The sequence below is a fragment of the Mugil cephalus genome, chromosome 19, assembly GCF_022458985.1.
Source record: "Mugil cephalus isolate CIBA_MC_2020 chromosome 19, CIBA_Mcephalus_1.1, whole genome shotgun sequence".
NCBI classification, from domain to species: domain Eukaryota; kingdom Metazoa; phylum Chordata; class Actinopteri; order Mugiliformes; family Mugilidae; genus Mugil; species Mugil cephalus.
Window position 1 is genome coordinate 20,130,588 of NC_061788.1, and position 57,019 is coordinate 20,187,606.

Sequence of the window (57,019 nt, forward strand, 5' to 3'; positions counted from 1 at the left end):
ATGTAACCCCAGCAAATGTCGGAATTTACAGGACATATTTTCTTTAACTTCATTGCAAACTTTGCTTGAGGTTTTCTGAAACTGTTGTGTTTTGGGGCTGACAACAATCTTCAAAATTTAAACTAAAACAGACAGACTAAACAGTTTTTTGTATTTTTTTTTTTTCAGCAGCTATTTTTGCATTGGAGGACGGCCATGCCACACCACATTCAGCCAGTAAAACCTTTTTAGTTGTTATGTGATGCAGCCAGGGCAATTTTTTTTTAACCCAGATCCATCTGTGGGAGTTGAGGTGAGAAACTGATGCAATTTCTTGCAGTCTAGAGTAGAACCTTCATCTATTCTTAATTATCATAATTTGCCTATTTGTCACTCAGTCCTTCTGGCTGTCTCAGTGCAATTTCCGATGTGTCACACCCACTTGGCCAACCCCTCTGCTAATAGTCCTACCCAAACTTACATGCCTCTCTGCTCACCTACATCCAGTTACATCCCCCAATACCATCAGATCACTATTCAGTTTGACCACACCTGGATACTGTAAAACAAACTGAAAGGGTGCCAACAACAATGCTTGGGACGTAACTGCAGCACAGTGTGATCATGGGAGGTAATGTTATTCTCTGAAACCTATTCAGCTGAGTACAAGAAGGGGTGCAGCAGACGAAGCTGAGGTCATTCAACGTGAGCAGCAAGAAAATCTTTTACCAGTCTGTTGTGGTCAGCACCCTGTTCTCTGCTGTTCTCCTGGAGGAGCAGCATAGCAGCCAGTGACACCAACAGACTGAACAAACTGAGTAGGAAGGCTGGCTCTGTCATTCGTTGCAGACTGGAGACCTTTGAAGTGGTGGTGGAGAGGAGGACACTGAACAAACTGCTATCAATCGTGGATAACCCTGACCACCCACTCCACCATGTACAAGACAGTCAATAGAGCGCCTTCTACAAAAGGCTCAGGCAAATCTGGTGTCTCAATACGGAATCTTTCCTGCCAAAAGCAATGCGTCTGTACAACCCCTCATCTGTGTTCGACAGATAAAAGTGGACTGATTGACGCTGGCAAATTTTGTACATGGTAGATTTTGGTTAGTGTAATTCTATAATCTACCCAGTTTAAGATGCACATGTAGTAATCGAGCAGTGTTTGCGTTTAATACAGCGTTACTTTTATCTGTGACGAGTGTTGAACCCTAGGGTTGCATCGACTAATAGCGTGAGAAATACCAGGAGAACCTAAATCATGGTCAGGGTCGATCAGTGTGAAACCCAAGCTCTGCTGCTCTTTCTTGTCTTAATTTATGCTTTTGAAGAGATTCTTTGAAGCTGGCAAACATTGTATTTTGTTGTTGAAGACTTTTTGCACTTTGATTTGCCTGAACAGACAGTCCAAAAAAGCGTTGAATAAGGTCAGCTGGACTTGTAGAATTTCTTGAAGACTTTTCGCCACTCATCCGAGTAGCTTCTTCAGTTCTGATAAACTAGTGGGAAATTGAGGTTTAAATAGGAAAAACTCTGTGGGTAACACCCACCAGAAACTTGCTTGACCAGAAACTGGGGTCACTAATTACCATAATGGCTGATACTTACCTGTCCTTGAATGGGGGGAACTGTGTGCCTAGGCTAACTTACCCTATGAATAGAGCTCTAACGAGGCTATTGTCCATGGGAACCTGGAGGCTCAATGTGTGAATGTTGTTGAAACTTCTTGGGGACAGAAGTCAAAACTGAATTATAAATAGTTGGTAAATTAAATCTCAGTCCACCTCCTCTGTTTAGAGAAGGTTTCTCCATTTTGACATAAATGGCTTCCTTAACTCCTCTCTCAAACCATCTGTCCTCTCTGGCCAGGATTTTGACGTTGTTATCCTCAAAGGAGTGTCCTTTGTCCTTCAGGTGGAGGTGGACTGCTGAGTCGTTTCCTGATGAGCTGGCTCTCCTGTGTTGGGCCATGCGCTTGTGTATGGGTTGTTTGGTTTCCCCAATGTACAGGTCTGTACATTCCTCGCTACACTGAACCGCGTACACTACATTGTTCTTTCTAGGTGTTTTGTCCTTGGCGTGGACCAGTTTATGTCTTAGGGTGTTTCCAGGTTTGAAATAAACTGGGATGCGGTGTTTACCAAAAATTCTCCTTAGTTTCTCTGATACCCCAGCTATGTAGGGGATGGTGATGTTCTTCCTTCTGTTTTGTTCCTCTTCCCTGTCCTTCCTGGGATATCATTTTGAGCCTTTGACAAAGGCCCAGTTGGGGCCACGATCCTGCCAGCAGACAAAGGGAGATGCACAGTGGTGTTAAACACGGTGGACTACCAGGCAAAAATGGACAACCTCCTCAACGACCAAGACACTTATGAGACACTGAGACGCGACCCAACCAACATCTACAAAACCAGAATAATTAACTACCTACAACAACTGGAAAAGGAGAAGGTCATCGACAGACTCCTTTATTACCGTCTGTACCCAGGGGAAGCCACACCGTGTATTTATGGTCTCCCCAAAATACACAAGGAGGGAGCCCCACTCAGACCCATTGTCAGTAGCATCAACTCTGTCACATATAACATTGCCAAGCATTTGGCATCCATCCTCTCTCCATTAGTGGGCAACACCCCACACCACATCGAAAACTCCAGGGACTTTGTGAACAAAGTCAAGGACATCACACTGGACCCAGAAGAAACCATCGTGTCCTTTGATGTCACCTCTCTGTTCACCTGCATCCCCACAAGAGAAGCCACGGATGTAGTAAGGAAAAGACTACAAAAGGATGACACCTTGGCCTCAAGAACCAACCTCACCCCAGAACAAGTCTGTGTGTTACTCGACCTGTGCCTGACCACCACCTACTTTCAGTTCAATGGAGGTTTCTACAGGCAAAAACACGGCTGTGCGATGGGGTCCCCAGTGTCACCGATCGTGGCCAATCTCTACATGGAGGAAGTAGAGACCAGAGCTCTGGACACCTTTGCAGGTTCCACTCCCACCCACTGGTACAGATATGTGGACGACACCTGGGTTAAAATCAAGACAAAGGAGGTGGAATCTTTCACTAAACACATCAACACAGTGGACAGCAACATCAAGTTCACCAGGGAGGACATCAGCGGGGCCTGTCTGGCCTTTTTGGACTGTTTGGTACGTGTTGAAGAAGATCGAAGCCTCAACATAGAAGTATATAGGAAACCCACACACACAGATCAACACCTGTTATTTGACTCACACCACCCCCTGGAACACAAACTGGGAGTCATCAGAACCCTCCAGCACCGAGCACAGACTGTCCCCACCAGACAGGATGGCAAGGACAAGGAGGGAACACACATTAAACAAACCCTCAAGACATGCGGATATCCCAACTGGGCCTTTGTCAAAGGCTCAAAATGATATCCCAGGAAGGACAGGGAAGAGGAACAAAACAGAAGGAAGAACATCACCATCCCCTACATAGCTGGGGTATCAGAGAAACTAAGGAGAATTTTTGGTAAACACCGCATCCCAGTTTATTTCAACCTGGAAACACCCTAAGACATAAACTGGTCCACCCCAAGGACAAAACACCTAGACAGAAACAGAGCAATGTAGTGTACGCGGTTCAGTGTAGCGAGGAATGTACAGACCTGTACATTGGGGAAACCAAACAACCCATACACAAGCGCATGGCCCAACACAGGAGAGCCAGCTCATCAGGAAACGACTCAGCAGTCCACCTCCACCTGAAGGACAAAGGACACTCCTTTGAGGATAACAACGTCAAAGTCCTGGCCAGAGAGGACAGATGGTTTGAGAGAGGAGTTAAGGAAGCCATCTATGTCAAAATGGAGAAACCTTCTCTAAACAGAGGAGGTGGACTGAGATTTAATTTACCAACTATTTATAATTCAGTTTTGACTTCTGTCCCCAAGAAGTTTCAACAACATTCGCACATTGAGCCTCCAGGTTCCCATGGACAATAGCCTCGTTAGAGCTCTATTCATAGGGTAAGTTAGCCTAGGCACACAGTTCCCCCCATTCAAGGACAGGTAAGTATCAGCCATTATGGTAATTAGTGACCCCAGTTTCTGGTCAAGCAAGTTTCTGGTGGGTGTTACCCACAGAGTTTTTCCTATTTAAACCTCAATTTCCCACTAGTTTATCAGAACTGAAGAAGCTACTCGGATGAGTGGCGAAACGTCTTCAAGAAATTCTACAAGTCCAGCTGACCTTATTCAACGCTTTTTTGGATTACCATGACCTGGATGACTGAGAACCTTCACAGACTGAACAGACAGCTTTCATGTTGCTGACTTCTTTACTTTTCTGATGTTTTTCAGCTGCATTTTCAATAGTCATAATTGTCAATTTTCTGGCTATTTTCCGACATTTAAAAAGAAACAACAACCTCCAGTCAGATGAAACTGCAAAAACCAAACTAAAGCACAGTCTGGAGAATACCATATTGGGCACATGCAACAATATGACCGTAAAACCATGTTGTGAGTTCTTCTGTGCTACCAACAACAGATTATTTAACAGTGATGAACTCAACAGTGTTCCTCAACGGTGGAAGAGCAAAACTACTTTGTAAAGGTTTACACATAAATGAGTGGCAGAAGGACAATTTAACTATGGACGCCATCGCTCAAAATCAAGATTACTCTGGTATCGCAGATCAAAAGTCTGTCAATAAAACGACACTAAAACGCAGTTTCAGTTTCCAGGACTGAACCATCATGTTTCTGCTGTCATGCACATGGACAAAATACAGTAAAAATGGCACTGGCTATCAAGGATGCTAATGCTAATGTGTTTTGATTTTTATAGTTCTGCAAAAGGCCTGTGTCCGACTTGCTGCGTCATCACATCTAAAGAGACACAAGATAATTTGGCTTCACTGCACCTACTCATTTTGAACAGAAAGTACCAACACACAGTTTGAATTTTGCTTAAAATGTTGTTGACTGCTTTGTATTGACATCTATGCATTTAAAATAATGATTACATGTTGATCGTGGTGAGTCCAACTTTCTCTGACTGTTTAAACAAGCACTACACAATGCTTTAGTTATGGCATGTCCCACTAATAACAACCTTTTTACTATGCATCTAATCAGGTCCGAAGACAGAAACATTTCACCAAATAAATTATTTGTGGGACTTTAAAATTTTTCCCTCCCTATTTGGAACAGCCTGAATGAATTTCAGGTTAAGCTAGCTTACAAAAACACCCCCAAAATTAATACATTGTGACTGCTGCTACATGTGAATAATTTGTGGAAAACCAAGGGGTAAAATTACATTTTAATCCTTGTCTAAACTTTCTGGTAGAAAACCTGACAGCAATGATATCATGCACACTGAGATGCCACCGAACTCATTCAGCAGCCTCTTGACTATGACTTGGTTTCTGCAGCTACAAGTAGTGAGAATCTTGTGAAATTGTACTCTGTACATAGCATCAACTTCTCTACTTTGTGTGCAGTTACATAACATCCTCACCAGTGTTTGTTTTGCGACTCCTCCTTCGCGAACTCATGCAGACACAGAAGCTTTACATTTGGTCGGAATCATAAATCCTGGTCTTGATATATGAATAAAAATAGGTCTTGTGGTCACAATGGGATTCCACAGCGTAGTATGGTGAGGTTGAAGGTTGGAATTTTTTGTGCCGTCAAACTGACAGCGGAAATACAGCAGCCATAAACACAAGATTTCATGCAGACACAAACAGGACATTGTAGGTCCAGTGTCCATTGTGGCCTCAAGAATCTGTGTTGCGACCACAGAGGGCCTCTGTGCACTTGTATGTGTGAGCATCACCTTAAAATAATGCAGGAAGTGTAGGAGCCGTTGTCTTTAGACCTGCAAGTGGCCTCACACAAACCTCATGTTTTCAGTCACTCACAAGACTGGACCAACAAACATCCTGTGCTGCCAAACGGCTTTAAGGTTGGTAAAAATATGTACGGCTGACCACCACGCGCTGATGCAAACCAGTGGAAACACAAGAGATCAGACAGGCTTTGACTTCTAAGAAAAACCCACTCACAAAGAACAATGCGGTCGTTGAATTTGCCAGGAAATGCATACTGCATGTCTGCATTTTATACTCATCTTATTTCCATGGTTTCATACTGTGGCTCTAGATGACCACAGAATAAGTATCGCAATTTATAATCTGGAAGAAAGAAGGGAAAAAAAAGTTTTTTTATTCAGTGTCAGGTATTTAGTTTGATATGCATATGCGTGCACATGTGTTAAAATGTTGGCATCTTGTCTACAAAATTTTAAACACTGCTACAGAGCCCATACAGACATTTGGTGTTGCTGTTACACTATACCCTCCTGTGTAAAAAAAAAAGAAAAAAAAAAGTGACATTTATTTGGATTTGTGACTACAACAAGTTGACATGATTACCAGTATTTCAAAATGATTAGAACAAAAATGCCTTATGATCAGAGAGCAGGAAATGATTTAACTCCATTTTCCTAACATGGTAGTAGGAAAACAATGAAAGAAACTTTTAGTTGTTAAACTGCTAAAAAATGGGTCTGTCTCTGTCTGTTTTGGCCATGCCTAGCATAGTCAGTCTCAGTCAGAGTCTGCTGACAAACAATGCCCCTGCATGCAATCAAGTGCTCCTACAACCAATCAGAGCCCTTTAGTTTCTAAATAAATTCTTCCACATCACGCTCAGATTGCATGCATGCAGCAAACTAGCAGCATTTCAGCTGTGAAATGCTGTGTGGGAAAAGTACTACCGTGATACACACTCATCTAAAAATGCATCCGCTAACGCTAGCAGAGGAATGGTACAAATCCTCTTAACATCTGTCAGTTACCAACTTCACCAAACACCCCTGTAACAGAGAGAAGATGGTGGTGAATTTGCTGGTGAATATGACACCTTTAGCTGCAGTACACACAGAAATACTGCCTTTTGTTTGTTTTTTTACCTGTCTACACTCTCCCATCTTGCAACATCCTGTGGACTACTATTAAATTCTATTGAATTTAACGTTAATGTGACGTTAATATTTACGTCACATTGACAGGTGACAAAACAAGTGTATCTTATCAGATACATGTATTTATCTGTTTCTCTAATCAGAACTGTCTGTTAATTGCCCATATAAACATTGTCAGTGAGTGAAAGGTGAGTATATGGGAAGTCTCCAGTAAGAATGTCATCAGACATATAGGCAAAAATCTGACCCTTTGGAATAATGTGCTCTGGACAGAAATGACTGGCTGAGCGGTCTGACCACAGTGACAGTAGACATGTTTGCTCCAGACCATAGACAGCCGTTCCAGAAAAGGAGCCCAAACCAACTGTGAAGCATGGTGAGGGAAATGTTATGGCATGAGTTTGCTTCGCTTTCAGTGATTTATTCAGCTGTAAATTCTGTGTATATGATGCCCTCTGTCTGGAGACCAAGGGTGTACTGTTGAAAACTTTTAAACCTGTTCCGATTCCATTGAATAAATCATCACAAGGAAATGTTGCTTGTGCTGTTGCAAAAAAAACGAACAAACAAAAAAAACAACAACAACAAAACAACAACAACAAAAAAGCAATTTCTATGGGATGTGCTTATTGTTTGACATGATAGCAAGCATGAACTAAACACACAGGCTCATAGTATCTATGGAGTCTTTGTAGGCTTCAGAATAAATGAAACTGTGGCTTAGACAGTTCTGGGAAATTACAGTAAAACCACGGTTGATACAGTGAGAGACTGACTCAGCTGTAACTCCACTGGTCTCTGTACTGTCCCATGGTTTTGGCTGTTGTAAATGCATCAGTGAAGTTCGCAAAACAACACTGAGAAAAACATATACAAGCTTTGTCATTGACCACTGACCATTTTGACAATGCTGAATGGTGCCTTTGATGACTAGTCAGCATGTTTTGGCCAATATGACGGGAAATGCTCGTCACTCATTTATAACTTTTTCAATATTTAACCAAACCACTATATTTTTCAAAGTGTAAAGTGATAATTTGATAAAAATAGTCCATTTTAGAACATGACAAAATGTGCTCATGACAAAAAAAAGTATGTATTGCACAAAAAGGTAAATCTTAGAACAAACACCTCTTAAGGTTATACCTTAAGAGACTTGGAGAGCATGTGTGAGAGTGTGTGAGCATGGACAAATTCTTGAACAAATTCAGTGTAAACGTGGTCTTTTTGCATGTGTGAACATATGATTACATGTTTAAATACGTGTGTCTTACCTCTAATTTGAAACCTTCTTAAGGCACCAGCCCTTATTGGACCGGCCTACAGTAATTACAGACTTCCAAGCAGAGGAGGCCAGCACTCCCAGCCAGCAAGCCAAGCCAAGAGGCCCAGTTTCTGGAGGAGGAAGTGACCTTACATGGGTACTCATGTGTAGCGTGAAAACGTGCCTCTGGGCTTCATTGGACCTGGTGACCTACAGTAACCTCACTCTGACTCTAAACACACAGACTGAGGTTACTGTAGGGATTTTGGTTTGTAAATGTGCTATTCACAGAACAGGGAAGGAAGAGACAGGAAGCTGAGGTACAGTAGGAGGAAGAAAATAATGGTGACACAATAATATGGTCAGTTGGCATGTCGCTTCGTCACAGTTCAATACAGGGTCACCGTTGCCATGAATGTTGGACCTTTTATTGTCCTAATGACTTTCCTTGTCCTCTTCATGACAGGATGCAGTCCATGATTTTCTTGACTGCTTATCTGTTCAAGGTTGCTAGTAGACTGTTTGAGCTGTGCGGTCACGTTGCCACGACAGAACCAATGAATATGATTGCTCCTGCAATAAGGAATTGTGAGACAATGTTATCTGCCTCCCTTGCATAGAGGATGATCCAAATGCAACTTGTGCTATCAGAAATGAATAATAGAAATCAAACTTTTCATTAGTTTTTGATATTTTTGACTTTCTTCTTATGCCTGCCGCCACTTCTGGGTAATTCTGGGCCAATTTCACAGTTAGAAACCGTCCTAAACAAAACAAAAGAAAGACTATTTGTTCCTCGTTACTGCCCTTGGATTCTAGTCTGCTCCATACTGTGTGTATGAATGCATGCCTTAAATGTTGAGAATGAATGTCCCTGTGAGGGATTGGAAAAAGAATGATAGAATAACATCACCCTGCATTGACATCTGCTTGAGATCCAGCCTCAGTACAAGTATAGCCACCTCCAAATGTGTTGTCTAGTGTTCCACTCCCAGTGTGCTTTTATATTTTGCATTAAGACTTGTTTTCCATATTTCAGATCAACTTTCCAGATTACATATTAATGTCAGGTGTAAATGGGGCGATAGTGGTAGGAGAAATTTTTGGTCTAAAGTTAAAACATTCATTCTGCACATGACTTTAATGTCTCAGCTGACATGTAACTGGTTTGAACATGCAGAACAGAAGACACAGTCCCCCATACTGACCTAAACGTGGATTGTTTTTGTCATATACAGTGTATACTTCACAAAAGCTCACTGTAAGAGCATAAACGACCCCAACATACAAATGCCAAAATCAACTTTTCCACTCCACTTGGAAGAGAAAGAAACAGTATGTGAAGCAAGCAAGGGAGAGGAAAAAAGGAGAAGGGAAAACACTGAGACAGAAGCAGCAAAGGCCGGCCTATTTTAGCCACGTTTTCCATGTTTTGTCCTGCCACTGCACAGACGGTGGCATATTTTCCATGAACTGAAATGAGCAGCATGTTTTAAATCTTTACCTTTGTATATTTGAGTGGGTGGTTCAGATCCGCCGTGATGTAAGCAGAGGTTTGGGTTAGACTTTGGGGAAGTTTCCTCCTAAAAATAACCCACTACACAGACAGTATATTTTTTTATTACAGCATTGCTCCTTTTTCGAAATCACAGGCAATCTTATTATTTTTAATATCATAATTGCATGACTAAATGTTCGAAAGTCTCCTTCTAAAATGATTTTGTCCAACTAATTGTGTGAACTAGGCTACATAAATACATATTTTTTTCCAGGCCTAAAAAGTAGCTTAGCCAAGGAAACGCTGTTAAACAATTAATAGCCTAATAATAAAATCAGAATGCTGCCCCCTAACTCAGAAACCAGAAATGCTCAAGTGGGACATAAACCCGGGCCTTCTCACTGGGAGGTGTCAGTGCTAACCACCACACCACTGTGCCAATGAGGGCTTAGTATCATATCAGTAATACCATCAAACGGCAGTGTTCCCGTTCTCACTATACCAAATACTCAAGATCAGAACAATAACTCGACAACAATAAAATACACAATGCATGGCTCACTGCGTTAACAGCACACACCCAATACACAGCAATCAATATACAAATCAACCACACACAACACAAGACAGCCAAACAGCCATTTCAACTCCACAGATAGTTGGACAGCTCTGTGAGGTTGGTGTATTGTGCTTTAGGTGCAGCAAATCCAGTGGCACAAGTGTCAATAATGGTGCATTTTTTTTACAGAATTAAACCACTGCACAAAGTATAGTGTACAAAAAGCGCAGCCACACAGCTCACTATTGAAATTACATTATTGTACATTGTACATCGTACATTTGGTGGTCTGTCTTCCAAAGTAATAAGATCAATCAGACAAACTATGTAATAACAGTTTACACATTAGGAATTTGTTGTTTCAGATAAGGCAGATTAGATCTGTGGAAACTGACCAACACGCCTTCATCACTGTCTCTGCTTTCCTTCGCATTAATCTGCTAATCGACAGTTATGCCATTTGTAATATTAACTTCTGCCACGGCAGAGTGACAACTTCACAGAGATCAGTCCCCCAGAACACTAGACAGAGACGTTTCATTTGGTCACGCTCTAATGGTGTTTACAGAACAAGCTCAGCATGTAAAAGTTTCATTAGAGGAAACACTGTCTTTTCTTGGTGAACTTTATGAGCTTTCTCCATTTTATTTGATGCTGTACTGGCTCCACAACGCTACTATTTTAATCACGAAGGCTTTCGAGTTGGGCTTTGTTCCATTTCCTGAAAGGTTTTACCAAAGCTTGTAAAACGAGAGAGAACGAGAAAAAGTGCAGTTGAGGAGGAGAGGGGGAGAGACAACAAACTGGAGGATGGAACACTTAAAACACATTTGACCCTTTGAAGATGATAAGCAGCTGTAGTATATTCGTTTGAGCTCATTAAATTCGTCATGATCTTTAGTTTTTAGTTTGTGGACATTTTTTAATATATTTTCCAAAAACAGTGTTAGAAATATATAATTTATTGTGAAGCCATTATTCCCCCAAAACACACACATTTAGGCACTCACAAAAGTGAGGCAATATGAGGTGAATAACGATCAGAAGTCTTCATGATTGAACTTATGCCGAGGCTCATTTGGCTTTGGTCGAAACAAACAAATAAATAAAACTCAAAATGAATAATAAAAATTAGAGATGGGATTTACGGCTCTTGTGGATGTTCCTTTTAAAGAGCTGTTCAAAAGACTGGCTCATTTACAGATATTTACTTATTTTTACGATGGCAACCTAAGGGTTACTTATTTTGTCCTGGTAATAATCACTGGGAGTAATAATAGGGTAAGATTTAGATCAGAATCCATCCCACAAATATAGATTCAATCAATGGGATATCTGAGTTTGAGTTACTGATTGTAGCTGAATACTTTATTCATCCTCTGAGAAATGTCGGTAAATTGAGGTCGATGCTTCGATGGTTACTGAGGCACTCATATAAAAGCAATGTGGAAAACTCAGACAATGTCATGTGATGTGATAGAGGAGATTATGTGTGAATCTGCAGCCAAAAAAAACAAACAAACAAACAAAAAAAGCCGGTCACAACAACTGTTATAAAAATGAAGAAAACAATGTGGAAAAAATATGGAAATCGTGTTTTTAACACTTCAGCCTTCAATGCCCTCCAGATTTATTTCAGTTCCACAGACAGGAGAACAGTTCCGTGAGGAGCAGACATGAGATTATCAGTTTTATTTAGTTTAACCCTTGTGCCCTCCACGGGCATTTTTGCAATTTTTTTTCAACTTCACTTTTTTCATTTGGTGATCATTTTGGCTGTGTTACAGCTTGTGGCTTGAATTTCTGAAATTTTTGAAATTTAGTGTCTTTTACTGTCACATGACATATCTCACGTCATTTTCAATTCTCACAACATTTTTGACATACCTTATTCTTAGCCCCCATGAGCCCTTGCATGAATTATGGGTGCGACTTCTGGTATGAACTGGCTTTTGTTTACATGTTAACTGTTTGCGTAAATCCACTTTATATGAGCAAACCATGTGAAAACACCAGCTGTTGCAGCTCCAACTTGACAATGTTACGATCCCACTGCCTACTAATATAAAAGGGTGGGATGACATGAAAAAGTGAAGATAACATACAGTACCATTTTTAGCTGTTCTTGACTCTGTCGCTTCAGATGGCGAGACCATGCACAATCTTAAAAGCTTTGAGGTGTACTAGTACCTACATAGCAATAAGGTTGGTCGCAATTATTATTTAGATTAAGATTAAAATACTGCATTAATATTTTGTTATGCCTGTGCTGAAATAGCATTTTTAGTTTAATACTGACCAGCAGTCCAAATAAAAAAAGGAATATATTGATATTGACATATTTTTCTAAAATAATTATGAGAAATACTGACTTCAGCTCTGTGTAGTTTGATCATTCTTAATAGAAAGTTCATGTCTGGATTAAACTAGCTTGTATAGATACTGTTGGGTCTCCACTGTAGACGCATTTGTTTAAATGAACATTTATATTTCAAAAAGTAACAAGCGTTTTTTTTTAATTGCTTCACTTTCAATTTACTAAAGGGTTTAAATGATTTGCAGCCATCTTGCATTTACATTTTGCACAGCACCCCAACCTTCTAACACTGACATATGTGTCTATATTTCTATAGTGTGCTCACAACACTAAGAAGAGGAAGAGGGCCAGCAGCGGTCTGGAGAAAGCCAAGATATGTAGCACCAAGTGAACCACACCTCCTCCTGACCTTCTCCAGGTCTCAAGTTTACAGGCCAGTCCTCATCCTTCCTCTCCTGACCCAGAGCTGCAGGTCAAGGGTTTAAGTCCCCAGCCTTCCATAGGCCAGATCTAACAAAGCAAGAATGATGTATACATTAATCAAAGACAAAGTTTTTTTCTGCATTAACAACATCAGTCACTTTGTCGGTGCAATGATGTAAAATGCGTGGTCTGTCTCACCACTCAATTAACCCTCATACGTGATTTTAGTGTCCTATTGAAAAATGTGGTAAAAATAGGGTGGATGAATCTTACTTTCAAGTAACAGGATAAAAGTTGAAAACCCCTCAATTACACACACACACACACACACACACACACACACACACACACACACACGCCATTACTGGTTCATCACTACCAATTACCACTTGCAACCATTGTTCATACTGTTTAGTTAAGAATCATGGCACACCTTTGTTCTGTTTGGTCACGTCAGCTAGGTGGATTTTAATCTTTATTTAAATTTATATTTGTTCTTGTTTGCATGCGTGTGTGTCCTTTTTTAAGGACGGTGCTGTTAATGTCCTCGTCACTTCCTGTTTTATTTTGAAGTCTGGCCTCATCCTCGTCTTCCTGTCAAGTTTCCCGTCTGCATGATTAAGCTGCCTGCCCTGATGTGTTCCACCTGTGTCTCGTTGCGTCCCTCCACCTCAGGTATATGAGCTGTGTTTCCCTTCCACTCAGTGCCAGATTGTCTTGTCATTTAAAATGCAGCTAATTGAGTGTAAAAGGGACTAGTTCTCTCTCAAGCATTGTCACTTTTTAGTTGTTTTGGTTTATTATTAAAAAAAAATTGTGTGTCCTTTCATACAGTGATATTCTACCCAGACCAGATGAGAAGAACCTCTGATGTAGAGCACTAAAAAAGTATAGTGTACCTGTAATTGCTGTAACTGTGTATTGTAGGTGACGTTTCTTTTGCTGCTGTGTTAACTGTTTAATCATTATGAGCATTTGTTAGCCCGCCAACCAAATTTCCCCCCCTCTGATAATAAACAATAAAACAAAACAAGGCCTAAAAAAACAATCAAAGAAAATCCTGACTTCTCTAGCAAAATGTTTAAATAGATCAATATACAAGGGGTGGCACCAACCAACTAACCTAGTGTATTAGACAATAATTAACTACCTGTGGGAAAGTGTATAGGGTACCACGGGTGTATCCAAGTCCACAACCTCCCACCACTGATTTGTGATTGATTTGTAACCAAACAAAATACACAGTTCCCAGGAGCAAAGCTGGTAGGAAGATGACTGGTCTAAAGGTCCTCGGATAGAGAGAGAGACTCTCCAGGACTGCTGCTTTTGTGGTATATATTGTTTTGCTTTGCTGGGGTTTATGGTTCACTTTGCAAGTGGGTTCCATACAAGCCGTGCAGTTCCAGTATGCACACGGACTTTAACCTTTAGTTTGTGTTCAGTACATGCACATGTGCTAGAGTAGGTTCATCACAATGTTAAAGTTTTTCTTTGACATTCAACTAAACTACAAAAATACTGGCAACAGCAAAAATACATTTTCCAGATAGTCTTTATAAAGTCATGAACTGCTTCTCTGGAGTCCTTATTGTTATCCACTAGATGGGGCTACTGTTCTGGGTAGGAATTTCCTTTAACGTTCATTAAACCTTCCTGTTGCCTTCCTTGTTTTGGTCTTGTGTCCTATTTACCACCAGATGGCAGTGTGCTAAATTTCAGTCGTTGCTCCTGCAGGCTCCCCGCACCCCAGCTGACCTGTAGCATGATTGAGTGTGGCAATTCATTATTTATTTCTCTCATCATTATTTCATTGTTTATGACTGAATAACGTGACTCCATTGATTTTAGTCATGCTTCCTGGATTTGCAGGTTTCATGCTCAGAACGCAGAATTTCCTCAGAGTGAGAAAATAGGCTCTTTGAATGATTGGTCACTGAATTTTCACGAAGGACTCTGTCTCATCTTCTTCTCATTTGTGGTTGTCTGCCATTGTGGGGGAGTATCTGGAATAAGAGCAATGAGCAACACTTTAGAGAAAGAACTTTAAAGAAAATTTAGAGGCCAGCTGAACACAGGACATGCACCTATGAATGAATCAGAGGACAGAATGGTGTTGGAATTAAAATACAGCTGTGCTCATAATATATGATTCTTTGACCTTTTTTCAGAGAATATGAATGATAACACAAAAACATTTTTTTCCACTCATGCTTAGTGGTTGGGTGAAACCTTTTATGGTCAAACGACCGTGTTTTCTCTTTTCAAATCATAATGACAACAGAAACTACCCAAAATTCACATACCCTGGTGATTTTGGCCTGATAACATGAAGGTTTGAATGGCTACTAAAGGTAACATCTTCACCCGTGATCTGTGCTTGTAATCAGTGTGTGTGAATAAAAGCTGAGTGAGTTTTGGGATCCGGACAAACTCTTGCATCTTTCATTCAGCCACTGACGTTTCTGGATTCTGAGTCATGGGAAAAGCAAAAGAAATACGGGAAAAGGTAGTTGAACTGTACAAGGGATACAAAAAGATATCCAAGGAATTGATAATGCCAGTCAGCAGTGTTCAAACTGTGATTAACAAATGGAAAATCAGGGGCTGTGTTAAAACCAAACCATGGTCAGGTCAACCAACAAAAAATTCGGCCACAACTGCCAGGAAAATTGTTCGGGATGCAAAGAAAACCCCACAAATAACATCAGCTGAAATACAGGACTCTGTGAAAACTATCCGTGTGGCTGTTTCAAGATGCACAATAAGGAGACACTTCAAGAAAAATGGGCTGCATGGTCGAGTCGCTAGAAGAAAGCCATTACTGTGCAAATGCCACAAAGTATCTCGCCTACAATATGCCGAACAGCACAGAGACAAGCCTCAAAACTTCTGGAACAAGGTCATTTGGAGTGATGAGACCAAAACTGAACTTTTTGGCCACAACCATAAACGTTACATTTGGAGAGGTGTCAACAAGGCCTATGATGAAAGGAACACCATTCCTACTGTAAAGCACGGCGGTGGATCGCTGGTGTTTTGGGGATGTATGAGCTACAAAGGCACAGGAAACTTGGTCAAAGTTGAAGGAAAGATGAACGCAGCTATCCATTATCAGTTAATACTGGAGGCAAATTTGCACTCATCAGCCCGGAAGCTGCGCATTGGACGCTCCCACATGACGATCTCAAGCACGCAGTTCATGCGAGATAGCCCAGGAATTTACAGGAACTGGAGGCTTTTTGCCAAGAATAATGGGCAGCTTTACCATCTGAGAAAATAAAGAGCCTGATCTACAACTACCACAAAAGACTTGAAGCTGTCATTGATGTTAGAGGGGACAATACACGGTATTAAGAACTGCGGTATGTAAACTTTTGATCAGGGTCATTTGGATGTTTTTAGTTGTCATTATGATTTAAGAATAGAAAACCAAATAGTTTATCAATAAATGGCTTCACCCAACAACTAAGCATGAGTGGAAAAAAGGTTTTTGTGTTATCATTCATATTCTCTGAAAAAAGGCCAAGAAAGCAAAAATTCTGCGCAAAACTGTACCATTAAGACTGACTCATTGATTATGACTCATTGATCATGACTCATTGATTACTTTATTGCCAAAAATAAAGGATTCGCAAGGAATCAGAAGGGAGGAAATGTCCGGGGGCCGTGGTATAAAAATAGGTACAAAGACAATGCACAAATAATGCAAAGATAAAAAAGAAATTGGGCAAATATCCAAAATATGGCAAAAGCAGTGCAAATAAATTGCTCAAAGAAAAATCGAAAATCGAAAGCGTGAGTCAACATTAGCAGGTTTGAGCTGAACTCACTGCATATGTGACTTAGACTTAGATTGACTTTATTTGTACATTTTATCGTCAATTTCATCAACATGAAATTTCAGTGCAATGGCTCAGCTGGAATACTAGGTAGAAACAGTATGTGCAGGCATACGAATAGACATCTAAAAACTTTGCATAAAGAAGATAAATATGGGGTAAAGGATAAATATATTGCACAGCACTATTTACAGGGGGAAATTATTTCACGGTAACAGCACTGAGATGGAAGTGGAGCAGTCCTGTGTAGATGTGTGTGGATGAGGAGAATGGAGATATTATAAAGAGCTGAGAAGTCTTATGGCAGGCGGTTTTTGGGCCGTGTCCGTGGGCTGCTGAACCTCCTTCCAGAGGCCAGCGGGCAGCCTCTGTAATCTACTGGAGTGGAATTATATTTTAAGCTATGTGGGATCTAATGCTAGTGATTTGTGACAGCGTTTACCAGAAGGACAGTTTTGTTTCTGAAAAACAGACGGGCTGCTGGACCTTTAAAATGTTTCTTCTTTTTTTATTTACTGAACCAAATATAACTTAACTCATAACAAAACTTAAACATCTCCACTGTGTTCAGGGGTAAGAGGCATAAACAAAACTACATCTACACCGCATGGCAAGTTACCCCTAGCTGTACAGTAAGTGACATTAAAGGGGAATTCAGACTAAAAGCTGCAAGGCAAGCAAGAATGAGCAACAGAGTGGACTGAGTGAAACGGTGAAGTGGAGGGAGGGAAAAAAGACCTTTCAGAAAACTGAAAGTTACTGATGCTGAAAGCGTCTTAAAGACGGAGAGAGGGAGTGAGGGAGGAAGCATCAGCCAAACAACAGAGAGGAAGAGATGAGTCAGAGACAAAGACACTGAGTGAGAGTCGTCTCCGTTCGCTGGTGTGGTTCAGCGTGCTTCCTGTCAGTGACAATAATAGCTCTGTTTGTTCCTCTCTGCGAGAAGCGTGGGAGGAGGAGCGGAGATGTGACACGTGGGACGTCCGCTTGTTACTGTCACTACTGGGGAAACAGCAACATTCCCTTTAACACTCTCTGACATATACACGCTGCCTGCTCTCACATGCACAACATGTTTGCACGGTTTCTCCTTCTACAGAGTTGCAGAAGCACCGAATCTTTCCATTAAGTCAACTGAAGGACCAGTGTGCTACACTAGAGGACTGAAATGAACAACTGAACGCGTTGTATTGAAGTCTATGTTGTGAAGACCTCTGAATGAGAGTGTGGTCACTTTAGAAGAAGAGCAGCTTGCAGACACTGGCTGAAGAGAGACCACGGGTATCGATGTAACGTGTTTGCAATGCTCACTGCAAGACAAAAGCAATTATACCACAAAAGACACAAAAGGAGCAACCCAACTTTAAAATAGCACAAGAGAATGAAACTGGGGGAGGACAGTGAACTCCAGAGTGACTACACAGTGACGTGCACCGAAACGATTCTTTGAATGATGGCAGAAAAACTGAGCATTAGTGAACCAGCATCCAACAGCATCTATCTGTAGGTTGGAGAATAATAAGAGCATTTTATCAGTTGCTATAGATGAACCTTCTAAATAAAAACATGCCGGTGTGTTTTGCCTTTACAGAGCTCAGTCATACCAATCAATGACACCACCTTGATTGCTGGTCCAGATTGGGGTAACTGTCAATATTACATAGCTGAGTAACATTTGGGAACAGTGTTTGGATGCATTAAAAGATAATTCTGGTTTATTTAAACCTGGCCTCATGGGTCAGGCTGCCTTTGAACTCTTCACTTCCTTTTAAAGAGATTCAGGGAAAAACTAGTGACGTTCGATACCATGGATTTCCTTTCCGATCTCATACTGAGTAAAATTCAGACTACTTTGTGCAAATACTCCTAATGTGTCTGGTGAATCTAAAAAAAAAAAGTAGAGTATTTCAAATCATAGCTTCACAAAGAATGAAGTATATTCAGGTAGAGGCCTCATTTACTATAAAGCCAAGGGGAGCGTACCTATGTTCCCCAGGTCCCTAACCCTGACCCTAAGCCTTTTTAAAAAAAATAAAAAAAAATAAATAAAAGGGGAACATAGGGATGATCCCAAGTCAAGCTAATACAACAACAGAAAACGCAAATGGAGGACACAATCATACAAAACATGTGAAAATGCTGTTTTAAACACTAAATAAAAGAGTAAGTAAAATAATAAGATCATTAAAATGAATTGTTGCTTAATTATTAAGAACTACTATAAAAATGAAAACTTGCATCTTAATTCTGATGCTGTGCTCTCCTCTCCTGTCCTGTCCACTGCATCATAAATGCCTCGTATCCTGGGGTGTCTCACAAGATTTGCTGTGTTGTCATAACTCAATAGTTTATTTACTTTGCACTGTGTTCCTATTAATGATATGCGTTACCTCAATTGATTTTGAGATTCTTACTTTAGAGCATAAGGGCCTGTTATCGGAGGCATCGATTTTTCAGTATCGATCCGCACATCACAAGGAAAAACAGAGTTGCGCAGAATGACATCTGGAGAGTGTGTTTTGAGGCAAGGAGTGCGGGCTCCCTGTAGCTTGAACCAAATGCACATGATATTTACATGAATAAATAAACACACATATATATATATATATATATACACACACCTACAGCTAATTTAGAATCACCAGGAAACCGAACAAGCATGTCTGTGGACTGTGGGAGGAAGCAGGGAAAACACCGCTGTTTCAGTACTAACCAGATGTTCACACAGATACAATCTGTCTGGAACAGTCTTTCTGCTAATTGCTTAAGGAACGTTTGCCAGCTGACTTAATCATCTGATTACATCATGTCAGTTTGTAATAAAGGATCATGTGCTTTTAAGAGATCTGGATATGACTGTGTCATTTAGCTTTGCTGCCTGTCAGTTCCAGTAAAATAACTGCTGTTTAATTCTTTCCATTTCAACAGTTTTCTGTGTGACATAAGTACTCGACAGATGGACGGGCAGATAAAGACCTCAGTGGTCAGTATGTGATGCAGCAGTCACTCGCGCGTTGCTTCTGCAAAGACAGGAAGCTGGCAGTTATTCGCTGTTCATGCTTTTGTGTACGTGGAAATGCAGACACAACCACAGCATGCACAAGTCTGTCTCTTCCCTCCCCCCACCCACAGAAATGGCCTTCTCACAGTCACAGTCAAGTCAACACTAAATATATACCTGTTCAAGATGCAAAAAAACCGCCAGTGACACTGATTCCAACGTCATTACTTGACATGTTAAAATGTTTTAAAAGTGGTTTCTGACGCCCAGATTTATGAAAAACATAACATGCGTCAGTTTTTCCTTCACTGCGCTGGTATTCATGGTGCTCTATAATTAGCTGAGACAATGAAGTCAAGCTCCACTGCAATCTCTTCTGAGCCTGTTGTTTATGTGTATCGTGCTTGACACTGCCCCACTGGATGGGTTTTCTTTTCGTTATTAGGTCTCGTAATTCAGTAAGTATTTGACCTAATGACTGATGTTTGGTTATTTACAGTTTTGTTCCCAACACCTACAGTCAGAAATGATTTTAATAGCTTAGTATTGAATGCAAAATTATAATAATGTATGTTTATAAATAACACTAGGCCTATAGTTTAATATAGAACGCACATAGTAGGAAGGAGGTCCCTACTTAAACTCTCCATCAGTTTGGGGGTCCTCGGCCTGAAAAGTGTTGAAGACCCCTGCCCAAAACGTTCCACATTCTATTCACTATCAAAAACCCATGACAAGTACCCATTTTGGTATCTCGTTCTTCTTCAAAAACTGTGAAGACTCACTGGGTCAGACCGTGAATATGTGTTTTGTCAGCATAGCAATAAGACTTTGATGACCTTGCAATAGCAACCTGTAAACACAAACGAGAGAGGTCTGAGTACGGATCCCTGAAGAACAGGAGACGGCATTATTCAAGTACATTCCAGATGTTGTGAATGCTATTCATGTAGGACTGAAATCAGCTACAAAAATTATGATGAGAGCAAGCCTGAGGGTGACAGTGGTAAGAAAAAAACTCCCTTTTAACAGGAAGAAACCTTGAACAGGACCCAGCTCATATGGAGGACACTATCTACCTAAGGCCAAGAGAGAGAACAGAACAGCAGGAAAGAAAGAGATAAACATACATCTGTCATAGATACATATGGTACAATGAGGGTACAATGGACCATATCCATTGTACCCTCATTGTACCCACAATGAAGTCTTTCAGATATGGTGGAGATAAGCCTTGGATGTGAGGAGGACAATTTTAAATTCTAAAAGAAATGTGTTGTAAAATCAGAACAACTGATATTGCGCATACTCTGTGTTTAATGCACTGTTGGCACTTTGAATAAAAGCTCTTGTTTTTGTAGGATGATGCAAACAGCAGCTCAGAGCAAATTAAACGACATCTGACACATCACACTCCTGTGGCCAGGAGAAAGTGGAAAAAGTTTACAAGTGTGTATAAATAGCTTTTGTTGTATAAATAAACTCTATCAAATACATAAATAACAATACAGACACATTCACACGTGGGCAATCCCCAAGCAAAAATACGTGATCTCAGATGTCGGTCTTCCCATCATTAGTTAAACACTGAAAAGCCTGAACAGTTTCCGTACCCATTCGTACTCCTACCTGCAGCATATCCACGCACCACCCACCTCCCCACATACCTACCACATGTTTGCACATACACCTACACCCTTCTCAAATCTATCTCCCTACAGGTCCCTTATTCTCAAGAAAAGTACAACATGCAAATATGTCTTTGCATTGTCACTCCCACATAGAAATATTTTTGAACAACTATATGTTTTGCCAAACTTAACAGTGCTCTGACAGAGCAGCGGCGAAACCTCTTTAGCCCACCCAACAGGAAGGAAGTGGTGCACATCATCTTTAGCAGACAATTGCAACCAAGTCTGGGACGTAGGTCAAAATAGTCCTCAACTTCTATATTAGTTTTGCTGTCTTGTTCTAAATATGTCTTAATATTACGATGAAGTAATATGTAATACGACTGTATGAACACAAAAGAAAAGGAAAATAAATGGGAAAGACATTTTGATTTGGCGCAGTTGGAAAAGCAGTTGTAACTGTAACTTCTTCTTTTTTTAAAAGTCGACATTTTGCCAAAACAATATGGAGGTTATTCTAGTGTCAGAGTTAAAGACTGTATGTGACTCAAACAAACGCGTATTGCTTTTTTCACATTGTGCTTGACCTTGTTTTGGTACTGTTGAATCTCTTAGGAAGAGACCTTCAAGGGGAACTCCACCAGTTATTTACAGGTGTACGGGAGTATTACTTCATGGCGAAAAATACCTTTTGTGGTCCAGATGGAGTCGATGTCAACTAAACTGACACAGATTATGTCACTTTACTCACATTGGTTTGATGTAAGGAAAGGACTTCAAGTTTGAAAAGTCCACCCCTTATTTGTGATTTGAGGCTCCCAGCTCACGGTCACATTAGCAAAACACGCAGGTTTTCAAAATGAGTATGACTGCATGAACTAAGCATAACGATGTCTGGTTTCTCTACAATGACTTATGATTTTTATTGGACATGCGAGAAAATCCTCCTTTAAATTTTAGTGCTTTATTTACATTTTGTTTTATAGAAGCACTATACAAAAATAAACTGAAATGGAATATAAATTGAACACAGGCAAAAAAATAAATAAATAAATAAATTAATATAGTGTCTTTCTACCTATTGGTACTCAAAGTGCTTTACAGTCGCAATGACACATCTACCCACTCGTCCCACAAACGCACACACATTCACACAAGAGTGCCATGTGGTTCAATGTGCTGCAGGACACCGCTAACCTTCTGGTTGTTGACAGCCAGCTCAATTTAAACCTCATCCCAGCCTCCATCCCTGCCCAACGGGCCAAAGGGTTTAAACCACAGATCTTCAACAGGGGGTCCGTGACCCCTAATGGATCTGCAGAGGTACCGCAGAGGGGTCGCGCACAGTTTTCCTATACGAAATAAAATTTCTTTGAATCAGACATCCATCAGACACCTACTGAGGCCAAAATGGAAAATTTATACAAGTATGTTTATGTCAGGTATGTTTATCTTTATGGCAGTTGCATAGCCACCCTGCTGTTGCATATGCTTGAAGTAAAAAATAATAATAATAATAATAATTTAACCTGTGTATTATTTGAATAGCCTAATATTGAATGCAAAATGTTAATGTCAATGTAATGTATCTATTTATTAAATAGAACTAGGCTGAGTTTAATATAGAGCACATATAGTAGGTAGGTATGGAGCCCTACTTATTCTCTCATCAGTTTGGGGGTTCTTGCCCTGAAAAATGTTGAAGACCCCTGTTTTAAACATTAAAACTTTTTGCTGTGAGGTGTCAGTGCTAACCACTACTGCAGTAGCCATCCATTTACAATGGCAAAGTAATATCTCCTTATGTATTGGGATGGAACCCTAAATTAACCTTACTGGACCTTACTGGACAACACTGCTATAGGTGCCCCTTGAGATGCCCACTAATGACTGAATTAACTCTGTATTTATTTTATTATCCCTCTTAAATCCCAGCACAGTCTTTCTCATAATGCTAGTTTCACAGAACCCTCAAAGTCACAGTGTTCTGTACAGGTTAGCACTGATTAAAACGCTGTGTTCCTTTTGTGGTTTCATCCACCAAAGCTCTTTTTCTGACCAGTCTGACACATGAAAATATGTCACACCTGCGTGTGTATTGCTGGTTATTGGACCTTGGTTATCTTCATCTAACCACAGTAACAAAATAACTTGGGTCTATTAACAAAAACGGAATTCAGTAGTAACTATTCTTTTTTAAATGTACTTCGCTGTTTTAGCGCACATTACACATATGCAAATTTACACCCACCTCCAAAACATGAAACAGTTAAGCATCAACATCAACAACAAGACAAGAAACTGGTGATGGTCGATATACGAGTGACAAATCAGCTAAATGTAAGGTCTGCATATGTGGAATTTCCCAGAGAGGTTGAAACTAGACACACAAGTGTACTTTGTGTCTTGTTTTCCCATCAAGGCATTACCACAACAGTGAGAGTGTCGCCCCAAAGAAGAGACACCAGGTGACACTGAGAGTTTTGTGGGTATTCTAGCCCAGTGAATACACAAACACAAATCACTGCTGTGCTGTACACTCCAAGACTCATGCACCCTGTCTGCTGATTGAGTGGCCTGCTTTATATTTTGTCTTTTTATATTTTATCATTTTATAGTGGAACATACAAGCCAAACATATAGTTGACATCATCCGCAAGTGCCGGATACTCACCCGAGTAGATCTGGTAGCCCGACCAGATCTGATACCTGCCACTGGCTTTCTTGGATGTTTTTGTTAGCTAGCGCAGCAGTTGTGGAGCATGCACACATGCAATGTCCAGTTAAAGTCAGATCTGGTTGGATAAGAAGAACTCAGATTTTCATCAGAGTAATGTGTTTGTCTTAAGTTGTCCAGTTAAAGTTGGATTAAGGCAATAATTCGTTTTTTTTTTTTTAAATCATGTGCATGTAAACATACTGAATGCTGAATTATCCATTATAAAGTGGGACTGTAAATGTTTAGGACACAAATCAGACAAACACTGGAAAATGTGGCTTTTTTGCCTTCAATGGACAGGAAAGTGGAGAGTGACAGGAAATGGGGAGGCAGAGAAGCGGGAACGACATGCAGGAAAGGCTGCTCGCTGTCATCGGGCGAGAGGCGTCGTACACCCGCACTCACACCTAGGGTCAATTTAGGGTCACCAACTAGCCTAACCACAATGTCATTGGTGGTGGAAACCCACGCAGACTGTAGGGAAAAACCTGCAAAACATTATAGGTCGGTCAAAGACCTATAACCTTGCTAACACTGTTAGGAACAGTCTTTACCATAAAAGAAAACTCTCCCTTCACAGATAATGAAATAGTAATATGTGCAAATTAAACATGCAACAGGGCAAAATTTCACATGTGGTGCATATATTGGCACATAGTTCTTGTTTGAAATGCATCCATGGTGGATAATGTGGATTATCTGGTCATTAACAGACCCTAGTCATGTAATCGTCAAATGGACAACACCTACAGATGTTCCTATTTAAACCCCAACTCTCCACCAGTCCCTTAGAACTGAAGAAGCTATTTGGATGAGTGGAGAAACATCTTTTAGGAACTATACAAGACCAGTTGCCTTTGTTTCAGCTTGGTTTGGATAGACACAGCCATTAGATTTGCATATTTTACTGCTTCTGAAATAGCTGTGGTCACCATGCTGTATGGGCGTGGATATGGTTTTTCAGTCTCTGGCACTGATGTTAAGGTTTTGAGCAAAGGCATTTCAATCCTAATTTTTGCTATATAGTTTTTGCATGCACATTCATGCTCAGAAGGTTGTTGTAGATAAATGTTGCTATCAGTCAATCTTACACTAGTACTCTAGCTCTGATTTGTCGGCTTTCAGAAGAGGTTCATTGTTTATCTTGTTGCTAAGTGTTTCACGTTCTCCGAGGTAACACAGGGTCCAGTCTACATAGTCGGGGACTGCATGTTTAATCCCTGTACACTGAAAAAGACGAGGGAAAAAAGCACAAAAATCATAGCTGTCGTCATAATTTTACACAGCTTGCAGCAGATAGGTATTGTGGAAAAGTCTGGGGCTGTGATATTCATCAGATTTGATTTGTTTTTCACTTTTATACTGTGCCATAGCTTTAAGGAAACAAGATCTCAGTCAGTTCTCCAATTCTAAAGTGAAGACATTTGTTTCTGACAGCCAGAACAGAACTACAGAAGTGACACCAAAGTCATCTAAAAGAGCCATACAGTTCACTGTATCTAGTTTCAGTTCGGTACTTAAATGAGTATCAGTGTGCAAAGGATCCTGAGGTACCCCAAGAGCCAGAAAACCCCACTTAGCAGCTATACATGTGGTCATAAGCTCTGCATCTTGACTAAAAGATTGACGGCAGACGTGAGTTTCCTCTGTAGGGCAGGGGGAGGTTAAGATATCCCATCAGGATGCATGAGATACTCTTTTGACTATTCAAGTTTAATTTTTTCCAGGGCACTTTCAGCTAGTAGGATATCCCGCAAATGAGTCTTGAATATGGAGACCCTTCTGGATTCCCCAGGAGGTGATGGAAAATGTTACGAGTTTAATATAAGCAACAGGAAAATAGATCAGGTGGTTGATTGGGGCTGATGTGTCATTAATCTATTGTCTAACGTTCAACAACCCCCAATGTGTGTCATAATAACAGGAGGTTTGGCTTATCTTGTCAAGTCATAGCCTTTTACAGCAGTACCGTGAATGACAGCAGTCGCCTATGTAAAGTGGTTTGTTCCATATAGGGTCAGTTGGAGCATCTGGTATATTTGGTTATGACTGGTTTTAATCTTTTAGAAGGAGAGAAGATCTACAGACTATGATATTGCTAGTGATGTCACTATGAATGAGACTGTCTGGTCAAAAAGAAGCACACACACAAACTTATCAAAGATGGACATTACTATCCGGTCTGAGAAGTGAATGTGGATGTGGCTTTAAAACCATACCACAGATAGTCACTAGGGACTGTCCCTAAAATCGCTGACTCCAAATGATTTTCATCAAAATTCTTCATCTCCTCTTATGAAACACTAAGCAAATAAAACATTTCCCACAACTCATTATGACTTTTTTAGGGAAAAACTAATAATAATTATACCATTAAATAGATAAAGATGCTTCAAAGAAGGTGTGATGATGTTCTGAAGTGACAGACAAGCCACCTCTGTAGTGTGTTGCATGAAGGACGTATCCAAGGAGTGGGGCAAGATGCTTACATTATTATATCCCATTCTTTTTACTGCATTCATTTCTTTATTATATTATTATTACTATTATATTTTACCATATTGTGTTGTTCTACTACACTTTACACCTATTTTTCTTTTACTGGTGGCCTTCAAGACTGTTTTCTTTTATGTGTGCAACTAAGCTACTGTGACCAAGTAGTTTCCCTTGTGGATGAATAACATCTAACTAAAGCTAAGAAAACACAAAAAACAAATGTTCACATGAAATGCCCAAAGAGGTAAAAACATGGAAATAAGAAATCATACAACAGAAAAACAGAAATAGGTCAAAGTGGAACACAGGTCTATAAATGAATACAACCCAACTAGGGACAGGTGAGAAGACTGAATGGAGGGGAAACACAGACAGGAAGTAAAGGAGTAAGTTGGGGGTTAGGTGCTACACCTCTAACCACTACTCCACAGATCCCCCAGTATATTAGTCTCAAACCAATGTGTGACGTCCTGGTGGCCTTGATAAAAGAAAGTCTATGTGTAGTTATTGTCAAGCTTAATTTAGTCACAATTGGAGTAAATGATGTCACATGAAAGAAAAGCACACATCTGGCACTGTTAGCACTGTAGAGACACATTTTTCTGTTGCCGTGCTGCATGTCTATGTAAAACCAGTACATTTGAATGTTCTTCAGAGACACAAATGCCTAAAACAAAGAACCTAACGCATGAAACATGCCTGAAGATACAGATTCTCAGCCAGGAAGGGTAAAGCTGCCGCCAGATTGCCAGGAAGTGGAGATGCAGTCCTTCAGCAGTTCGATACACCCCCTGATCATTGAGAGACGGAGGTTAGCCCAGTGTCGTTGGACCCAAGAACACAAGAACTGGACAGTCAGGAAATGGAGGAAGATTCTGTCCTCAGACGAGTTCAGTTCCCAGCTTTAACTTGCTCCTGCTAATGTGAAGGTACGCAGTATGGGCGCCGTTTGTTAAGTTGTGCATGTTAAGATGTACCTCGTGTCCAAATTTCATGTGACTATTGATGCCTCCTAAGAACTTCATGAGTGAGGACTGTGTTATTATGTACACAACCAGAGAAATGAGTGTTTCAACAAGTTCATGGTTACACACATTTTTATGAACTGAAACTGATGAGTGTTCTGGAAATAAAGCATGTTCTGTCATCTGATACCTAAAGTTGTAGTCTGATTATTTTCACACATTAAAAATTACTATACCAAATAAGAGCATCATAATAAAAATCATCAGATATGGAAACTGAATGTCATACAAATACAGAGCATCTTGCTCCAGCTAAACGTTTTATGCTGTAAGTCAAGTGAGGTACTTGAAGTTGACTGTGTCAACAACATATTGTGTAATTGATGGATTTTATATTGGAAATGTAGTGACAAAGCAGCAGCTCCTTTGTTTGGAACTGGCAACAAGGTAAAGGAATGGCTAAGATGTTAGTACGCCAATACACAATTATACTTTTGTGTTTGAGATATAAACAGGACAAATGTAACTTAATGAATCCCAAAGATTGCTTTCAATTGGTCAGAGTTTGTGATTATTTTATTAAAATACTATAATTTACATTTACATTAAACAGTCTTCAGTTTATAATGCTGCACATCACCGTTATGAGATTCTCCTTTAACTCAACATCATTTATACCATCAAGTGTGACATGTACTTGGAGGATATCCCCTGACACAGTGTGTCTACAAATGTACTGCACATGGGACTGGAAACACAGGTGGTTCTGCCGCTTGCACAGCAATTATGTTAGACATCATTCTGCCAATAGTTTGAAAAAGTTGCAAGTGGAGGATGTTATGTGTCTTGTTGTGCATTAATTTGCTGTGCCTGAGAGATAAAAAATAATAAGAATTAAATACATAATTTTTCAGTCCAGAAAAATACCATACAACATGTTTATAGTTTATAGACAAATACTGGTGTTTATATACTAGCAGAAACATCTCAAAGACTAAAAGCACAGCTAGTAGAGTTTCTTAAGTGTGCTGTTATACTCACAATCACATGAGATCATCAGCTGTGTGTTGTATTATTAGATTCTACGTGTTTCCTTCAGCTTGATGTATGTAAATATGACAGAAGTTTTTTTTATCTGTTTCTCCTGTTCTTCTTTTCTCTCTATCTTCTCTGTTTCTACCCGGCTGGCCTTCAGCAGATGTTTCCCTCCATATGAGCTGGGTTCTGCTCAAGGTTTCTTCCTGTTAAAAGGTTTTTCCTGCCACCGTCGCCCTCAGGCTTGTTCTGGAGGTTTCAGGCCGGTTTTTGTAAAGCGTCTTGAGACAATTTGTATTGTTATTGGCGCTATATAAATAAAACTGAATTGAATTGAATGGAATCTAAATGTTAAGTGTTGTATCTAAAAGTTAAGTGTTATATCTAAATGTTAAATATTATGTCTAAATGTTAAATGTAGCACTGGACGAAAATATTTTTTTAGCTCATATGCTAATTGATGCTGCCATTCAGGGGAAGCACCAAAATAGAAGCTTCATTCTGAGCAGTGTCTCGATGTGACCGCACCTCAACCCGACGTCTCTCTTCCAGCGAAGCGGCCATATGCAGTCAGTCAGTGAAGGGCAGCACGGAGAAAGAGACTCCGGTCAGAACAACACTGCTCAGAATGAAACTTTTATTTCGGTACTTCCGCTGAACGACAAGGTCAATTAACATATTGGCTAGTATTTAGTTCCCTCCAGTGCTACATTCTCCAGTTATGTTTCAGTCTTCTTCTGCTGTATAACAAAGTGGCTAATGAGTTCATTAGACACAATAGCGCCTCCCTCAGTGACGGATTGTATTACGCGCGTTGTGTATTGAAAAAACTGCCTGCACATTTTTCGACGTAGCGACACACCATGGCGCTCCCTTGCATTGCTTTGCGTCACCATGCGTCGCTCGCGTTGACTATGAACCGGGCCTTACTCTGGCATTCTGGCTCTACTGCATGTGTATGTTTGCATATTTCTTCATGTGTACGTTGGTGTGGAGCTGCGTCCATAGTAAAACAGACAGCCCACCAACCACCCCCCAGGTTCCATCTGCATCCTCTCACTCGCTGCTGGTCTTCCTCACCTCACAGGATTTGAGCTGGCAGAAGCTCAGCAGCGCCACCCTCCCATTAATTAATCACAATAGTATTTCTGGTCAGGAGTAACGTACACCAATAAATAGTATTTAATGAGAGCAAGCGCAGTGAGCACAGATTCTGAGAAAAATATACAGGGGGCGGGGCGCGAGCCAAATATAATTCTTTGTGCTTTTTTCCCTTCCACTGTTTCTTTTTCTAGTTACCACACTCTAGGCCAGGCGCACGTTAACTGGTGTTTGTTTATGACATAATTGCTGACCCAAAGAAGGAGTGGTCCATAAAGGGGAAGTTGGTCGTGAATTTCTGGCTGTAGTCATACAGCCACTGAAACTTGACACATGTACGTGTGCATCCACAGTGGTGTCAGTTTTGATGAAGATTTATGCAACTCAAGCCTCTAAAACCCAGAAAAGCACATAAGAGGACACCATAAAATAGCTACTACCGCAGAGGACCACTGTTTATAGGTTATTCCCTGTAAGTAGGCTTTCTCATTCTCTCTCTCTGTCTCTCTCTCTTTTTTTTTGGCTATATCTGCCTGTCAGTGTTGAATGAGGGCTGCAGCCAGTTTCTCTTGTGGTTTAAGGGAGGGTGTTGTGACACTTCACAAAGCAGCTATGAAGCGACAGGCCAGGAAGTGAACTGGGCTGAAGTAGAGCTATGCAGGGCTCAAACTACTGATGACACAGACGCAGACAAGGGAGCGACACAGCTGACGCAGCAATCCATGGGTAAGTTTAACCAAATATTTTTAACAACTTATCAAAGCCGTGAGCAGTTTGGACCGTTTGGCTTTTTTCTTTTTAAAGAAAAATGTGTAGATTTGTTCGAGTAGAAAGAAATGGAGGTGAGAGTGCAACTCTCCACAACAGAAAGTCATTCATAGCTTTCCTGCTGTACTGGGGTGTACAGTGCATAGTGTATGACATAATTGTTGGCTTCAATAGATCCATGGACCGGAGAGAAAGCTTTATACATATTAAAGGCACTCATAAAAAACTGAAAAAAACAGATAACCTAACATTCAATTCTTGTAACTGGTTTTAAAGATATAAGTTCTGTGTCATGTAATGCAAAACAGTAGGACATAAATGACATTTAGTGTGGTCCCGTAGCTCTACGCATCTTTTGGCTTTACAGTTGCAAAACTGAGTTCCTTTTTTGCCCATAATTTTTCTCGCTAAATGCTAATGTGTTTTCATATAAGTGAATATCCACGACGGGTCATTGGGTTAACGGCTACGGCAACTTTGCAGATACATCTCTTAAAACAACACTTTGTATAGTAGCTGCTTGATTTTAGGCAGAAGTCGATAAGAACAGCTTCACAAGTTTATGCTTGTGATTGTACATTTTGTGAGCTGAAATAACAACTGTCGCTTTCTAATTTTCTCAGCTGAGCTGTGACTTTCCGACTGCTTCCAGAATGAGAGTAAAACACTCAGGTGACTGGTAAAAACTAGCAGACTTTTTCAGAGAAGGAAAGAGTAGCATGAACTTGTGCTGAAGGATAGAGGTAGTTGCACACTTCAGCAAGGTCAGAAACCAAAATTCATATGAGCCTGGTTGTGGTTGCCAAGATACAACAGTGAATAGCTTTAGATTAGATCATATTCAGATGATTGTCACTGCATATAGCACAGGTATATATGACTTGTGTATGAGTATAAATAGCTCATGTTTGAACCTCTTTCTCATTCTTTTTTTCCCCCATCATATCAATAGTTTGATCACCCGTATAGTGCAGCCCCCACTTTGTAGCACTGGCTCCTTTCATGTTAACATTTAACATATGCAGGCTTTTATTTTGGATTTAGTGACTCTCTGGCGGTGGTAGCAGTGTGTGGATATGTTTTTTTTTATGCTTTCATGTTCTTTATTGGCCACTTTGTGGTAAGATTGTGTTTGAACTAGACTATTTGGACGACTGCTTTACATGTGTAAAATGTTCGCCGTTAAGTGATGCAGCCCGCCTGGTTGTGTTAGCCTGGTGGTTCTTTTTACAGGTATATCTGATCCACTACATACACATACATGCTAAATTTACCCTTATGTTTGTCATGCTATCTGATAAAAGTTAGATATAACAAAACGTGTGTGGCAGAAGTTTACGACTTTGTATCTAGTTTGACAGGACATGTGTCACCTCGTTATCTTGTGTCTGGTCGTGTCAAGTAGAAAAGTAAAGTCGGTTCTTGGCCACCATAGCCTAGCTCCTCCATGATCACCTGTGTAAGTTATGTCTGGAAATCTGTGATTGGCTGAGGGGCTTGCAGAGCCGCAATGACAATTTTTCAACACTATGATGGCCTTAGCGGGCAGGAATAGAGAGAGTAACAGAAATTAGAGAGGGTTAACAGAGGAGAGAATTAAAAAGACGACATTGAAAGAGTCAAAGAAAAGCAGAAACTAGAAGAGTCTTGTGTTATCGGGAAAACCCAGAAGGACCCCCATTTTCTGTGTGAGGCATGTTACCTTTGAGGCATAGTCTTTGGACATAAAGCCCTTTCTGAGTGTTTTATACCGCAACACATGGCCTCTAGCCAGTTTTCAGTCCACTTTGTGCACAGCAATAAGCCATCCAGCTAAAGTTCAGTGAGGCAAGAGGTAGAGGTGCTTTTCCACTCACAAAAAAAAAAAAAAAAAAAGCCCCTGGTTGATTACCTTTCTGCAGAACCACCGACATCGCTGCTACCTTACACTGATTTCAGATATGCGTATTACAGCAGCAGCTTGGTTACCTTGGTTCCATTGTCAGAAAGAGTTTTGCTTTGACTCATGCTAGCTGCGCCCCATGCTGTCAAACAAAGGCCTCGTGGTTTCACATTGGATGAGTGACTCACTGTAAGAGGAACCAGCAGTCCTCACACATATAAATATCAAATGTCACAACGCACCCATCACAGCATCTCTGCGGTGTGTTACAGTACTGCTACAACCTTGCAAATCATTTCTGTGCGGCTCAGGATGCATGTGATGCTATGAATCGCCCATCTTCTCTGAACATGTTTTATCTCTGTTGATTTTATCTGAGGCAATGCACTACTGCCATTTATTTTTTTTTATGGTGGTTGACCTACATCTGCATGCCTGCCAGTCATTACAGGGAAACACACTCACCAGTAAAGGCCTGAAATTTTTTTTTACGCTTCATGCGTCATTGATGCTCTGCAGAAATATCCTCAAGTCATTTTTTCCTCCGCTGCATAGATCTGCAAGAGCATTGTTGACCTTTTCAGTATGTTGCATGATATTTTAGATCCGTCTCCTTTTTCGAGGATGTTAAGTTTTGAAGGCACTGGCTATGTCATAACTTCCAGTAAGGCGTCTGTAGTGTCTTAAATTTGACGGCAGTAATACTCTTGAAAAATAGTCACTGCTAGTAAAATTCTGGAGGGTGTAGTCTCCAGTTTGTCCGGATATAGTGAATGCTCATGTGCCCTTTGATAGGATTTGATTGATATGATATAGGGCTACTTCTGTTTGGTGGAAAGCACAGTTGCCAGCTGACCCGCAGCATTTTGCAATTGAGCAAGTGGAACATGGAAGTGTAGGAAACAGGGATGAGACAGGAGTAAAAACTCAAAATAAGTGAAGTAACTTACGAAACAGCAACAACAGCAGGAACACAAGGAACTGAACAGTGAGACAGAGAATCCATTTTTCAGTATATAATTGATAAGTCAAATCAGGTCTCCGAAACAAATGGCCACTGTAGGTTAAGCGATGCTATTGCCAACTTCCAAACGTCCACAGTTGTCACCACTGATGAAATTCGAGTATCTATCTTATAACTTTCCAGTAATCATTCTGTAGCTAGTTTCTTTGATACAAATGAACCCCACTGCAGATTTACTTTCATCAAACGGCAGTAACACTCAAAAGATCTTTGGCAAAAATAATTTAATTGGTGCAAGTTTATATGATAGAAAGAATTTACACAGACTGGATCAACTGCAAGAGATGGACCAGTTGATGTTGAATCCTCCCGTGTCCTCAATCAAGAAGCTACACAAGGGTTCGTCTGAACTAGCGCTCCCTCTGTTTAGTTTCTTTTGAAACTCAAAAGTACGTTCCGTAGTAGCCACCTTTTTCTATTTAAAGAAGGAACATGTAGGAGCTGGGATATGCTTAAGAACATTTGATGATCTGTATCTTGTCCATAAGCAAAAACAGGTTCTTAAAACAAATGGCAACAGCAGGTTAAGCAATGATATCCTTCAACTTTTATTTAATAACATCTTCCAGATCTCCATCATGCTCAAGAAGAAAATTCAATTCAATTCAGTTTTATTTATATACAAATTGTCTCAAGACACTTTAAAAAAAACTGACCTGAAACCTCCAGAACAAGCCTGAGGGCGACAGTGGCAAGGAAAAACTTGAAACCTAGAAACCTTGAGTAGAACCCAGCTTATGGAGGGAAACATCTGCCGAAGGCCAGCCGGGTAGAAACAGAGAAGATAGAGAGAAAAGAAGAACAGGAGAAACAGATAAACAAACTTCTGTCACAGATACATACATCAAGCTGAAGGAAACATGTAGGATCTAGTAATATAACACACAGCTGATGATCTTATGTGACAGTTTGATAGTATAACAGGAATCATGGGCAGGTTGGTGAATTGTGCATCTGGTAGGAGAGGACAACTGGAGGAGGCCATGAAGACTGGGTCAGATGTAGTTTATGGAGCTCCATAGGTCTGATACGCAGCACTGCAGACCATGAAGACTGGGCTGGTCGATGAGGCCATGACAGCAGATGTAGCTTAGAACTCCACAGGTCAGATATTCAGCACTCCAGACCAGAGACCCTCACAAGAAGATGGAGGAGAAAGAGGGAGAGCAGTTAGTAATAGAAAATAAATTATAAGAGGTTAGAGGACAGGAGTTTGGTGCCAGAAAAGAGAGAGAGTAGAGGACATGTCCTCAGTACATCGTCCCCCAGCAGCCTAGGCCTATAGCCGCATAACTAAGGGATGGTTGACTCCAGCCCTAAAAGAACTTGCGATGGCGACATTGTGAAAATTATTTGTAGAGTGCAGGTGGGAGGAGTTATTTCGTAGGAAGGATGTCACATGGTCCCTGAATTTAGCTTTGGGTACACACACATATATTAATGGCTCTGTGTGACATCGTCACTGTCTGAGAAAGTTAAATTTGTCTGTCCTAAGACGATCATTAAATCTTTATTTTCAAACTCATTTTCTGCATAGGAAGGTGCATATTAAATGATAAATGATCTATAAAGAACAGACAAGTATGAAGTTATAGAAGGATTAAATGGCCTGATTGAAAACAAAACTAAGAAATAAAGAGTAATACACTACAGCAGTGTTACTACAGCGTGTAACATACATTGATCCTGCTGCTTGTCTCACTGTGTGTGGACTTCATTGAAGAAAGCCGGTGACTTTTCAATTATTTACTCCACAGTGAACACGTAAACTAAATGTGTTTCATTTTCTCTCTTTTATTACTTTTAATTTAGGCATTTTAAATCTTCAATGTGTTGTGTATTGTGGTGACCTGCTGAATGTAGAGGCAGTTTCACTACAGATACTACAGACTAGAAAGTATGATGAAAAATTCATCTGCAACTTTACACCTTACAAGCTTACTTTCAGGTTCGCAGATGTGTGTGTCTTTGTGTGTTTGACCACTGCATTGTTCCAGTCTTACGGGACGGAAAGTCCCACGGCCTTTTTCTCGGGTTCTGCGTGTCCGAATGTGTGAGGCGTGCGTGTGTGTGTAGCGTTGCGGACTGGATGTGTCGACCAATCACATTCTGTGTTTGAGGAAGCAGGAAGGAACATGGTGAGGCAGGTAGACCAATCAGAAGCTAGGGCTGGAGGAGGAGCCCCCTTCAGGAAACGTCTGGCAGAGTATGAAGTGTTCATACCGTCAACGGACTTCTAGAGTGTCGACTGATTGTTCTATCCGTTTGCCTGTTCACTGATTTAATGTGTTTTTCAACTTCCAGCTTCTGTTAACCACTCGATACATCTGTTCTTCCATCTTTCCTTTCATCTGTCTGCATCAAGACACATGCTATCTTATTTAACTAGTCTTCTGATTTCAAATCTGTGACTCGATCCATTCTGAGCTGGGCGATTTCGACCGTACATCTGTTGCTTGCCTTACACGTGTTTGAAAAGTATGGTGGTAAACTGTGCTGTGCTGCTTCCATCATGTCTGCCGACATGTCCGTTTCGTACGTAAGGAAGAAGAAGTCGTTTGCGCGGAGTTCCAAGCCGAACAGCAGGATGTGTATTTGGGAACAAAGGGAAATCATGTAAGTCGATAATCCGTCTTCTAACTTTGCTCATCCTGGTAAAACTTGTGTTGTTATGTTATCAGTAAGTTGTCTTGTTTTTGTTACTTTCTTTATGGAAACAAATCTCTGCCTGCCTTGGTTTGGTGAGCAATTCTAAGACTTGTTTGAGGGAGTATAGGAATATCTATGTGGTCGCTTGTTGTGTGTGAGTGGTCTCAGATATGTCACATTTGGTGGTTCTTTTTATCAGATGCAAATTGCAAAACCACTCAGTAAGAGATTCACCTCATGTGTATTTGTTGTTTTTTGAATTGGATGTTTCTTCCTCATTAACTAAAGCACTACATGTCACATGAACTATTTAGGTCAGTTCTTTATCTTTACATGTTATTACCACTGGGATCATTGCCGATGATCTCATCCAGAACTTTTTGTTTCTGTTGTAGACAATTTCAGCATACAGCACCAATGATTTCAGATTATCTGGAAGTCATACGAAATATAATAACCTTTAAATAGCTTAACTTTATCACCGTTCACCACAAGTGGAACTTGGCTCAAAATAGAAATCAAGGTGGTCTGTTTGACACAAGGTAAAGAGCGACACTTGAACCGTAGTGGAAGGAACAACACAACCTGCATGTCACCACTACCGCCCATGCCCAACCTAAAAATGTTCTGCTCCTTTTTGAGAATGGAACTTGGTGCAAGAATATAAAAGTAATACTGATGCAGAAACTTATACGGCAAAGCAGGTGCTTTAAGCATGTGTGTTGGGAGTTGGTCACAGTGTATTATGCAAAGACAAAGCCAGCTATGCAATGTATCAAATTCCATTTAAGTATATGTCAAATGTGAGTGAGCAGTCTAAATGCAGTGTGTAAGCCACAAGTTTAATTAATGACACATTACATCATTGCTTATATTAATGTTACATGGTGTAACCGTTTGCACTCTGTTGCTTTTTACAGTCCTTTTATCTCTTTGAACTTTAGGTATATGTGCAACCCTGTGAAAAGGTAAACACTAGCAAACGAAACATGACTAAAGGCTAGACATTTTTTTGTGTTTTTTTTTTTTTTTTTGTTGAGACTCTGACCACCAAAAATACCTTTGGAGATTACACTTTTTTCAAATTCAAATGTAACTTCACAGTAATACCTGTCCCCAGGGTCATAAAGGGGGCTTACAACTCTTCACCAGAGGGCCCAGTCACACCGGCGTCTTTTTGTACACATAATCCCTCTCACAACAAAGTCTTGCATCAGAAACAAGTCATGTATGGTGGGTTTTGGTTGACCCCCCCAGTCACGTCAGCAGTGTGTTATCACCACGGTAATGTTCGCCGTGGTTTGTCTCACAAGACGCAGAAGATGAGAGAAGTAGAGAGTTACAGGAAACGTGTTCTCATTTTCAACCCACCGTACTGATGGGGGAGTGTAGTCCCACAGCCAAATCTCAACCCTCTTCCTTCCTCTCATACTGTGTACCTCTCCATGTACCATGTACCTCTCTTTGCCGCTTTATCTCACCCTCTCTGAACTATTGTTGCTATATTTTAGGTTTTTATTTCAGACATGGATACAGCTAAAGCACAGTTTTCCGAGTTTGCATCAGTCTGAGAGGACTTCTTCCTGCAGCCGTTGTGGCAGTACAGTTCCCGTTGAGCGGCACTGCCATATTTGGACACAGGAAGTGCTAATAAGGAAAGTCACACGTAGAGAAAGAGGACATGCTTTTACTATTTCAGCTTTCTATGAGCCCAGTGCAGCAGGTGTGTGCATGTGGAGCAAAAGTTAACTTTCTGTTTCTGTTCTGCTTTTTGTATATATTGTTTTCTCTAACAAGGAACCAAAGACTCCTACGCAGTAGTGCCCACCCATACTCTTTTTTCAAATTTCACACAATAAGGCTCCGCCGATCCATTGACTCCAGCCGCATCATGTCACAGGAACTAAAGGTTATTAGCGAGTTCTCCGAATTTTCTGAGTCATATCGATATCCTGCGGTTACCAGCATCAACGATAGCTGCTACAGTATTGTTAGTAGACAATGAAAGCTTAATTATTACCTATTCATCAGTAAAATGCATCCTTAAATCCTTTTCTTTTCAATAAGACGCCTTTCTAGGGCTTGTGTAATCAATTGCTGAAATTAAAAGTAGACCAGGTAACGTTTGCCTTGCCAGAAATAGTAACTTAGTTGGTGCATATGATGCAAGAGTAAAAATTCAGGGCATGTTGCCACAAACGCCATGACCTGAATTTGTTAGTAGGTTAGTAATTAATAGGCAAACGGATATAAAAGCTAGTTGGAACATGAGGGTATTTCCGTATTCCCACAGTGTTGCTTTACATGAAATGCTCATCAGATATCAGGCTGACATACAGAAAATTTGACTGGGCCTTGCTTTGCATCTTAGCAAGTGGTTATTTTCTAATTGGCACAAAACATGATCTTAGCAGACATCGTCAAGTCATTAAGCTCCATACACGAGGGGGCATAATAGGATGGACAAAATTCATGGCATTATGACACACATTTCACTCCGGACGTTAAGACGTTCACAGAGATCCGTCACATTCACATGACTCAAGCATAAATAATAGAGAGGAAATGAATGTTAAGTGGAAGTTCAAGAGATTTGAAAGAGAAATCTCTTAGAAGAGAAGGCTCTGACATGTTCGTGGAAGTAGCTATACAAACACTATAGGTACTCAAAATAACATACATAGGAAGAAGGAATCGACATTTCTAAAAAAAAAAAAATAATAATAAATAGTGTTTTATAACTGAGAAGAGAAAGAGAGATTATTCATTTATCATTAATAGAATATTAATACAATAAATATACTCCACATTTTATTGTCATTATACCTCTGGAGTAATTCCACGTCAATCTTTTAGGTGGAAAGTATGACTTAAAATCTCATCACCCTTAGTTTTATTCTTGCGTTTACACCTGCACATTAAGAAGCCGATGTGGCGTTGTGGTCAGTCGACTCTGAGGGTGGGGGACAGGGGGAACAGGAAGAACACGCCTTTGTTTCCTGGACGGACTGCATCTGCATCTGCTGCAGCTGGGTCAGTGGTTTACCTCTGACCTTTGCGTCTGACAGCGTGTTCGCAAGCGTGTCGTGGGGAAGTGCAGTGAGGCCTTCGTGATGTACTCTGACTGTGCAAGGACATCTGTTAACCACATCCAGTCTCTGAAGCAGGCACCTGACAGCTGCAGAAATCTATTTCTCACTATAACCAAAATATTTTTTGGTCACTGAATACGTGCAGGATAAAAGTACAAACAAAAACACGGCACAGAAGTCATTTTCTGTGACAGTCAGCCAGTCTCATTCTGTCTGATGTTCCGAGATGGATCCGTTGATTTTTATGTGCTAATTGGAAAAATCCAACCCATGACCACCTGGTTACTGTCAACACCATCTATCCACGACAAGTTTCCCCAGAAACCCCGTCACTGATCACATCTGACATCCAAGAAAACTACTTCTACATTTCAGTAATCACTTTTAACTTTTCCATGCTGACGCTTTCTGTTGCAGCAAGCTAAATTTCCAATAGTAAGCTTCACCCTGAAGAACAGAAAGACCTGATCTTCGGTCTTAATTATGCCTTGGCAGACTATTTGAACCTCTCCCTACATGTTTAAAAAGCCAGAGGGGAATGTGTGTTCAAATGACGTCTTTCGAAACTAATGTGCTATGTGCACTGCATTCAGCAATGTTTGTGTGATTATGTTGGTCAGATGTGGTCCAGTTTTAAACTAAAGCCACCTACATGTCAACCTACAAGTCAAAGTATAGGATATTATAAGAAGGATTATAGTATAGGATTGGTATATTAACACACGCACAAGCAGAAAACGTGTGAGGAAGTGTTCCTTCTCAGTTTTAAGCCGAGGGTTTTCACATCCATATTGGACAAACAATGCCAGAGTGTTTTCTAACCTCTAGTTCTCGCTATGTTCGTGAGAAGCAGCAAATGTATTTTGTTTTTGTTTTGTTTTGTTTTTTTCAAATTTTTATTAGAGGAGTACTGTTAAAATATGACCCAAAACCAAATATACTGATACTGTGAAATCCTTTAGGTCAGGATTCCACTGTCCACAAAGGACCTTCCTCCAGATATTGAAGATCTCACAGTTTTTTGTTCATTTCTTCACTGAACCAAGTTGCTCTCAGTGTTTGGCACTGGTGTGTGTGTGAATGTGTGTGCATTTGTCTGAATGGAAGAGTAGATTTGTCACTGTGGTAGAAAAGTGCTATGTAAATACCACAGCTGTTCTACATGTAAGGTTCGTCAAAATAATGCTAGAAGTTACAGCTTTACATTCATATTCTGGGGATTTTAGATCCAATGGCCTGCAGCGCAGAATGCACTGTATATCCGAATAATAAGCTTACGTGCGACTTATAAGACTTATAAGAAGTTGCATGTTATGCCCTTGCCACACTCTTGTCATGCGGTAATTTAGCAGGAATACTATCTGGAGATTTGATTCATCGGGGGTTTTCCATTTCATAGCTGCACTAGTTTCAATTTCAGTTTCCCCAGCGGTCATTCTGACTGTTCTTACAGCTACGGGACACGCCTTTTTCTTCTTCGTCTTCTCCTCTGTGAAATAATGTTGTTACAAAATGCTCTCTGGGATGCTGTAATCCCTGCAACTGTCTTTGAGTCTATTCAAAATCAATGCATTCTTATTACGACATACTGTAAGTTATAAAATATTTGAAAATCCCAAAAGATTATTGCTAAGCTTCCATTTCTACACACTAAGCGTCCCATGATGCATGTGCAATGTAGACTTTAGTTTATACATAAAAGAAGAAACATTAGGTGTGCTCCCTATTTAGAATTAAAGCTTCAACATCTGGCTTTTCCTCTTGGGACTACTGCTTTCACGTCTTCCTGTTGCTCAAATTTCCACCCAGAAACCATGAAGTAATCTCAATGAGCTGTCAATCTACTAGGAGGATTCTGATGTATTTTTAAACTCATTAAATGCACTTTTCTACTTATCTCCGGTCAACAGTGGATTGGTATCAAAGCACGGTTACACACTGGAAATCAGTTTAAATTGCCGTTCAGTCCAGACATTGTGTTTGTGTCTGTCCAGGGAGGAAATATGTTTGAATGAGTCTGGTATGTGAGCAGCTCCTGTGCTTCCCTTTCCCGTTAAACAGCAGTTCGACTGATTAGCATCTCTTGCACACAAACCTCTGCAGAATTCAGGTTGGGGAGAAAAAGGAAAAAAAAAAAAAAAACATAGGGTGAGAGGGTTCAAAGCTGAAACACTCCCGTTTTCTTTGACCTGACTTTATTTTGTGGGATGAGGAGATCCTTTGTGAGTCAATACACAACTGTATTCGTTTTTTAGGTATGAGTCATTTTTTGTTGGCACATAATGGGGGAAGTAAATACGACTTCAGTTGCCATCAATTCTGTAACCCTACTGACAGAGAAAGATTGTAATTCACAGTTTTAATCATGAGACAGTAACCAAAGACCCCCGCTAACAACTTTCTGTTTCCAGACATAACAGGACCTTAGAAGACCCATGTCCGTTTTCTAAGTCAAAACTGTTTTGGAAGCACTAGGGAAACCTAGACAATATTAGGAAGTTGGTCATAATGTTATGCCTGACAGATGTACACTATTTAATACAATGTCCTGGTGTGTCATTAACCCACTGGCAGTTTACCAATTGTAAACACAACAATGCAAACCTGTTGTCAAATGTAGTTTTATTCCTATTTCATGCATCAAACTCAGAGGTAAAAAAAAATAATAAAAAAAAATACTTCTAATTTTTTTAAGATACAGTGAATGCAGCACGATTTATCTGGATGAATGTGAGGTGAATCCACTGGCTGTCGAGTTCCTTGTTGGTCCATTTCTACTGAGCGGCAGTATTTCTGCATTTGGTCACGAGATTTTGATATTGAAAGTGTTGCGGCGATATGTGTCTTTTTTGATGATTACAACTTTATTTTGGTTAAAAAAAACTGATCATTTAACCATTGAAAACACACATTATTTACAGATTGCACAAGATACATTACAACTTTTTCTTGCAGAATCATACAGTTATTCTTGTGGTACTACTGTTTCATAACTTTACAGTTTACAATTGAATTGAATCACAAGCTCGACAAAGCTCGTCACTGCTACCTCAGATCATGATCTTTGCCAACTTTGCTGAGTCACAGTCGAGTCGCGGTCACTATCTTGTTGTTTCAGATCTCTGTGCCTGCACTGCAACAGCGAGAATGAGGTCTTCAGGAAATCTTTTTTTTTTTTTTTTGTGGATGATAAGCAGTCGGTGACCCTTCTCAGAGTGAGATGAGGTTTAGTTAATGCAGTTATCAGTAGTAATCAATAAACATTGCCTGGGGCAGTCCTAGACCAAACCACACCCTTGAATGCCCTCTTGACATCCACACATGCGTGCACACACAGACAATGCGATATTAACCTTTTAACAGAAGGCACAGCTCAAAATGAGAATGCATTGGTTGAATTTTTTATTTGGTGTAAGAATGCTGACAACCAGCGTATGTCCCACCCTTTCATTTAATCATATACCAATGAATAGATAAAATTAAAAATATGTATTACCATTCAACTGCATTTAAAAGAGACTAAACCAGCAGAGTGAAGTTTATCTTGAAGTTTGATCCTTCCTAAGTTGGTGGCGGACTGCTAGGCACAGTGAGCTGACATGCTAACCAGACCAGGAAAATGCTTGTGAAAGTCAGTCATTGTAGCTCTACAATCGCGACGGCTAAGCTACCTGTTTTAGTTTCTGCTTACCATGGAATAAACAGACACCATTCAATTGTACTATTGTGCTATTATGTGTCTTATAACGTGCAGCCTACAGCATATGATACTTCCATGTTCTTTGTCCTACAGTCAGCACTGTTGCATCTTTTGCCATCATGAGGCTGTTTTACAAGCTACATTTCATGAAAGGGGAACTGGACGCCTTGAACACCTGGCATTCTTATTATTAAGTTTGTTGGACGTTATTTTAATTTACTTGGATCAAGTTCCAAAAACAATATTTGTTAGACTTAAGTAAAGGTGATCAGTGAAAATGGACAACGCTTTTCCTCCCATTGGCCTTGCTGACTTTAGCATCACGGCGATGTTTAGGCATTATTTCAGGAGTTAATACCGTTCAAACTAAATGCAAACATCTATCTAATATTTTTTCCAAATGAGATCCAAAGTCAGGGACTGAACTTCTCTCTCAGACTTTCCTTAGTTTCCTTCTTTATAATATCCGTCAGTTCTCACATGCGCACAGGGCTCAAAAGTGTGGGCTGTTGTCGCCATTCATGTAATTCTTCATCACCTGTTGAGCTGTGACCATCTGTTCATTTGAAATACACTACAGGCCAACAAACTGACTTAAACATGAAACCACAGTGTTGTGCCTGACACCAACCCTCCAGTAACTGCATCCATCAGCGAATAGCCTGACAAGTATTCCTACAGTTTTATCTCACTCAAAGGGAGTGGATTTCTACTCCCCAAATTCCTACTAAATTCCTGGACACACACACACAAACACACATTTTTGTACAACCATGTTTTTGTGGACATTTGTTGGCATAATGATTTCCCTGGCCCCAACCAGCTCATCTAAGTCCCCAACCCTAATCTTAATCACACTATAATTGTAACCTTTACCCTAAAATCAACTAAAGACAGCAGCCCGCCAAAACGTCCTTACTTTGCAGAGGCGTCCTCACACCGATGGTGTAATATTCAAAGTGGTCCTCAGAAAGATAGCTCTACGTGAATGCATGCTCTCCCCCTTCCTCTCTCTCTCTCTTTCTCTCTCTCTCTCTCTCTCTCTCTCTGAGGTCTGTAGATGCTGTTGATAAACTGGAAGTTCACATAAACAAATTAGAAGATGAGGAACTTCACTGGAGATGTTTATTTATGCTGCTTTCTCTACATTTCACCAACCCACATGCACACATTTTACACAAGCCTTGAACCCCAGCGAAGGGATTCAGGACGTTATGCATTTCCTGTCTGATGTGTGTTTGTTCCAACAGAAATGTGTGCATGTACGGGCGTAGGTGTACTATCTCATTTTGAGTGTGTTTACGTGCTGCGAGAGGGAGCGAGAAAGATAGAAATCACCTACAAAGGCAGTCAGAGGGAGAAGGGGGAGCGAGACTTCAGCTGAAACTGAAAAAAAAGCAGAGAGTGAAATGAAAAGAGAGCCTGATCAGAAGAGGCACAAAATCAGATGGACAAAACTGTCCCTGTTTGGATCTGATCTGCAGTAATCCGAGAGAGGACACAACCAAGGAGTCTAGTCTGTTTGTTGCTTCTGTCATGGACCTCCTGCCGTCTGTAGCTTCCACGGTGTTAGCCTCCACAGTCAGCCTGTTGCGAGACAGCACTGCCTTTCAGAGTATCAACAAGAGGCTCAACAGGAGGTAGGCAACACCTCGTCAGGTCACATCTGGATTCTGTTCGGCCAGTTTTAGGTCGTGACTCATTGTACATGAGAAAGAGATCTTTGTTTCAACTTCCGATTGTGGATTTCTTCTCATGGGAACGAATGGACTTGCGGTCAGTGTGAGCTCTCCAAATCTTAAAGGATTTCCTTGAAACGCTTGGTAGACAGAGCAACGCTCCAACACTGACTCCGCCAGTTCACCAGGACCAGGGGATTCCTCACTTACCATAACAAGCAGTAGATACAACACAGTATGAATACAGCATGAATGCTTAATTTATAGCATCTTATTCCACCGGTTTGGTCATCATTGCACAAACTTTTAGTTGTGTTTGGTCTTTGCTGTTGGCACGGGTCTCATTGTCTGATTTAAAACGTGGCTGAAAGTCTTACGTTTCAAGACATTCAAACCTGAAAAGAGGGCACTTGGGTGTCTCTGGTGTTCGTCTAACACTATGTTTTGATTCAGATGGCTTAGCAGTTCTCCGACTGCTTTCTAGATTTGTGTCTGAAACGTAATGTAATTCTTGAACCCTTACAGCTTTGTTGGTTTCGAAGCAGGATTGGTAACATGTCCTTTCTGAATGCTGTGTATTTCCTCAACGTTTTCTTTTTGGTTTGTGTTTCTGTGGCGCAGTACTATCCCCACTTCCAAAACTGTCTTTGACTAGGGAGACCGCCTCTGTTAAGCACAACAAGTAATAACATGCTTTTTCCTTCCCTACCTCTCCTTTCCTTCCTGTAGGACCATGTCGTCTCCAGATGTGTCCTGGCCGGTGCCGATGCGAGCCATTGGGGCTCAGAACCTCCTGACCATGCCGGGAGGAGTATCCATTTCAGGATACCTCCACAAGAAAGGAGGCAGCCAATTCAGCCTCATGAAATGTGAGTGCATAACAAAAAGATTAGTTGTGGATACACAGAAAAAAAAAAAACAAAAAAAAAAAAACATAAAACCATGAAGACATTCTTAAAACATGTTGTTTGTCTTTCAGGGCCATTGAGGTATATCATTATTCACAAAGGCTGCGTGTATTACTTTAAGAGCAGTACCTCTGCTACACCACAGGGGGCGTTCTCTCTCAATGGCTACAACAGGTCAGATCTGTCATGTCATTTTTTAGTGTTCTTATTCATTGCATTGGTCTTCATATTTCGGAGCATAACTCTTACTTTTTTTTGTTCCACAGAGTAATGAGAGCAGCAGAGGAGACAACATCCAGTAATGTCTTTCCTTTCAAGCTTGTCCATTTCAGTAAGAAACACAGGACTTGGTTCTTCTCCGCAGCCAGTGAGGATGAGCGGAGGGTAAGGACAATTTTAGCCAATAATTATAACTGTAATAAAAAAAGAGTGACTTTTCTTTAATTGAGCCGATGTTATGGATCATAAATAAAAAGCCAGATATGAAGTAAAATGTATCTATACCCACATTCATAATAGAGTGTCAGTATCTGATGTTACATGTGCCTAAAGTATATGTTTAGACTAGCACGGCACAAAGAGCAGAAGTTGAAGTCAAGGTTGGAGACATTGGAGACGTTCTTGATACTGTTGTTGGTTAGCTAATGACTGGAAGATGACATTTTTGCTGCAGTTCAGCTAGCATCTTTATGCTAAACTAGGCTAATGGTGCTGCTCATCTAATGGAAATGAGCAGCATGTAAGTTCATTTACAGAAATGTTGAAGTACTGTATCCTTCATGGGGATGTGTAAAAACCTCACACAAATATCTGCTTTCTTACAGAAATGGATGCGACACCTGCGAAGAGAGATCGATCACTATAACGACAGAAAGGAGTGCCACATCCCAAGGTAACCAATCACATTCCCTAATTCTACAGTCTAATAAGATAAAAACAAAAGAACTGATTGCATTCCAAATAGTAACTTAAATAATTTTGACATTTTTCTGAACCTTTTCTTTGTTGCTGTAGTGACTCCGATTCAGATGCAGACAGTTTCTATGGCACGATCGAGAGGCCCATGGACATTAGACATCCTGTCGATACCGCAGAAAGTGGTAAGAACATAGTGATGACCGCATATACGTACAACATGTGGAATTTATTCAGCTATTAATCTGTTGTGCTTATTCCTTCTGTGTGAAGATTATATTGATGAGGATGATGATGACGACGAGGAAGACTATCTGAAGCCAGACAGTGACTGTTCGCCATCGTCTACAGGTGAAGGCACAGAACACTTTTTACTTTACTTCAGCTTATAGCAATACTGAAAAAAGGCAACTGGACTTTCTTGAAGACATTTCACCACTAAAGCAGCTTCTTCAGTTGGATTTAAATAGGAAAAGAAACCCTGCAAGTTCAGTTGCCCTTTTTTAAGCTTGCTTTTGACCTTCACAGACAAACACCAAATCATCAACGTTTCCCTTGAAACAATCATTCTGATTTTGTATTTTCTTTACCTCTTCAGTTCGGCCCACGGGGCCACCCCCTTCCTACCCTCCTCCCCCAGTGCCTTTAACTTCATCGCCCCGTCAAGACTCCAGTTCATGTTTCCAGAAGGGCCCTCCTCCTCCCCTTCCCGCACCGCACAAAAACAGTCAGCTCCCCAAGAAACTCCCTCCCTCTGTGCCCCCGCCCTCCTTACAGGACACATTCAAAAGCCAGGTCCCTCCTCTTCCTTTTGCCCTGCACCTGCCCAAAACCCCATCTCCCTCATCCAGCCCTCCACCTCCTCCTCCTCCAAACACAAAGAGAACTCAGAGCAGGGCAGCCTCTGTAGGGTGTGCCGGTAACGACAAAAGAGACTGGCGGTCTTTTCCGGCCATGTCGGTCCAGTCGCCAGCCACCCTGCCCATCTGTGACCAATTAGAGACCAGGATGGCCCTAAATGGTCCTATCAACAGCTCCCTCAATTCTGGAGGGAGCCAGTCATTAAGCAACAACTACCACAGGAGCAAGCCACCGCCAGGCCTTCCAACCCCGAACATGGGCGGATCCAGCCTCTCCGTCAACAAGATGTCCCCCAGTCCTGGCCACCCTCCGCTGTCTCCTCAATTTAAAAGTGGGTTACACAACAAGCCAATGATATCCAAGCCTCCTCCACCAGCAGTCAAACCTCCACTGCCTGTAGTCAAGTCCAAGCCGCCAGGAACTCCATTCCAGTAAGCTGCACTCGAAACACAAAAGTCACCTCATTACGCAACAACAAAACGTGTACTAAGCCTAGATTAGAAGAAAGCTTTGAAGCAGCATAAAAACTGCTAGCCTAGTTCCAACCCAGTGAAAACATTCATATTTTAATATCTCCAGTTGCTTCACTAACACATGTTTTTTTGCCAGAAGAGCGTCACCAGAGGGCCAGAGCTTCCGTTCCCAGGGAGATGAGGTGCCGACAGAGCTCAGGAGGAAACGAGACATGACCATACACGGGGGAGGAAACGATTCTGACGATGACTACGAGAATGTAAGCAAGACTGAAATGATGTATCAGCTGATGTTAAAGTTAACTGCAGGCATTTTAACTACTGTATATGTGTGTTCTTTAGATAACAGAGATTTCAACTTAGACTTAGAAAGATTTTGTCCACAAAGGAAATTGCTCGATCAGAGGAGCTAAGTTGCACAGAAAAGATGCTCTTGAGAACCACTAGTAAAAAGAAAGATAAAATAAAAAAAGATTAAAATAAAATATTTTTTATATGTTAAAAACAAGCAAAAAAACAGTCTGCATTAAAGTACTGAATGTATTTCTCATAACAGACCCTTATTTAAACCTGTATCAGTTTTTTTTAAGTTAAACACATTGCCTTGTATCTAACCACTTGGTTCTATATGCAGGTGCAGCTGCCGGACTCTGTGTTCATTGACACGACTGAAACCAGCTTCGTAGAAAAGTATGACACATACACTTATTTTTAACACATAGTAAAAAGTGTAAAGTTGCAGTTTGCAAAAGTGAGCCGTTCTGAGCCACCTGTGCTTCTTTACACTGTATTTCTGCCCTCTAGTGGCAAAAAATAGCCCCCCAACCCCCTCTCCCTCCAACCCCACCCCCCCTTCTTTTTTTTCTTTTTGTGTATGATTAACATCACTCTAAATCTAAATCTAGCTAACAGGGTCATGGGCTACATGTAGGCTATTCTTGTTTTCCTATTTGCAGCAGAAGCTAACACCAATGAAATCATTGGAAGATGTGTTTCTAATAACAGCCTTTAACCAGTGATGATGTTTCTTCACGCAGGTTATTCAGAGAGAGCCCCATCCCACCGCAGGACGGACTATACGGGATCAGAAACTCAGGAACCAAAACATCAAAGGTAAAAATTAAAAAAAGATGACTCACTTTTTGAGTCATTTTATTGTCTAGCACTTAGGAAATTTTTGGCGCAACATTTACTAAACCCGAAACACCAACTCGTGAAAACTAAATGATGGTGCTAATGATCCAGACTTAGAAGAATCCCCTTGAAAAGAATGAATGAATCACCTTGAAAAGACAGTACATTTATGGTCTCATGTCCGACAATCATACGGTCAATCATTTATTTTTAGGATTTTGAAATATTTTGGTTCGCAGCTAAATCCATTGATAAATCATAAGCCATGACACCCTCAGCAGGGAGTGTCATGCCGCTGTAATTTCAAATAAAAATGAAAATTATTGCAACACAGCTCAGTGTTTTATTTATTCTATCTGCTCTACCGGCTCTGTTGAAAAAAATCTAATGATGATTTACGAGTTACAGAGATGAAATCATTTTGTTTTCAAACAAATTCCTCTTTTTATTTCTATTTATACCAACCACGTTGTCACAATCATTTCATGAGGGGAGACAAAAAATATTTTATGATCCTGGGGAGCCAGGAGCGCTTGGGCCCCTGGAATTTTGCTTAGGTTGGTAAAGTTGTGCTGGAGTCTCTCTGAAAACTGATTCTGCTCTAGCAAAGATCTGCCAGTCCAATCAGATCATGGGTTTATTCTTTTAGTAACCTTCTTAACAAAAAATGTGAGAGAAAATTAGTTTTTCTTAAGGGAAGCACCGGGTTAACAGTGGAAATTATTCAGGTTCAACACGTTCAACAGCCGTTACTTTTACTGTAGTTTGCATGTAGGAAAAAAAGAAATTGTAGAACATTCCAGACTCGGAACAACTCGTGGGTTATCAGGGTTATCACAGCTAACCTTGTTTCTACACAAGCAAAAACCAATATGCTAATAAAAACAAAGTGCAATGTTAAAGTTATTAAAGTTGGTTGAAGATAAAGCCAATTTAAACAGGGAGGAATTTATGAATCATAACTGTGAGCTAAGACTAAAGAAACTAAAGCTTCACATAGTGGTAGAGATCAAAACTGAGCCAATATGGAGTGGATATTATATTTACTAGCAACATATATCATGTTTGAATTTATATTTTTTACATTATCTTAGTCACATAGTTAACTGTATGTGACACAAATTTGTACTATGAAGTCTTTGCTACTGCCTAAATTAATTATGGTGTATTTTCCAGGTCCTGGTGGTGTGGGACATCAGCATATGCAAAGCCAGAAACTACAGACTGTTTGAGGAGGTAAGATGCCTGCTGCTATACTATGACTGTACCTGTATGTAAAATTAAAACAATTTCTGCATAGAAAATAAAAATATACAGTACATCACACTAATAGAGTTCACTGTGTGTGCTTTGACAGGAGTCGTGCCTATATCTGGAAAGTGAGGTGACATTCCCCTCTCTGTCCGCTCTGATCGAACACTACTACACGCATCCTCTTCCTCACCACGGCTCGCTCTGCCTGCAGAAGCCCTACACAAAGCCGCTGGTTGGCTTGATGTAGAGTCTGAGCACCAACACAGGCAGCTGGACACCAGTGCAAAGACTTGGAGCGCCTCCACAGCGGAACTCAATCTCAGTCAATAACGCATGGAGTATAGTAGCTCTCACAGTATGCTGAAACAGAGCATACCTCTCACTGTCCAGTGGAAAGAAGACAATTTCTGGAAGCACAGCAAACACAGCAAGGAGTGTAAATACACAGCGGACTCTCAATAAAAGGTTCAACTGGCACCAAAATAAGCCTTTTCTAAAATCTGGAGAGTGAACTGAGAAAAAGCAGTCACAGAAGTTAGCCAGATATATGTGACATATTTTGTCCACAAGGGGGCACTGTGATACTAATTATAACTAATGATCTAAAACACTGTAGCGGGATCAACCATATAGCCTTGCAGTCATATTTTGATTAGGTGACCTGCATTTGATCAACATACCTGATACAGTCTGATACAGTCACATCAAGTGTATACATATCAAACAAACATAGCTTGATTTTATTTCATACTGGAATGGATTGTATGGACGTGAATATTGTTCTGGCCGTCATAATGTTCAGCTTAGTTACATATGTTGATTATAGTTGGTTCTAAAACTAATTTTGTTACATTCCTGACAATAAGTGTCCTGGTATGAGACACCTCAGACACTGAACATTGATTATCAAAGTTGATAAGAAGGCTGCAGGATTTTCATTAACACTTTACAAACTCTCAGCCTTTCTAAAAGGAAAATCTTTTATGTCCAGGTGCAAACTCCAAAAGCTCTTCTTGTTATTTATACCTATAAATCTGTTTAGCATTCCTCCAGTCATGAATAGTTTACTGTACTGGAAAAAGTGCTGTATTTAACGCTCAATGTTCCTCTGTGTTGGGTTTCTTACCTCAGTTAATTTTTTTTGTTGTTGTTGTTTTAAAATGCAGTTTGTACAGCACTGACTTTGATATTGTAAAATGCTCTTCAATATTTATGTGTAAATGTTGTATCTACTGTAAAGAAAATGTAAATTTATTGTTTTCTACTGTTGGAAATATATACAAGAATTACTTACAGCCTCTTGTTTAGTCTCATTTTGAAACTTTGCTCAGTCACTGATACAATCAGGCATCATGAGACTCACCAAGTCACTCAACTGTTGAATTTGTGAGTAAGACACCATAAGTAGCTCATGTGATGTGAAAAAGAAAAAATGAAAATAGTTCAATTTTTAGTTTGCTGGATGGCAAATCACTGTACAGTTTCAGTTTATTATATTCCAGTCTCCCTGTCCTTGCCAATAGGCTGATGCTGCCACCACCATGCTTCACTAAACTGATGGTATTAGGTGGTGATAAGTAGTATACTGGGTTCACCAGACATAGTACTTGAAGTTTTACCCAAGAACTTCAGCATCAATCTTCAATCAAATTTTCTTTATTTATTATTTTTTCCCCATGTAACTGTAGGAGGGTGTTAGGCCGGGACACAAACAGAACTCAGAACGCAGAGTGAGATACAGCCAAGGCCAGCTTTATTTAACAAACAAAAACTCACTCCAGATGGAGGAAAACCAATGAGGCAAAATTACAACCAAAAATTCATTGCAAAAATACTACAAAGAAAAACCACTTCAACAAAAGGAAACCAAAAACCTCTTGAGACAAAGTACAAAAAAAAAATAAACAGGCAAAATTACTTTGCTCGAAGCCGTGGCAAAACGTGGGCATGAAAGGCTGGGGAGAACGCATGTACATACAGGAAATGCAGGTGGAAAAATAGGTGGAAACAATCAGCAATCAGGCACGACACATCGGAGACACACGAGGGAAAGGCAAGTGACCTGACACGAGAGGAGAGTTACCTTTCAAAATAAAACAGGAAATCACGAGACACGGACAGAACAAAACCAAAACCTCACCGCATTGTGACAGAGGGGATGTGCATATTAAATTAACTACCGAAGGTAGTGCATACACTTTAAACCATGCGACAGCACATCCTTAAAGGCTGTTCTCTTTGAAACAAAAACATTATGTTAGGAAGCACTAGACCTTCTTGAGAACCTTTTTCAATCCATTATGCAACACCCATTTCATATCCCCCATGGCTGCTTGGTGATAGTCATGGTTGTAGAGGGTATTATTTCCTAAACTGCCATCAACAAAAGAACAGTAATGTCTGGAGTATACCATGATGATGCAAATGACATCACTGCCAAGTCCCAAGGTTTAGACCTACTATTTCCTGACTTCTGCCTTTGCAACAATTATAAGTACAGCCACTAGAAGGTGCTGCCATATATACTGTATATATAACCGTCATATCAATTGGGAGAATTTGCTGAAACAACTGACACTTCATAAATGAATCATTTTCTGTAACCCCTTGTCCTCTAGGAAGGTCTGGTCTAGGAGGGTGGTACATGTCTAAGTAACAGAACATTGAATTGTCCCAAGAATTGTCTCCAGATGTTAACTGTTATTGAGAAGCTGCAACAATTAATCTATCTATCCATCTATTATTTAATGGAGGATAGAAGAGTAGTTTCACTTTAAAACCAATATCTGAAGCAAGCAGAAATAAATGCTCCATGCCGACTCAGTATCATTATCATTCATTTTTACTACCACGGTAATTGCTGGAATCATATTAGCTTGCAAATAAAATAAAATAAATAAACATTACATTACCAGGCAGTGAGTGTGATTTAAGTCTGAGGAAAGGAGAGCTGGTTGGTGCTCAGTGTGGGGTGTGATAATGGTGCTTCCGTATAGCAGATATATGTATGTATGTTTGTGTTGGAATTGACATTGTCGCTGTCTGTGGTGCTGAACGGGAATTTCAGTACAATAAGAACACACATGGATTTCCCAAACACTGAAAAGTGTAATAAAGTCTATCCAGGCCTGAATGTTCATTGTTATCATCACACATTATTAATATTATCTGTCGTGCTTTTGTTACTGATACTTTCTATAGTAAGGTGAAAGGGAAACATGTAAAATACAGTGACATTTTTCACTAGATATTGGTCTACCCTGAGGTCTCTTTTTACTGATTACCTCAAAGCATAACAAGTTTGCAAACAAATTAATAGCTCTTGTTTTGGACAAGATGAATCATTCCCGTGTGACATTGAATCACAGCAGCACTTCTCTTCTCTTCTCTTCTCTTCTCTTCTCTTCTCTTCTCTTCTCTTCTCTTCTCTTCTCTTCTCTTCTCTTCTCTTCTCTTCTCTTCTCTTCTCTTCTCTTCTCTTCTCCTTACTCACCAGGCTCAGCAGAGAAAATAATAATCCTAGAGAGAGTGTGCACTCAGCGTTCCACAAAGAGGTAAAGAAGCTCCCCGATTGGCCACAAGCATCTTCAGAAACCTGGCCCAGATCTAGGCATGATTAAGTATCTGCTTTCAGCCAGTGGTGATCTCCTGGTGAGATGAGGATAAAGCTGTTTAGTCTGGGGAAGTATGGATATCCGTAGGCTGCGCCCAAACCCTATGCCTTATAAGTGTTATTCCTCTGCTGGATTTGAACACACAAAACGATGGCCATATTTTTACTGTGATAACAGGAAAACCATTTCTGGTATTGGGTTTTATGAGGGATCCGCAGCTGAGTTCCAGATTTCACCTTTTTGCTCTCAAGGGAACTCAGCAGTGTTTCTTGATTCTGCATAACCAGAGACAACCTGTGACTGTGCTGCTTGGCATTTACTGACCATTTTTCATTACCGTCTTGACATGAACCAATTTGGCAAATGGCAAAATCGAACGTGTCCAAGAAATTATCCATACAGTAAATCATTTAGTCTAATATCCACTCACTTGGTCACTCAGGATAGGCATGAATGCAGGACTGAATGCAGAACTGCTTGATTAAAATTTTCACAGGGGTATCTAATGAACTGGCAAGCGAGTACATATTGTATGGGTTCTTCGTTCTCCTGTAACTGACAGGCCAGGTCAATTTAATGACAAAGGCATTTTAACCTGCGCACATCGATGCTGTAGTTTGTCTGATGCTATCACTGGACATCTGCCACAATAACAGGTTAACATTCACGTCAGGGAAATAGAATAAACGGAGCCATCTGGTCTTGTTAGTGTTCACCTTGGGTTTTGTACGCGATGATATGTGCGGGGACTTCAGTGTGCCATGTTTTATTAGGGGTATCCGACTGCACACAATGTCAGCAGCCTTTCAGATGCAATCTAAAACACCTGTCAGCGCCTCTAAAAATGTCCGTCCTTACTTTTTTTTCTTTTACAATGCAAACTTGTTTCTTCTGTGAATACTTCAACAAGAAGCCAAGAATGTAGGTTAACTGAGCTATTTGTGTTTTCACAGCTCAAACCCTGTTCACATATCAAGTAATTCACTCATTGCCCTCATTGTAGCTGAGATTTGGTCACTAGTGTAGGATCCAGGCTGTGGTTTCCTGTAGCAATACTTTGTCCATATATGTTTTCCACACTGAATATTTCTGAGTAAAACAAGCAAAATGGTATATGGAAATAACCCGTTATCTGCATGGTATTTCCTTGGGGTAAACGTCTGTGGAACATGCATTGGGTCATGTCAGTTCTTTTATCAGTTGCATCTGGGCTGAGGTCAGTTTGACTTGTTACCTGGCCACATCACGTTAGCAAGGTTGTATTGTTACAGTTTACTGGACCTCATTAACATTTGACATATTGTTACCTCAGTGCTGCAATAATCTCTTCCTGTATGTACTAGGGGTTGCACGAGTTCACATTTTTTTTTTCTTTTTAAATCAGACTAGTTGCTGATGACGTCACTATTTAAAACACAGTAGAAAGTAATCCTTTGCAACAATGAAGTCTATATTCTTGACATGAATACATGTGCTGAGGACAGACAGCTCATCTCCTGCATATTGTTTACTGCAAATATGTATAGCCTGTATAAAAACTGGCTGCAACTCAGCACCATCAACAGCATTTAATAGAACTCCACAATGTGTTGTAAGATAGATAGACTAGTTACAATGCATAACTCACAACCCACCTATAAAGCCACAATGTTCTATACAAACAATCACAATTTCCTTTGTTTCTAGTCTTTATGCTAAGCTAAGCTACTCACCATTTGAATGTTTCCTAAGTGTACAGAAGAATCAAGTGTATGGATGTCCTTATCCACTGAAATGCTTAATTAGTGCATTTTCCAAATGTTGTACAACACCTGTAAGTTACAGTACGGGACAGTAAATGCCACCATTGTCCGCCAAGTTGTGAACTCCTGTCTTGCATGGTTATAAACTGCTGTGCAGCATGTTGGTGTCTGAAAAATCTTTTTGATGTATTTTTCAAGCTGTCTCGTATGATAATATTCATGCTTGGAGATGAGTGCAACAAGAAACAGTCAGAGAAATACAGAAGATTATACAGTGGTTTGTGTGTGTGTGTGTGTGTGTGTATATGTGTGTGTGTGTGTGTGTGTGTGTGTGTGTGTGTGCGCGTGTGTGTGTGCGTGTGCGTATATGGTTTTGTGTGTGTGTGTCCACAAATGTAAAAATCTAGGACAGAATGAGCCTTGGGGTGCATCGGCAACTATCAGCATCACTGAAGATGAGGTTCAATCCTCTGATAAGAACTACGAGAGTCTATAAAACCTGGCAGCAAGCAGCCCTGTGGAAATTCTGAGGGCATGGTGATCCAGATAGAGAGAAATAGCATCGGGCAGAGGTTTTTTTTTTTTTTTTTTTTTTAATGCGCCATTTGTGCTTACAAAATGATTGACAAGTAAATCAAACATTACACATCATGCAAGAGGTAGACAAAATTAAATAAAAAATAATTGCATCTGCCATTATCCTGTAATTGCAAAGCAGTTTGACAGGACAGAACAGTTATAGGCTTAGCTTTACCCAGAGAGAACCAACGCAGACACAGGTAGAACATGCAAACTCTACACAGAAAGGCCCCAGCCACCCTCTTGCTGTGAGACATCAGTGCTAACTGCCACACCTGTAGTTTTTATTTCATGTCATTTTTTGTTTTTGTATATGGGTTGGGCTGTGTCTCAAGGCTTTTGTGAGCCTTTCTTTTCTTTTTTTTTTTTTTTTTTTTTTTTTTTACCTTTAACAGGGCCTTGTGTGTCCTTTTGTATATTGTTTGTGTGTCTTCACAGTAGGTTCATGTCTCTTTGTGGTTGGTGTGGGACTTCTACTGCTGATATTTACAAAATATAATTCATTTGTGGCCTCTAGGTGCACTGTAGAAAGAAAGGTGGCCTACTGCATGCCTCTAAATTGGCCTTATCTCCTTACTATTGTATTTGTCTTGTGGTTGTTTTGGAGCTCTTTGGGTGAGTTTTGCTTCTTTGTTGTTTTGTTGTGTGTTCTCAATGACATTTTGTCAGACTTTGTGATTGCATTGCCTTTTTCTGGTATTGTGTCTCCAAAGGACATTTTTGTATGCCTCCTCAATAAGTTCATGCCTGGTTGTGGTTGTTTGGGGACTCCTACAGCTGAGCTAATGCGACATAAGCAATAATACATTTGCGTCCTCTAGAAGCTTAAGTGCACTTAAGAATTTGTATTTGTGTCTTTGTGGTTGTTTTGGGGGTCTTTCGTGTAAATTTGCATCCTTGCTGTTTGTTGGAGTGTGGTGTTATTGTTTTGTATCTCACAGTTGCCCTT

At 40.4% G+C, this 57,019-nt stretch overlaps 1 protein-coding gene across 4 annotated transcripts; it reads left to right on the forward strand.

Moving 5' to 3' along the window:
* The first annotated feature begins 30,122 nt into the window (after nucleotides 1-30,122).
* sh3bp2 (SH3-domain binding protein 2) lies at nucleotides 30,123-51,430 on the forward strand. Of its 4 annotated transcripts, XM_047570578.1 has the most exons (14): nucleotides 30,123-30,268; nucleotides 30,378-30,522; nucleotides 45,320-45,459; nucleotides 45,570-45,672; nucleotides 45,765-45,882; nucleotides 46,323-46,390; nucleotides 46,513-46,598; nucleotides 46,687-46,764; nucleotides 47,012-47,705; nucleotides 47,884-48,007; nucleotides 48,382-48,437; nucleotides 48,785-48,860; nucleotides 50,058-50,117; nucleotides 50,239-51,430. In XM_047570578.1, the coding sequence occupies exons 3-14, from the start codon at nucleotides 45,324-45,326 to the stop codon at nucleotides 50,380-50,382; spliced, it is 1,743 nt and encodes a 580-aa protein (XP_047426534.1). In that variant the 5' UTR covers nucleotides 30,123-30,268; nucleotides 30,378-30,522; nucleotides 45,320-45,323; the 3' UTR covers nucleotides 50,383-51,430. The 4 variants fall into 4 exon arrangements, with proteins under 4 accessions (XP_047426534.1, XP_047426531.1, XP_047426533.1 ...); XM_047570575.1 differs by lacking the exons at nucleotides 30,123-30,268; nucleotides 30,378-30,522 and adding an exon at nucleotides 35,668-36,086; XM_047570577.1 differs by lacking the exons at nucleotides 30,123-30,268; nucleotides 30,378-30,522 and adding an exon at nucleotides 35,668-36,086 and having other exon boundaries at nucleotides 47,887-48,007.
* Nucleotides 51,431-57,019: the final 5,589 nt, after the last annotated feature.

What these genes read in the sequence shown, in the direction of transcription:
- sh3bp2 (XM_047570575.1), top strand. Translation starts at nt 35,983, where the DNA reads ATGTCTGCCGACATGTCCGTTTCGTACGTAAGGAAGAAGAAGTCGTTT. An exon ending in CTGTTCGCCATCGTCTACAG is followed by an intron (nt 46,765 to 47,011) that starts GTGAAGGCACAG and finishes TTACCTCTTCAG; the next exon opens with TTCGGCCCACGGGGCCACCC. An exon ending in ACTACAGACTGTTTGAGGAG is followed by an intron (nt 50,118 to 50,238) that starts GTAAGATGCCTG and finishes GTGCTTTGACAG; the next exon opens with GAGTCGTGCCTATATCTGGA.